Source organism: Triticum urartu, chromosome 5A (genome assembly GCF_056163025.1).
Source record: "Triticum urartu cultivar PI428250 chromosome 5A, HENAU_Tu73, whole genome shotgun sequence".
NCBI classification, from domain to species: domain Eukaryota; kingdom Viridiplantae; phylum Streptophyta; class Magnoliopsida; order Poales; family Poaceae; genus Triticum; species Triticum urartu.
In genome coordinates this window covers 57,328,706-57,400,794 of record NC_141877.1, presented here as the reverse complement: position 1 = coordinate 57,400,794, position 72,089 = coordinate 57,328,706, and the positions used below count along the sequence as shown (strand labels likewise).

The 72,089-nt window shown below is 43.6% G+C and overlaps 1 protein-coding gene and 2 pseudogenes across 1 annotated transcript; 2 read left to right on the top strand and 1 right to left on the bottom strand.

The window, feature by feature from the left end:
• Positions 1–23,356: 23,356 nt before the first annotated feature.
• LOC147968007 (protein FAR1-RELATED SEQUENCE 5-like) lies at positions 23,357–27,161 on the bottom strand (annotated as a pseudogene).
• A 1,392-nt stretch (positions 27,162–28,553) lies between these two features.
• On the top strand, positions 28,554–48,520 carry LOC125506768 (vacuolar-sorting receptor 1-like). The gene is made up of 10 exons (XM_087523350.1): positions 28,554–29,050; positions 44,842–45,537; positions 45,631–45,719; positions 45,799–45,868; positions 45,964–46,047; positions 46,778–46,860; positions 46,961–47,042; positions 47,493–47,572; positions 48,359–48,398; positions 48,489–48,520. The coding sequence occupies exons 1-10, from the start codon at positions 28,759–28,761 to the stop codon at positions 48,518–48,520; spliced, it is 1,548 nt and encodes a 515-aa protein (XP_087379476.1). The 5' UTR covers positions 28,554–28,758.
• LOC147968006 (uncharacterized) lies at positions 31,380–32,762 on the top strand (annotated as a pseudogene).
• Positions 48,521–72,089: the final 23,569 nt, after the last annotated feature.

Here is a 72,089-nt window from a genome sequence, read left to right as displayed (position 1 = left end):
CCCACCATGGCCATCGCCCACACAGGACTTGCCTCACTAGCGGTAGATCTTCATGAAGTAGGCGATCTCCTTGCCCTTACAAACTCCTTGGTTCAACTCCACAATCTTGTCGGAGGCTCCCAAGTGACACCTAGCCAATCTAGGAGACACCACTCTCCAAGAAGTAACAAATGGTGTGTAGGTAATGAACTCCTTGCTCTTGTGCTTCAAATGATAGTCTCCCCAACACTCAACTCTCTCTCATAGGATTTGGATTTTGTGGAAAGAAGATTTGAGTGGAAAGCAACTTGGGAAGGCTAGAGATCAAGATTCATATGGTAGGAATGGAATATCTTGGTCTCAACACATGAGTAGGTGGTTCTCTCTCAGAACATATGAGTTGGAATTGTGTATGTGTTCTGATGGCTCTCTTCACGAATGAAGAGGAGGTGGAGGGGTATATATAGCCTCCACAAAAAATCCAACCGTTACACAAAGTTTTCCAATCTCGATGGGACCGAATCAACAAACTCGGTCGGACCGAAAATGTAAACCTAGTGACCGTTAGAGATTTTCGGTGGGACTGACATGCAACTCGGTAGGACCGATATGGTTAGGGTTTGGGCATAACATAATCTCGGTGAGACCGATTACACAAACTCGGTGAGTCCGAATTTGGTAATTAGCTAACCAAAGAGTTGGTCAGGCAAACTCGGTGGGACCGATTTGCTCTTTCAGTGAGACCGAAAAGTTACGAAAGGGAAACACTGAATTTACATTGCAATCTCGGTGGGACCGATTCGCTCTTTCGGTGAGACCGAAAAGTTACGAAAGGGAAACAGAGAGTTTGCAATCCCATCTCGGTGAGACCGAGATCCCTATCGGTAGAACCGAATTGCTAGGGTTTGGCAGTGGCTTATGACAAGTGAAACTCGGTGGCGCCGGATAGGAAGAATCGGTAGGACCGAGTTTGGCTTAGGGTTTAGGTCATATTTGGATATGGGAAAGTAGTTGAGGGTTTTTGGAGCATATCACTAAGCACATGAAGCAAGAGGCTCATTAAGCAACACCTCATCCCTCCTTGATAGTATTGGCTTTTCCTAAAGACTCAATGTGATCTTGGATCACTAAAATATAAAATGAAGAGTCTTGAGCTTTTGAGCTTGAGCCAATCCTTTGTCCTTAGCATTTTGAGGGTTCCACTTTCACATCCATGCCATGCCAATCATTGAGCTTTCCTGAAATAGTCATCTTGGAATAGCATTAGCTCAATGAGCTATATGTTGTTATGAATTACCAAAACCACCTAGGTATAGTTGCACTTTCAGTTCCCCTTTACCCAAGTTGATCCACACCATCCATCCACCCTTGACCCCACCTCAGTTTGTTAGTTCTCCAACCAGTCCCTCCCTCCGTAAGCCAAGCATGTCAAAGAGACACACGGCTACCCGTCTTGCACACCGAGATTGGGCATCATGCACTAGTGCCAGCAAACATGTCCAACTGAGCATCTTTGCCCATCATGGACACTACCGCATGGCTACATCAAGGTGGCTAGCGGTGCATGTTGTCGGCTTGGTTGGCTAAGGGTGCATGATATGGGTCAACATGAATTTTATTGCATCACATCTAGATTCCCCTGTCCGGTACCGGACGCCAGAGGCCCAGAGCAGCACATGCATGGTACAAGAATCTGCACGGTCGCTGGCGGAGCTTGGATAAAACAAATTTGACCTAACTGACATGTGGTAGGTGCATGCTGAAATTCAATATTTAGGAATTGTTAACAAAATAAAAACAACAATTCAATTGTTTGTACAGGTGACACGTTCACATGCAATATGGCAACTAGTGTACTTTTGGAGGGGAAAAACAGGTGCACTCGTTCCACCATGCCTCCCACGATTTTTCTTCCATGTATTTCGCCACAATATTGGAGGAAAAAAATAAAGTGATTTTGCCTCAAAAAACGACTTGGGGAGAAATTCTCAACTAACCATATTTAGCTACTAGCTGGAGGTTGTCCCCCGTGGGGAGATTCGATCTACCTCTCCTTCATTTTAGGGTGCGTTCAACGTGAACGTGATGGTGAGAGGCTCAATGTGGAGCTTTGTGCGTCTACAACACATTTGTTTTAGGAAAAAATAAGCACCTTATAATGTGAAATTATAAAATCCTTATTAAAACATGCTAAAAACCCTTAGTTTAAAAAACTTGTTTGTCTTGCCAGATAAAACAAACATAAAATTATGGGGATCATTTATTGCGTGGCCTTCCCCCTCCCCCCTCCCTCCCATATTCGGGACATTTACCGCATTTCTAGGGTTGTAACATTGAAAGTTCAAGATCTACGGCGGCCACATGAAATCATAGCAAGGCTTGGGATGAAAGCCCCATGTTAAGCTCTTTGGTCCATATATGCACCATATGCTACCAAAGGGAGGGGTGGCCTCGATGCCTTTCTCTAGGCTATGATGCTCATCATCTGTCGTTATAACCATGCAAATTATGGAGGGGCCGAAAATTCACGGGACCTAGCGCAAGTGTAATCATACGACCCCTAGAGGGTGTGCTAAAACATCGAGAGCGGCATGCGTAGGCCCTCACGTAGGTTGTGGGCAACTGGGGCCATATCCCATGCTGGATCAAGCCACAGAGTGGGAATGCGTCCGTCCTGTGAAGGGAGTGCGGGGCCCGTTCCTTCATTTGCCTCAAATATCGGTGCCGCATGATGTTAGACCTAGTAACCAAGAACTGTCCCGTGCATCGCACTCAGCTGGAACCACAACATGCATGCACACATGGCCACATATGAGTCTACACGGCGGGGATGCATGGTTCGGGGGCTGGCATAAGTGTCGCGGGTCATGTGTCTAGGTGCTACTCCACTTGGGTCTAAACAGCGGGGGTGCATGGTTTGGATCTAGCTACCGAGAGGTAACGCGCCCGGTTTGTGCCTAGGCGGTGCATCACGGGGCTGGCGTGGTCTCATCATATGACCCATGAAGGGTATGGTCAAACAACGAGAGGGGCATGCATAAACCCTCACACGGGGTAAGTATAAACGAGGCCATACCGCATGTTGGATATAGCCAATGGGAGGGAACAAGTCCGGCATGCGGACGGTGTGTGGGGCTCGTTCCTTCACTTTCCTCAAACTTCGGTGCAGCTTCATGTGGGCCCTAACCACAAAGGCCCGTCCCGTGCATCACACTCACCTGGACCCAGATTGTGCAAGCACACTTGGCCACGTAGACACACACCGATAAACCTTGACAATAGCTAGGGTTTAATAATTATCCATTCATTTTACCTAATCGGTACAACATAGCTAGCGATGAACAAAAAAGCTAGTAGATGCCATGTGAAATTAAATGTGCCAACTGTCCCTTCTAGTATTTTTTTCAGTAGTTCTCCCTTCTAGTATTTAGTAGTACCGCGCAAAACAAAAAAACGTCCCTCCTATTTTGCTGTTTTTTTAACACACTATTTTGGTGTTCGGTTTATGTTGCCACGTTTGTGGACCGACATTGTGCACTTTTTCTTTTACTTGGTTGGTTGATTGGTTGGTTCGGGCAAATCTCTGGGTGTGCACGATGCCGTATACATGCATGTTTGTACCTAAATTTCAAAAGTGACGAATTGTGCGCGGCCATGACCTCTCTCTCCCAATCAAACTGAATTTTCACTCCCCAAATCTCGCTCCTGCCTCCAGCGCTCAATCGCCTCTGCATATCCACCCACGTCTTCATCGCCACCCACTACTCGCCACCGCCAAAAAGCCCACATTCTTGCCGGCGAGGATGATCCTACCTGCCGGGAGAGGGTGCGTGGCTGGTGCGCTCCATGCGGTGGATGTGGACCCCATGAAGGAACTGGTCGACAAGGACGTCGTCGCCGCCGATTCGCAGCCACAACTGGTCCAACACAGCACCAACGACGACGAATCGGTTAGTGTCTGCAGATATTAACCCTAGAATTTGCCTTCTCGAGGTTAACCCTAGAAATTGCTCTCTTGTTATTCCTCACTATTCGTATAGACAATCGTACCGTTCGGCTTTTTTTGATTAATCGTACGGTTATCAGTCCTAGGGTTTGCAAATTTAGATGAATGGATCATTTGTATTCCATTTTATGCCTGTCTTTCATATAACCAAAGTTTTAGGAAACCAATACAAAGAAAAAACAATCTATTACCTGCCTTTGATATAATGTACAATTCGCTGGCACAAGATTTTTTTCTTCTAATACCAGATTGCAGATTTGGAAGAATGGGAGAACTACCTACAGCCGAGGGAAGCTTTCAGAAAGAAAATCTTCAAGTGGTTCATGGCTGCAAAGATTGTGTACCGGCGTAACGGTCTCTATAAATGCCCGTTCTGCAGGAAAGAGAACCAGCATTCCAAAACCACAACAATTGCATCTTACAGAAAGAGGTGGCATCTTAAGGCAAAACCTGCTGAGTTGGCCAACAAATTGGGGAGGGTGAAGATCTAAAAGCATATAGTCATGTTTGTTTTTTGTGTTCTATCGACACCAAATGTAAAAAATATGGGCCCACATGAACAAGTATCAATCTTTATCTCCTTAGACGGTCAGTCCCACATTGGCCAACATGAACAAGTGTTGATCTCATTGGACTTACATCCTGGCAAAATTCGGTGTCATTCTGAACCTGCTTCATGGGAGGCCTTTCGGGACGGGAAGGGTCCATCTCGAAGCATGTTTTTATCGACATCCTTGAAGTGGACCAACAACCTTGTACCAACATGACTAGCATCATTGCCAAGTTTCGTAGCTTTTTGACATTGTAAGGATTATCTAGGGCTTTCGCGTCGATAAATCATACTAATACTTACGTTTCTTTCTGCGCCTGTTCTTTTTCTGCACTCGAGGGTGGGCTGCCATGCATCGTGTCGTTGGGCTGTGTAAAGAAGCCCACCCGTTGGACCGATGATGTCCGCCGCCATTGCATGCGCCCGAGCGAGCCTACGTTGCATGCGGTTGCATGCATGCGTCCGCTTCAGCCTATGTTGCATGCGTGCACATACACGAAGGAGCACGCGCCGCAGAGCCGTCCCCGGTTGACCCGACCGACGGCACATAGGCCAGCACTTAAACTTCGCATTTTGATTCACACTACAGTTTCCCACGCGTGTACACTCCCGATGCCGCGGTGGGTGGAAAATTTGTTCACATTTGACCCCATTACTGGCACGGTGGCTATTTAAGCCACCTATCATGTTCCTCTTCCTCTCACACCCTTCATCCATCTCCCATACTCTCCCACGTGCATTTTGCGCCTGCCCTTCTTCTTCTTCTTCACCATAAACAGCCCCAAGAACCAGCCCGCCGCAGCCATGCAGTACACCGGGCCAACCTACCGCTTCCCCCCCACCGTGCCGGAGATGCTCTACCCCGCCGGGGTGTACGTCGAGAGCACCCTTCGTGTGTGGGCAATGTCAAGGTGGAGGGGCGCAAGGGGGCTCACCGACTTCTTCCTTCGGGCCGGCTACGGGCACCTCCCTCGGGGATCTCCAAGGATGTACCGAGTCGAGGAGGTCATCCACAACGGGGTTGTGGTTGCTATCATTGCCCACTTCACTAACCCCTTCGACGCATTCTACCTCCTCGGCCGCGTGTTCTGGTGTGGCTGCGAGTTCATAGCTTTCACCACCCATAACATCTTCACGGACTACGACAACGTCTTCCCCACCGACGAGCGCATGCACACTCTGCCATACCCCATCAACAACACCGCGGAGGAGCAGTGAAGGGCGCCCGGAGGAGGAGCAAGGAGGAGCCTGGTGGAGAAGCGGCGGCCATCTATCTATCTATCTTTTTTAGCTAAAAAATCTATCTATCTATATTTGACTTGGTGTTATTTAAGTTGTAAGTGTACTATTAATTCATGTTGTGGGCTTTGGTTGGCCCGAATTATCTATATTTATTATAGAAAGTTTTACAGTGGTTGGGCTTTTTTGGAACCGTTTTAATCTCTGGCATTTTAGTCATAGGAAAAAATTATCTCAAAAAAAGTCATAGGAAGAAAACAATCACGCGCCGCCCCTCTCATCCAATGCAGAACCGCCGCCATCGTCCTTCCTCTCACCCATCGCCATTATAACTACGACATCTCCTCCCTCTCCTTCTCCTTCTCACGGCCGCAACTTTGCTCGTCTCCTCTTCCACATCCCACGCCCTTCTTCCATCCACACAAGAACCTTGATGGAGGAGCAGATCGCCGGCAGCGAGAACGCCGACTTCGTGGAGATCGCCGGCGGTGACCAGGTAAAGATGGCCAGGTTGATGGAGATCCGTTCTTGGTTTAACAACATAAGGCAGTTGCACTGTACGACAAGGGCCACTTTGAGGGAAATGACATCCAGGGAGAAGAAAAAGCTTTTCCCCCCGCCCGCATAACCGAGGCACGACATCGAGATCCTCCCGTGGGTGATGGAGCAGGCCAATTCGTCCAGCCCGTGGGACAGGCGCAGGTGGTGGACGTTCAGATCCAGGGTAGAACATCCACTGAATCAGGAACCCACGGTGCACGAGGTGCCGTTGCAGATTGTGGAGCCTCCAACCAAGTCGGAGATGACTCCGAAGCGCAAGAGGAGGAGGACAGTGGTCGCGACATCGCTTCCCCGCCGTTCTCCATGCTTCCCTCGCCGCTCCCCTCGTCTGAACGGCGGCGGTACCGTTGTTTAGGGTAAGCTTCCCCACTCCTAATCTTCCTACGGCTCGTACTTACAGTTGCGGTGGTAGTGATTGAGTACATGCTTTTGGGGGCTGGATTATGATGTATATGAACCCTAGGCTAAATTTGTACTGTTGTAGTGGTAGTATTTGATGTTCACCTGCACTTCTACTCCAAAAAGTTGTTATGTGTCTTTCTATTATTAAGTGCTTGATACTATATTTGAACCTTTTTTTGAGTTGTTGATTTCTTTTTGGTAGAGCTACCAGCTCTTATGGAGATGCTCATGTTGTATGTCTTGTTCTCCATTATTTGTACTTAGCATTTTGTGCAATTAGATGCCATGACAAGCCATGTAGCATATTTATTTATTGCCTCCAACATGCCATCATTTTACTCTGTGCATCTCAGCAAGTATAAATCTGTCAGCTATAAAATTTTGCGAATTTGCTTGATGGTTCCCACTAAACTATAAACCCCCCTTTTGTTTTCAAAGTAAGCCACTGACATCCGGGTTCCACGACAGTCACGCACACACAAATGCTCCTAGTCATGTGGCCCCTGGCCCACTGGTCATCCTCGATGGCTAGCCAACGTCAGTGTGTCTCTACCAATAACAGCAGCCCTTTCTGTTATAAAACTATGCAACTTTGCTTGAAGGTTGCCACTAAAAATATAACTTCTATGGCCATGCTTCCTAAAATTTATTTTCATTATGTTGTCAATACTTTCATGCCATGCCTTTTGTTGCTATGACAAGTTTATGTTGCATGGTAAAATTTTGCTCTAAAGTGGCCATGTTAATATAATTGTTTGATGTTAAAAGTAAGTTGCACTTGTGAGCTTGGTTTTGTTTGCTTGTTGTAACCATCATGTCAACACTGTTTGTCATTATAACTGTTTCAACATAACTGTAATTTTCACTAAGTCCTAACCTGTAACAGCAACTTTGCCATTTGTGTTTCGCATGAAAAAAACTGGAGTTCACAAGGCTGGAGACCTGGAGTTGTGAGGCTAGGAGGCTGATGGCGCTGCTGCTGGCTGATCCTTCTTCTTCCAGCTTTTGTTCCTCCTTTTCTCTCTACTCGTTGGATTCCTGGGCTACATCCCTATGTGCTGTTAATGTATTAAGTTGATCCTTTGAATTTATTGTATCAAATTTAATGTGGAAGTACCTTAATCTCTATGAAAGAGATGTTGGTTCTATGACTGATAATTTCTAGGAGCATGCTTAAATTCAATATTTAGGGATTTTTTTGACTTGTTTAGATTGCTTACCATATGTGTCACATGGTCAATATGTAGGGATTATTAACATATGAAAACAACAATTCGATCGCCTATGTAAATGTGTACAACATAATTTTCAAGATAAATTGAAACATGACACGTGCACATGCAATTTGCCAACAGGTCCAGTTGTAGTAGAAAAAGACAGCATGTGCACGTATCCAACCGTGCCTCCTACGATTTTGCCCCATGCTTTTGTCGCCACATGTCTTTGGAAGTAAAAAAAATATAAGGTGATTTTCACATAATAAACCGTTTTGGAGAGAAATTTGCAACCAACCAAAAATATCTACTGCGTGCAACTTGGCCCCCATGGGGAGATTGGATTGACTCCTAGATTATAGGGTGAGGCCATCGTGATCGTGAGAGAAGAAATCTTTTTTTCGAGGGAAGGTAGGAATTTTGTGTGGTTACGAAATGGACCTTATTGTAATTAAGAAAATTATTATTTAACAGAAACCTTGCTATTTTCAAGCCATTATAAAAATAACTAAATTGTTTTGGCAAAAAAAAGTTGATTATGGGTTAGTTCGTTTTTTGGACACGTACGTGTAGTGGTGCATGATGTGGGCCCAGGTGGCTCTAGGTGCATGCAGTGTATCATGCTGGCTAGGGGTGCACAAGGTAGTAACCTGGTGAATCGGGGTGGAAGTCTTGTGCTAATTCTATTTTGTGGTGTGCGACATATGAGTCTACCCGGGGGGAATGCTTGGGCTTGGGGGCCGGTGTAAGTGGTGTGGGTCTACTGCGTAAGTGGTGCGCCACATGAGTCTAGACGGCGGGGGTGCATGGTTTGGATCTAGCTACCTTGAGGTAACACATCCGGTTTGCGCACTGAGTGCGGGCCCGTTCCTCCGTTTTCATCGGTGCTTTCTCTCGGGTCAACGGAGAACAATCCAAACGCGCATGCTAGGTCCCGGCCTTTCTTGGGTCCCGCGTGCCATATTCGGGACAGTTGCCGCATTTCTAGGGTAGTATCATCAGGAATTCACGATCTATACCGCGGCCACATGAAATCATAGCAGGGAATGGGGTAACAATCACATGCTAAGCTCTTTGGTCCATATATATGGGCCATGTGCCACCAAAGAGAAGGGCCGCCTCGGAGCCATTGTCCATTGAGAGGAAATGAGTCTGGCCTATGAACGGTGTGCGGGGCCTGCCCTTCATCTGCTCAGAACTCCGTGGCGCAAGATGTGGACCCTAGCAACCAAGGCTCGTCCCGTGCGCCGCACACCAACTGGACCCACACCATGCATGCACACGTGGCCAAGTAGACACTCACCGGTTAACCTTGACAATGTACACAAGACGCATGCGCACTCATTAGCCATCTAGCACACAACCATGCACACCTAGCCAGCTTCACTCAAACCGTGAACCATTTTCCAGGTTCACCCACACCATCCATCCATTATTTACCCCTCCTCGGTTCATTGGACCTCCGACACGAGTCCCTTCCCTAGGCATTTCAGGTATGTCAAAGCAACACGCGACTACACATATTGCACACCGAGATACGACGTCATTCACTAGTGCCAGCCAAAACTGTGCACCTGAGCATCTCTACCCATGATGGACACTAGCGCATGGTTAGGATCGAGAAGCCTAGCATCACATGATGTCGGCCCGATTGGTTGGGGGTGCATGACATGGGTCCATATGAAACGCATGGCATCGCATGGATCCACATTCCCCTGCCCAATACCAGACAGTGGGCATATACCAGACGAATCCAAGCAGTCGCTAACGAAGCTTGGAAACCATGTGTTATGTGCATGCTGAATTTCAATATTTAGGAATTATTAAGATACGAAAACAATAATTCAAGCATATATGTAAAGGTGTACAACATAGTTTTCAATAAAAATGAAACATGACACGTGCACATGCAACTTGCCAACAAGTGCACTTGTAGTACAAAAAGATAACATGTGCACGTATCCCACCATGCCTTCTACAATTTTTGTTCCATGTTTTTTCGCCACATATCTTTGGAAGGAAAAACAAAAGAATGTGATTTTCCCATAAAAAACCATGATGGCGAGATGGTTGCAACCAACCAAGATAGATAGTGCGTGGAAGTTGTCCCCCGTGGGGAGATTGGAACGACCACTCCTAGATTATAGGGCGAGGCCACCGTGAATGTGATCGTGAGAGGGTGAAGAAGGATTCGTTTTTTTGAGGGAAAGGAAGTAATTTTGTGGGTTTACAAAAAGGAATGCACCCCTTTTTGAGGGACAACAAATGAAAATTATAATGTGTAATTAATGAAATTATAATTTAACAGAAACCTTGCTATTTTCAAGCAATTTAAAAACAACTTACTTGTTTTGGCAAAAAAATGTTGATAATGCGATAGTCCATTTTTTGGACACTTACGTGTAGTGGTGCATGTTGTGGAAATCGGGGTGGAAGTCTTGTGCTAAGCTATTTTGCCGGGTGCGGCATATGAGTCTCCACGGGGAATGGTTGGCTTGAGGCCGGCGTAAGTGATGTGGGTCTAGTGTCTAAGTGGTGCACCACGTAGGTCTAGACGGCGGGGGTGCATGGTTTGGATCTAGCTACCTTGAGATAACGTGTCCGGTTTGCGCAATGAATGCGGGCCCGTTCCTCCATTTTCGTTGATGCTCTCTCTCGGGTCAACGGAGAACAATCCAAAAGCGCATGCAAGCTCCCGGCCTTTCTCGGAGCCCGCGCTTGCCATATTCGGGACATTTGCCGCATTTCTAGGGCAGTATCCTCGGAAATTCAGGATCTATACCGTGGCCACATGAAATCACAGCAGTGATTGGGGGTGACAGTTCCATGCTAAGCTCTGGTCCATATATGTCCCATGTGCGACCAATGGGCAGGGCCGCCTCAGAGCCATTGTTAAGGGCAAAAATGTCGGGTCTCGTCTGCCGCCGCTATAATCCGTGCAAATTCATGAGGGATCCAAATTTCTTGGGACCTTTCGCGGTGTGGGTGTGGTCGAACATCGAGAGCGGCACGCATAAGCCTTCACATAGGTTGTGTGTAAACGAGACCAAAACGCATTCCGGAGCTAGCCATCGAGAGGGAACAAGTCCTACTTGTGGACGAAGACCGGGGCCCGCCCCTTCATCTGCTTCAGAACTCTGTGTCGCAAGTTGTGGGCCCTACCCACCAAGGCACATCCCGTGCGCCGAACGCAAATTGGACCCACACCATGCATGCATGCATGGCCACGTAGACAACCACCATTCAACCTTGACAATGTATAGATGACGCATGCGCACTCATTAACCATCTAGCCCCCCAGCCATGCAAACCTAGCCACCTAAACTCAAACCATGCACCGTTAGCCAGGTTGACCCACACCATACATCCAGCATTGACCCCACCGCGGTTCGTTGGACCTTCGACGAGTCCCTTCGGTATGCCAGGCACGCCAAAGAGACACGCGACTATACATATTGCACACCGAGATCCGACGTCATTCACTAGTGCTAGCAAACCTGTCTGCATGAGCATCTCTGCGCATGGTGGACACTAGCTCGTTGTTTGGATCGAGAAGGCTAGCGGCGCATGTTTTGGCCCGGTTGGCTCGGGGTGCATGATATGGGTCCAGACGAAACACATGGCATCGCGTGGATCAACATTCCCCTCCTCGGTACCGGACATCGGATATATGGCAGACGAATCCGCGCGGTTGCTGACGAAGTTTTGTCACATCCATTTCCCATTCCATTGTTTGTAAAGTTTTACAACATATTTTAGCACAAATATAAAACATGACATGTGTAGATGAAACAAGCCTACAAATTCAGTTGTCCCACTGTATGACTTTGTTCTGTGTAATGAGGGAGCAGTTGCATTACAAAATTTTTTGAAGGGAAGTTGCATTACTCCTAAATCATGGTTGTGCACGATCGGGCTATTCATTCTAGTGAGAAGTGACAAGTTACGTTTTGACGTGGCAAGACGTGGTGGTGTGAACAACGCACGGGGAGGTGTGAACGTGGCAACAACTCCTTTTGACTGCCCACGACTAAATCGGCGGCTCCGCTTCCCCATAGCACGCTCCGCTTCCCCATTAGCATTTATCTCATCGCCGCCGCCCTCTTCCCATCCTCTTCCCCATCTACAAATTCGAGGGTTTTCTCCTCCCACGCCTCACCACTCGCCTTCCCACCCCGCCGCTGCTCCCTTCCCGCTGCTGCACCTCCGCCGTCGAGATGCCCAAGCACACCATGGGAGGGAGGGCCGACGCCGGGGCCGACGCCATGGCGCACGAAGCATCCAAGCGCCGTGCGAAGCTGCACATGGAGAAACCCCTCCCCGCCGGGGAGGGGTCCAGCCGGCAGCAGGGCGGCCGTGACATCGTCGACCATGTCCAGGCTCCGGTGCAGGTGTCACCTACGCCGGAGCAGGTGACTCCTCTGCCACGCCATCTGCCTCCTCTGCCACAGCCCGTGGTCAACGTCGACGACGACGACGAAGAAGATGAAGAGGTCGGTCCTATTTTAGGAAATATCCTAGGTTTCCTTGTTCAGTCCCTTATCTATTTTTGGGCATGGCTAGGGTTTATGCTTTTCTTCCATCTATGAAATCCGTACCTAGATTCGTTAGATCAGATAGGTTTGGTCCACATGGGTGCATGGGTGTGGGGGTCGGCTCCTCATTGTATATGTTATCTTGTTTTTAAGATCTACCAACCACTCCGATCCATGGCTCTCGTGCATCCAAAATGTGTTGATGCCAAATTTTAAGATAGATCTACCAACCACCCAAAATTATTTGCCCCAAATTTCTTATAAGAGGTTAGTCATCTATCCCCTTTATTTATTTATTTATTTATTTATTTATTTTGTAATATCCTAGGTTTTCTCTGGTCAGTACAAGGCAAATAAGGTATTAAAATGTTGAGTACATGTTTGGTTGCACTTGATCGATCTTTGGTTTAAATGTTCCATAAGTGGCTGTGGCAATGATTTTAAACATTGATTATCTCTAAGCAATGGCTATTTTAGAAAGAAATTGGATATCATCAATGTTTTACTTGAGTTGTTTTAATTAGTTCTTTTGTAGGGTTTTTATCATTTATGCCACCAGTTGTATCCCACTACTCAGTTTTTCCCTTAGAAGTTACAGCCGCTCAAAAATGCCATCGATTCGTGACATGCTTACTCAGAAATGCCATTAGATGTATAAAAAATGCCATCGTTCCGTTAGATGTTTGCTCAATAATGCCATTAGACATTGTTATTTTCATTTAAAACTTGTTGACCATCCAATATGACAAAAAAAGCCCAGGCCCACATTTCAGTTCTCTCTATCTCACAATGATAAGTATGGCCCCACTTGTGAGGAGTAAGTAAGCGAATAATTTTACAGGAAAATAAGAATGCTGTTGGGATCAAGTGGGCCCCCACTTTATTGTAGTGAGATAGATGGAGAGCTGGCATGTTGGTCCATAGGTATTGATGCCATTATAGCATGTCAAGGTAGATTTGATATCACAATAATGATGTGCAGTGGCATTTTTGAGCATGTGTCTAAAGAAGCGATGGCTTTTTTTAGCAGTAGAAATTCCTAGTGGTGATACTTAATTGTGGGACACAACTGGTGGCATAAATGATAAAAACCCTTTTCTGTAAGTACAACATTTGGGATCACTTATTGTCAGAATTCATAATAATTAACTACTTTACCTAGAACGTTGAATGGTTCAGGAACATTGATGGGTGGGGTATCGATCAACAGGGGAAACTTCCACAACGATAACATGTGGACTTCCAATATCCATCATCATAAACACAAAAAATTCTAACCCTAAATAGATACAGCTCACGAGCTATTTTATCTAGTCATGCATGTAAGTTATAAGTCTTTGTTTTGCATTAGTACATCTGTATGCTGCTCTGCCATGTTACATCATCAGTTCATGCATTTTTACGTAACAAGTGAATTTTGTTGCACTAAAGGCTGTTTGGTTAGTGACTTTGCCAAAGATTGCCATACCTAAGGTTAGGCAAGTTTGACCAACTTAAGTGAGTGTTTGGTTCCAGCCACACCTTAGGCAAGCCACACTTTGGTCCCACATGGCATACACACAAAAAGTGTGGAAAGGTTCCCTTAGGCTTGCCAACTTGTGGCTCTCATTTTGATGAACTAACCTTAGTCAAGCTTGGGAAAAATGTGTGGCAAAATGTGGCAATGCTAGTGCTCTCTTCGACATGTATGATTGATCCTTCATTTCTTTACTATATGGTACTATCCCATTTAGTTGCTTATGTACCAACTAATAAGTTATGCATTTATTTTTTCAACATCATTTGAAGATATTTTACGCTGTCATCAATTACACTATGTTTCATAGACTCTGTGCCTGCTGAATTCTCATATTATATATACTTACGCAACATTTGGTACTACATGTAGGTCCTAAGTGATGACGTCGACAGCGACCAAGAAACTCAGAGGATCTACAGGAGGCAGAAGGCAAGGGAGCTGCACAGTGGTGCGCTCGAGAAACGTATCAGGCCAAGAATCGTAAGGGGGGGGCTACGGATGCCCTTACTGCAACAAGTTGATGAAAGGCGACCTGAGAAGTACCATCAACCATGCAGTCCAAACATCCCAAGGCAGCATCAAGAATGGCTACACTTTCAGGGTGAAGCACGCCGCGTATGCTGAGTACTTGATGAGGCTTCTTTGAGGCTTTAGGGAAGTGCGCACCCTCTCAGCTAGAACTGATGCTCTTTTGGTTTTAACTATGCTAAGTACTACCCTATGCTATACTTTGTTGGTGAATGTTTATGGTCAAACTATGTGCACCAGTACTACTAAGTGGTGCTTGCTTTTGTATATATGGAAGTGTTGAACTAAGGTAGAACTATGTTAATTGGTGTGTGGTTTGGCATCTCTGCTTGTTAAACTCGTGCTCATTAATCATCGGCTCATTTAGATTAAGTAGCATAAAACCCTGATTGGCTTGGTTCGTTTGAAGCTAGTTAATAACACCCGTATGAGTATTATCCAGCATGCACTCGGACGAGCCGCTAGCCACGCCCATGGATATGCTTCCAGGGTGGCACACGCGGCCCTTGCTGAGTTCTTGGAGGGGGTTTATGGCAGTGCGCGCACCCTGGCAGCCAGAATGGAAGCTCTTTTGGTTTGAACTAGGTTAAGTACTACCTTAGTTTGTGGTATGTTGGCAAGACTTTATGGATGAACTATGTTAAGAAGTATCATATGCTTACTGTTCAACTATGGTACAACTATGCATGTTAAGTTGTGTGCCGACTACATATCTAATGTACCAGTGCAATGGAATTGTAGCCTTGAGCTGCATTCAGCTTGGTAGATGGAAATCCAAGCTTCTCTTATAGCAACCTAGGATTGGAATAATGATGCTTTAGTACCCCATCCATCCCAAAATTCTTGTCTTTGATTTGTGTAAATACCAACGTATCAAATCATGTTTTAGTCAAAATTTTGGGACGGAGTATTTTCTTGTTTTTTTTTCAAATTATTGTCACACGCCTTTTAGTTTATGACATCATGTGATGAAATTGCTAGCATCACAAATGCATGCGAGACGTGATGAATATCGATGCATGGCTAGAGGTTCTAGGCGGCCAACAGTGCATGGTGTGATGTCTACATGGCCACGGAGACCATCATGTTGGTTGTGGCGTGGCTACATGATGATCACAAAGTCTCGATCCAAGTAATACTATAATGGCCTCTGCGTACATTTCTTTCTCAGTTTGAAATTTCTAGATCAATTGATGACAATTTGATCTGATGTTTCACAAGTCTTGAGCACCAGGGTTTATGTACAAAATTTTCAACCCCCAACCCATCCACCCCGGAGACGAACTTTGGATTGCATCATGTAGATGTACAAAATCCAGTTCCTAGAGCCTGCCCCAAGCACCTAGGATTGTGATTTTTTTCCAGGATCCTAATTGAGCGCCTAAATAAGCCAGCTGCATTGTAGGTGCCCAACGCCGAAGTATTTCTGCTATAGTAGGTAACTACCAATTACTCCCCGCATCTCTCCCCCTAGGGCACGCTCTAAAACTATAACTATCGCCGCTGCTCACACGCCCGCCTCGCTGCCGCCGGATATGAAATCCACTCGTGGAGGTCGATTGGCCGTCGTGATAGAGCGGGGCCATGGATGTGTGGGGCCTGTCATGGACGCCGTCGTGACAGATCGTGGACTTGCGGAGCTAACCACCGACGTCGGCGTCCATCGCATGGATGAGGATCCCCACGAGAAAGCTTTGGACTACTCGGTGTCCGACCCAAAGAAGCATCGTGTCAACGAGGTGCAGTACTCCGTCATCGATCACAAGTAGCAGCACATGCACGGCATGGGCTGGAATTCCGTTACGGTAATTTTAATTTTTTAACCCTAGATCTGTCTTCAAGTTTAAGGTTAGAGGTTAATCATTAAACCATCATTACATTGTTGAATTGGCATAATGGAATCTAGCTCTAAATATAATGTTGATCATCAGTATGTAATGATCATTATTTATTCAATCAATCTTTGAGAAATTAATGGTTCATCCACTCCACAATTTAGTGCGTTTTGGTTTTATGCTAAAAGTCAGACAGTGCATGTTTATTGACAATTTTTTTAAAAGTACATCATATGATTTATGCTTTCATATGGATTTGATATTGCTTTTTTCTCCTTCAATTTTCAAAGTTAATAAATATTTACTTTAAAAATAATTTATAGGCACTACAGTATGAAACTTAGGGAATATTAGGTACTGTAAACAATGGTGCAGCTTATATCATACATAATTTAAACTTGCAGCCTTATTCTCATGATTATGCGGACATTTCCGAAGGAGAGATGGATGCACACACTCACAAAACCCTTGAAGAATTGCAGAATGGGCAGTGCAACGTACTTAAGCGTATGGCATATCGTTGTGCGTTCTGTGGCAAATATCTGGACCCGGCTTTCGTTAGTATTCTTGAGCACGCCGAAGGAGTTGCCAAAGGATACCAAATGAAGCATGGTGTGAGGGCGAAACACAAGGCACTAGCCCAATATCTCAGGAATTTGTCGGACAAAGAGAAGGTCCGAAGAAGGCGTTATGAGAACCAGCATGCCAAAGAATAGATGAATAAACGAAACCATGAAGAAGTTCTGGTTGGCATAAGTAGTCATTCGTGGTTTTTTTTGAAAATACCAATGAATATTTTAATTTATCATAGTTTTTGCAAAAATGTTACATTTATTAAATTTAATCATAAAAATGCATACAATTCAATTATTCATTTTTTCAAATATTTGCAACCTTGCATCTAATAGTTTACCATTTTATTGGTTAACCATTATTTTCATATATATATACTGTGGAGTGCTTAAAATTATTCAAGATCAATTGGTACTAAAAGACTCATCCACATGCAATATGAACAACAGTGTATTTTTAGGGTTTCTTTAAAATAACACCTGTGGTCATGCTGATCTTTTGCGTTTGGCCAGAATTGGTAAAGCTGCCAAATCTGCATCTGATCCGTCCCAACACTTTGTTCCTTTTGTGGGCCTGCACAAGTGGGAGGCAGAGAGAAAAGTGAGCGATGGCCCCAACCCCAACCCCACCCCCATTCCCAATCCCACCACACTTTGTTCTTTGCAGAGACAGAGAGGCGACGCGGAGGGCGACGGCTAGGGTTTGCCAAGCCGTCACCTTGGCCGCCCCCGTCGTCATCAAATCAGCCGGATCCGCGAGGCCACACACTCCCCCCTGCTCCGGCCACGATTCTCCACTGCTTTGTCGACGGCAAGGTCCGACAACGACACCTCTTCTCCCCAATCCTTGTCGCGCCGCCCGAAGCTCTGGTGGTGCCAGCTTCGAACAAGTCTACTCCAGCCCCATCTGGTACCACTTCGCAGGTAAGATTGATCTTCCCTGCCCTTCTAATGTCGATCTGACCTTAATTTTGCGATCTAGCAGCACCGCCCAAGTTAAAATCTGACACTTGCTTGTGTGCATGTTTCAGGTATTCGCAGATTTACTGTCAACTAGTAGGTCATATTGCAATAAGTAATTTTACAACAAGATAATCTGACAATGTACTGCGTAATCATGGTTTTACTTGTTCGTATGGGTAGTAATGGGTAAACACTTTCATGTAAGTAAGAGAAAAAGGTGGGTGTTGGCCAGCATACCTTGCTCGTTGACATAGCCTTCACTATGCTATCATCTTGCTTGACAGATGCTATCAAGTACTTTTTCCCCTGGAAAATGGCCCCCCACTGCTAGATACAGAAAAAGTATATTCGCAGGAGCATACACATGTTTTGGTTTGTTGGGATAGTTTGAAGACTGTGTATATGTATTTGCTGATGCTTAGTTATTAAAAACTAAAAAGGCAAGCATAGAAGCAGTCCATGAGGAAATTTGTAATGATGGAATGAGGATCAGTTATAGTTTCATGTATTACTCGATGGTAGTATGATGATTAGTGCATATTTTGAAGGATTTGTCAAGTATAGACTGCTCTTGATTGGTGCATGTTTCAAATGATATGTGCACACATGTAATATTTTTGGTTGGTGCATATTTTTGCTGATTGTTGTTACTGCTTACTTGAATTATGTCAGCCTATCTCCAAGATATGGTATGGGCTTGTTGGGGTCAATGAAAATTTCCTGTGAGCTAGTAGTACACATTGCAACAAATTCCTCACTGTTGGATTTTCTGACATTATACTTCATATTCATGATTTTACTTGTTGGTATGAGTAGTAATGAGTAAATAAATAGCAAGTATACAAAAGGGTGACAATTGGTCAGCATACCTTGCTCGTTCTCATAGCCTTCACTATGCTGTCATCTTGCTTGAGAGATTCTATCATGTCCTTATTCTCACTGGAAATTGAAAAATTAACCTCCACAGCTACCTCTAAAAATGTTATGTACAACAGAAAATGCATTATTTGTTTTGTTGGGACAATTTAAAGACTTTATATTTATTACCTGATGGTACCACACAACAGCCCATCAGGAAATTTGCAGTGATCAAAGGCAGATCAGTTATAGTTTCATGTATTGCTCGATGAGAGCAGTCAATCATGGTTCATTTTTACATGGCTACTAATTGGTTGGTTACCAAGTTTTCTTGTCCATCTCACAAAATTGTAACCTTGAAATATCCTAATTGGTTATGTCTGCCCAATGATTATGAGTCTAACCACTAGTCTTGACTAGTCGTGCGAATAGTTGTCGACTAGCTTTTTCGTGTAGATGTTTATACATGAACTACGTACTTAGCAAGAAGTATGCGAAAAGATTATTCACATTGTATATGGTGCTAACAATTCATAATGGAAGACTGATTTCATATATCAATAACTAACATTTGTTCATTACAATGCATGCAACAGGTTTGAATGGCAAGGGAAACCATCTTCATCAGCAGTGAAGAGAGTGATCACCGGACCACCTCAGATGATGCTTCAGATGGCACTTCACATGGGAGTGACGGCTATAGCAGTGATGATGACACCTCTAGTGACTATGACACTGATGATAGTTCTAATGGAGATGGAGATGTGGACCACGATCCTATCTTGGCACTACGGGGTAAAGTTTTATTTGGCTGGTTAGATATTAAATGAAACGTGAAATATCGAAAGTTGATGTTTGAGTGACACTTGATTACCACACATTACTCTGTTTGGGTTCTAAATGATCTTCCAAATCAACATTGACTGAACTAGAGCTTACATAGAGCAGTGTTTAGTTGTTAGTTTAAATAAATCAAATATTCAATTTGCCCATGTTTCTACGAGATATTGCTGGGTGGATGTGATTGGGTTATCTATGTCCTTCATTTCTTGATCATTGGAGTAGGCATTGATCATTAACCCAGTGCTGATGTTCTAGATCTTACATATGAAATTATTTACTACTCTGTCATCTTAATTTTTTTGATACAGGTCCGGGATACCATGTGAGAAAAGGAACTTTCGAGGATCGCATCTTCTACGGCAACCATGTATTGCTAAACGAGGATCGGTGGGACTATCTCAAATCCATAGTAAAGCAGTGCCAACCTCCCATACCATACTATGTCAGCACCGTCACTCGCTCGACAGTCATCAGAGGGAAGAGCAAGATGGTAAACACTTGGACTTTTCTTTTTGCAAATCATACTTCACTAGTGAAAATGCCATCATGTAGAGACAGAGAGGAGGACAGGCGTGGTTGTGCAAATCATTCTTACTTTTTTTGTGCAAATTATACTTCATTTTTATGTAACATTATTTATTTCCCTATGCAATCAGTGCTTCTCAAAGGAGTACAATCAGGCCTACCTCAAAGATTATCTGCGAAAGCCCATGGTTGTGCGTGTCACCAGCGAAAATTTTGATGGTAATAAAAAGGTCTTGTTCAAGATGGGCAAGAAGGACGGGCGAGCGATCATGACGAAGAACTAGAGAGAAGTCGTTGAGGGCGCCAGAATGAAAGAAGATCAAATGGCTATCTTCAGGTTCATGGAAAGGAGTGGAGGTGGGCTTAGGGTGAACATGGTTAGTGGCATGAGGATTCGTTGACCCGCCGCAATAGTTTGACGCTAGTTTTATAATCTGTATGTACTAGCCAGTAACTGCAAGTTGGTAGTATCAGCTTTAGTGTCCAGTAAGTGCAACTTAGGAGTAATTGGTACTTGGTAGTAACTGGTACTTTGGTGGTATAACTTTTGGGTCCGACTGGATATGAAGATCGTCCAGTAAGTGGAACTTGGCAGTAACTTGGTGGTAGTATGAACCCTATGTGGTGTAATGTACTTGCTATGCAAGTCTATATATATACCGCACCTTGGTACCCTCCTTAATATAATTACCTTTACGGACTGCAATTATATTTCCTTTTTTTGCCACAGTGATGCTAGTATTTTTAGAATCAAATATAATCGGGTTTCCAATGAATTAGACACTACTTTCATTTTTGAACGAGGTTTGTGTGTTGGCTAGTATGAGTTATTTTGAAAATGCGGTTTGTATGTGTGTCGCACAAAAAAATGAAATGCAAAACAAAGAGCGGGACCTGTATCTGTTACTTTCGAGATGGCATGCTATTTTCAAAACGATGATTTTTTAATTTGAAAAACAATATATACTAAAAAAACATGCTATCTTTTGAAAAGCGTAATTAAAAATATGTTGTTTTCAAAATCAGCACGCTGCTTTCAAAACAACATATTTTAAAAAGCATGTATTTTTTGAAATCAATTTAAAAATAGTGTTATATTTTTAAAAACAACGTTTTATTTTTTAAAACAGCATTGTATTTTTAGAATGAGGCTGTTATTTTGAAATCAGCATGCTATTTTTAGAAACAACATATTCAAAAGAACATGATTTTTTTGAAATCAGCATGCTATTTTTTTAAATCAGCATGCTATTTTTGAAATCAGTATGCTATTTTTGAAATCATCATGCTATTTTTTCAAATCAGCATGCTATTTTTGAAATCAGCATGCTATTTTTGAAATCAGCATGCTATTTTAAAAGTACCATATTGAAAGCATTATATTTTTAAAATAAGAATGCTATTTTTTAAAAATATCATGCTGATTTCAAAAACAGCATGCTATTTTAAAAGTAGCATATTGAAAAGAGCATTATATTTTTAAAAGTACCATGCTATTTTTAAAATTAGCATGCTATTTTTGAAATTAGCATGTTATTTTAAAAGTAGCATAATTTTAAAATCAGCATGATATTTTTAAATCAGCATATTCATTATATTTTATTTTCAATTGAACATGTTTTTTCAAATGAGCATGCTATTTTTAAAATATCAGTATGCTTATTTTCTATTTGAAAATAAACGATTTTCAATGTTATTTGAAAACGAGGTTTCTATTAACGTTCTATTTTCTTATATATATATATATATATATAAATTTTCGGTTTCTATTTTATATTTCAAGTATGAAATTTGACTACACTTTGAACAAATTTCAGCAATATATTATGTAAAAAATGAAAAAATAAAAAAAATACAGAAAACCAACTGCACTAAAAATGCATTGTTTCATCGATGTTGATAAATCATAACTAGCCTACCATGTCGACCCGTCCATAATAAAATGAGGGTGTACCAATCAAAAGAGGAATTCAGAAAAATAGTGGCAGTCCATCAAATAGGTCTAATACATGAGAAACAAGGTGGATCACGGCATGGAAAACTGTCTACTTTAGTTTGTTCTCAATCTTTCGACCCCTGAAATCCTTTTGTTTTCTCTGCCTGACCCTGTGCATCTAAACATCCTGTCTCGACTTCACTTTAGCTTTCCTGCATGAAACAACGTTTGTTAATAGGATAGCAAAGAAGATTTGAGCATGTACAATACACTATAACAGAAAAAACACTAACTTCACTGATTTTCTCTTCATAGCTACAGAAGCTAGCTTGACAGCTCATATTCGCTCAACCTGTGGTACATTCCTATCAGGCCTTTTTGTCTTCATCACCCCTTTGGCCTATTCTTTACCGCCGTTACTAGAGTCTTTCCTGGAAAAGTTAAGAAACGTCAACACAGTACTAGCAAATACCCGACTTCTAGAGCGGACATGTAAGTACAGACACTAACTTCACTGGTTTTCCTCGCGCACCCTTGTCATCGTTCTTTTTCGTCCTCCCAGCATTGACATTTGGAGCGCCCTTGCGTTTCCTGCAAAAAATGAAATAGAGGAATCTGCAGCCAGTATTCGAAAACATGTTTAAGTACGCACAATTGTGCTAATGCCCACTTGTTTGGTTTTGCGTAATCCTCTTCTGCAACCTCCAATGGTCTCTTTCTAGCCCTCCTCAGCCCACCATCTTCTGTATCTGAATCTTCCTCTTCTTCCTCATCTGAATCTCCCTCTTCTTCTGCATCTGAATCTTCCTCTTCTTCTGTACCTGAATCTTCCTCTTCTTCTATACCCGAATCTTCCTCTTCTTCTGTATCTGCCTCTGTCTCTTCTTCTGTATCTGCCTCTGTCTCTTCTTCTGTATCTGACTCTGTCTCTTCTTTTTGCTTCTTCGAGGAAATAAGAATGCTATTTTTGCTTCTTCTGTATGTGCTATTTGATTTCCCCGATTTTTTCCTGCGTAAATTGAAGAAAAACATGTGAACACTCTTCGAGGAAAAAAGTCCATTTTACTACCCTGAATAAAGTGGGTGGTTCGCTTTACCCCCTGATCTATTTTTCGGTTCCTATACCCCCCCTAAACAATCTCATACCGGACAAAAAAGCACCCTAGGTGGTTTACCCAGACCGGATGATGATGTGGACACAGTCAAAGGTGGTATTTGACCTGCCGATGGGTCCCACACATTAGTTTTTTTTAAAAAGAAATAGAAAAAAGAAAAAAAGGGTGTCCCCCTACTATAGTACCAGCTGTCCACAGCGGCGGCGGCTGGTGCGCGTGGAGCTGGCAGGCGGCCGTGGCGGGCGGAGCCGGCGCGCCCCGAGCGCGGCCAGGCGCAGTGACGGGTTCACGCGCACGAGGGCAGAGCGGCACAGACCGGCTTGGGTGCGGACTGGACTGCGCGTGCGAGGGCAGAGCATGCGTGGTCGGAGCCAGCAAGCGGAGCCGGTGTGCGTCGAGCGGGGGAGGCTGGGCGCGGCCAAGCTCAACGATGGGTTCACGCGCGCGAGGGTAGAGCGGCTTGGGTGCGGATAGGGCCGCGCGCGCGAGGGCAGAGCGGGGGCGGTCGGAGCCGGCGGGTGGCCGAGGACGACGGCGCGAGCAGCGCGCGAGGGCGGCTGGGGTCCACAGCGCAAGCTCGGCGAGGAGGCGGAGCAGTGCAGGCGCGCGGCCGGAGCGGCGAACGGGCGGACGGCGCCGGAGCCAATGCCGCGGAGGAGCGAGGCGAGGCCGAGCGGGATGCTCACCGAGAGCGCCACGGCGAACGGCGGGGCGACGTAGCCGCTGGAGGAGGCGGGCCAGCGGGGTGGAGCAGGTGGCAACGCGGCTTGTCGGCGGGGTCGCGCTGGAGCCAGAACGATGCGCGAGGGAGCGACGGGGATGCCCACGCCCGACCTGACAAGGGGGGCCCACCGAGGTCAAAACCACCGTTGACTAGTGCCACATCAGCAGCGAGTTGAGACAAACCAGCCAGGGGGGTGTTTTGTCCGGTTTTGGTTTGTTTGGGGGGTAGAAGGAGTCAAAAAATAGATCAGGGGGTAAAGTGAACCACCCACTTTATTCAGGGTAGTAAAATGGACTTTTTTCCTCTCCGGGAGAACATATTAACACTGTAAGCATGTATGGAAATGAACAATGAGATTAACATGTGCACTAACTTTGTTGCTCTTTTTAATCTCCCTCTTCTTCTATATCTGAATCTGTGTCTTCTTCTGCCTCTGAGTCTTTGTCTTTTCGCTTCTTCCTCCTTGTGACCTTTGATTTCCCCGATTTGTTCCTGAGTAAATTGAAGAAAAAGAGAGAACATATTAACATTGTAAGCATGTATGGAAATGAACAATGAGATAAACATGTGCACTAACTTCGTTGCTTTTTTCCCTCTCATCCGCTCGCGCCTGGATTTAATCCTCATGTTCGATTCTTCGGTAGTTGGTCTCCTTTTTGGAACTATTTTGATTGGATTTTCCACGTCATCAATGCAGCATTCGCGAGCAGCAGAGAAGTATGCCGGCAAAGGAACAAACGATTTATGGCCTTCATCCAAATCAGTTTTTTCTCCATCAACCAATATACTCCAGAGGAACTCCATCACCTGTTCTGACTGTGAATCGCTAGCTGCGGCTGTGAATAAAGCGTCACTAGCCATGTTGCGTATTTGATGATACTTATTCATGTGATCAGATCATACATGAGTATTCGCAGTCCTCGAAGAAGGGAACGCTGGCTTGGCCTACATTGTCCATCTTTTCTTGACAATTTTTTTTGGAAATGTGCGTACACCAAGATGATCCAGAATGCAGAATATATGTGCGCATGGGTAATCCTGAATTTCCAACTTTTTACATTTACAAGCTGCATCATCCAGTCTTGCTCCTGTAAACAGACAAGTCACATGATATATAAAATCCACAGACTTAGCATCCATGCCTTGTGCATCCAACTTTTTTTGCCTCCAACTCCTCACTGTCCTTACCTTCAAAGTGATTGGGATCCTTAGCATCTAGGTTTTTGGCATGCAAGTCCACACCACCCTTGCCTTCCAAGTCATTGGGATCCTCAGCATCCAAGTTTTTTGCATGCAAGTCCTCAGCATCCTTACCTTCCAAATCATTGGGATCCTCAGCATCCAAGTTTTTTTGCATGCAAGTCCTCAGCATCCTTACCTTCCAAGTCATTGGGATCCTCAGCATCCAATTTTTTTGCATGCAAGTCCTCAGCATACTTACCTTCCTTACCTTGCAATTCTCTAGCATCCCTGCCATATGGGACTTTATCATATGGGGCTTTGTGCAAAACTCCAAACACGACCAAACCATCACATGCTACCCGGTCCGTGACCTGCCAATTTGTCCCTTCGACAATCTGACGCTTTACCTTTGGAAACATCACAGTTGTATAAATATAAGAGGCGGCAATCTCCAGAGGGTGTGCATTCAACTTAGTGAAGGGTATCATATGTGTTGCTACTGCGTCTAATGCTGCTTCAGTCTTACGCATTATGGATACACAGTGCTCAACATGCTGCAACAAATCAACAAGCTGCATCTTCCTGTTCAGGTGCACATGAAGCCTTGAGTTGAGAGACTCACTCCTCTGATTACTCATCATGCCTAAGAAATATCTACCCTTTGTGTACGCAACAGCCCATTTGTGTCATACCTTGTACATCCTATTAACCCATGACGACCTCTTGCCCGTTGGTTTTATTTTGAACCGAACCTTATAAGCCTCCCATCTTTTCTCAAACTCATCAACATCCCAACGACGGTAAATGAATTCCCTAAATTGCTCCAGCTTTTCCTCGCGGAGGTGCATGACCATATTCTCCTCGATATGCCACGTGCACAAACGATGATCTGTTCTGGTCCAGACAGTAGCTATTGCTTTAGCCATTGCACCGTCCCCATCGGTGATTGCTGAAATTGGTGCCGTCTGGGACATTGCCTCCAAAAATACATGAAAAAGCCACTGATATGATTCAACTGTCTCGTCTGACACTAGACCGACCCCAAACAAAACTATGCTGCGGTGATGGTTCAGACCAACAAATGGAACAAACGGAAGCATGTACTTGTTAGACCGATATGTACTGTCGAACACCACGACACCACCAAAGGCAGCATAGTCAATGCGGGATTGTGAGTCAGCCCAGAATATGTTCCTCAAATGGCCTTCACTGTCTTTTGTGTATTTGAAAAAGAATTTCGGGTCTACTTTTTTCTGTGCAATCATATAGGTGAGCAAATATCTAGCGTCACTGCCTTCTATCTTGCGCTTCTTCTGGACTGAAACATGGTTGTATAGATCTCGATCTATAAATCCAAGCTTGTCGGGACCTCCGGCATTCTTCTCCATTACATTCATAATCTGATGTGTTCGAAGTACACCGACAACATACTCGATGACATCGGCCTTTTGTGCGTCAGTCATTCTACGATGAGCTGACAAGTACGGAGTCAGGTCAACAGGGACAAACAGATGGTTATGCTTGTCCACAAAATTCTTGACGAACCAGAGGCCACTGCTATCTTGTAGCTCAACCTGAAAAAGAGTGGGACACCCACACCGAGAAAGACCCCTCGGTGTTCTTTTTCTTTCAGTTCTGTTAAAGTGCTTAAGAGCCCGCCATCCTTGTTTGCAGCACTTGTATGTCCTTCTGTATGCATTTTGTTTCGGACCCGGACCCCTGTACTTCAGATCATCCTTTCTAACACCAAATCCTTTTTTTCTCGCATAGCCTATGTAGAACATGTAGGCTTCTTCCTCAGTCCTGAACGTCTTCTTCACAATCTCTAAGTATTCCATACACTCATTCCGGTCTGAACCAGCCATGCCTTTATTATCAATTCCTTTACCTTGTATGTGTACATCATCCATGTCTATGCCATCCTTACCTGCATCCTCATTATCCTTATCATCCATGCACATACCATCCATTCCTTTGGGGTCCATGCCTTTGCCTTTGTTACCTCTATGACCCATGTCCTTGTCGACCATGCCTGTATCACCCAAGTTTTTTCCATCGTTGCCTTCATCATCCATGTCGTTATGCTGCCAGCGGAAACAGATAGTCAATGTTACGGATGGATAGCATACGTTACCGAAATTATGCACTACTCTGCTTAAATAATTGATTTAATTTTTCATATCGGATTCATGTACCTAACTCAGTCCTTCAAAAGCTGTAAGTAAATATGCCTTGACTAAATCCAGAAATTTGTAATTGATTGTGCTAGCTCTAACTGATGATCTCCTAACTAAATCCAAAGTCCACGAGTCGTTCAAATGCCTTGATAGATCCACCCTGATAGATCAATTATCTCCAAACTCCATTCAAAATTATATCCTAACTAAATCCAAATTATCTCGTAACAAAATCCAAAAGTATGTCCTAACTAAAACCAAATTATCTCCTAACTAAATCCAAAATAAGTCCAAACTCCATACAAAATAATTATCTCCTAACTAAATCTAAAATATATCGAAACTTAATTCAAAAGTATCTCCTAACTAAATCCAAAATAACTTTCTTTGAATCCAAATCTGCTGACAACTTTCTCATGCCACATAATCCTAGCTAAGTCCTTCAATATGTCGTAGCTACATCCAAATTACACTTCCTTTCAATCGTAATCTCATCACAACTTTCTGAAAACATAAACCCTAATCCTCAGATGACATATCCTAAACCCTAACCAAATCCGACCGAAATCTCCTCACAACTTTCTGAAACGATAAACCCTAAACCTCACATGACATATCCTAAACCCGAATCAAATCTGACCCCTATTGGTTCTATATGCAGAAGGGACCAGAAAAGATTTGAGATGGCTAGGCACTTACAGCGAAGATCCGGCGTGAAAAAGTTGATGCACGTCGATGAGGATGATGTGGCCTCTCGGGTCGGGGAAGGTGGCGTCCGCTCGGGGAAGGAGTGGATTAGCAGCTCGTCGGAAGATCTGGCGCCGCGACCCGACTGGGGTGACTTGCGATGGAGGGAGTGAGGGGGGGGGGTAGGAGCAGGAGGGGTAGACACAGCGAGTGCGGTCGGCGGCGATCGAGGGCGCCGGAGGCGATCGGCGCGATCGAGGGCGCCCGAGGTTAGGGCTCGAGAGGAGGAGAGAGGACGAACCGCTCGAACCGAAATTCAAAAGAGTACGCACGATGATGGGGCCTCTATAATGAAGTGCTTTATTAATGCAATTAATTTAATCAAAAATTTAGGATGATAATACCCCTGGACCAAATTGGGCCGATTAAAGGTTAAAAAAATTAGGTCAAAAATACCCTTGAACTTAAAAAGGCCCAATTATTCTTATCCGTTAGATCGGCCATATAATACATGTGCTTTAGTGTATTATAATACACCGTAAAATCCTCCTTAATTTACTTGCCGCACAAACACTCTCGTTCCTCCAAATTTCTTGTGCTAATGAACGCACCCCAGAAGAAACGCCCGGAAATTCCCAAGACGTCCGTCGCTGTCATCCCCGACATTTCACCGCCGGCCGGCCGCTCTCTTCCTCTGTTTTCCCCGCCGTGTCTCTTGTCCTCTTCTCCGACCATCCCCCGAATCTAGTTACTTACAAGAGAAGGTAGCTAGTACCAGTAGTTCTGCAATCCGATCGACACAGCCGACATGCTGAGGTTACTGATCATCTGGGCTGCGATCTTGGGCTGCTGCCATGGGCAGTCCGAAGTGTCCCGGAGGAACAGCCGCCTGAAGGTGATGTCACCGCCGGAGCTCGAGGCCACATACGACTTTGCCATTGCCGACTTCGGTTTCCCGCATCACGGTGGCTCCATGACTGGCGTGGTGGTGTACCCAAGACACAACGGGCAGGCTTGCGGCGACTTCGATGAATATGGCATCTCTCTCCGTTCTCGCCGAGCTGGCGCACTTCCTGTTTTCTTGCTCGTCGACAGAGGAGGTAAGGCAAAGTAAATTTGTCCATTCTTTCTTATTATTTCATACTGTATAAATTTATCATCTTCAACCGCGGAAAAAAGATCTTAATCTCATAGTACTGCTGTTTTTCATCGCCTGCTGGCTCACACTCCCCGTAGATAAGACACAAGCGATGGTAAATAGTCTGGAACTGTACATAATCTGGAATTGCTATATTTTCTTTTTTTGAAAAAGGAGGTTATCCCTCGGCCTCTGCATCTAAAAGATGCATGCAGCCATATTATTAAAAGGTTCGTAATTACGAGTCTTAAATCCAAAATAGCTCGCAGAAGAAGCAAAATAAAGAAAGAAAACAACTCAATGCCACAACCGGCATAATAATAGAACTAGAGCACTAGCCATCTATCTATTAGGAGACCGCCATCTGGAATTGCTATATGCTATATGGGGTGCAGAAAACTGCAATCTATTTGTACTTGTACGAAGTTGCTACACGTCCTCTTGCGTTACACTAATCTTTATTATTGAGCATTATTGAAATCAGTTGAATATATCTCCTGCTACCATCTTTCAATGGTTGTACATGTAATTCATGAAAGTTCGCGCCTCCGCAGACTGTAGATAGGACCACAGATCTAGCCGGCAGCCACAAAGATAACCTATGAAAAAAATTGAAATTCTTGTCCTGCTAAAAATGTTATGAAAATGCAGACCTTTGGCCGAACCTTCAATTTAGGATGAATTTCCATCAACATTTTTCGGACGTATAAGTAATACTTGTAGGTGGTGGTAAGTTATACGCGACATAGAGGGTGGCAAACGGGCAATCTAAAAATAAATGCTCAACTTTTTCCATTACTATCACAAAAGTAACATCTTTATATAACCTTGCCATCTTTTCAAGTTATCTCCGGTTAAGACAACCCCTCTGTTCAAGTACCGCATCATTAGCGTATTTTCAATACAAGACGCCTAGATGATAAAACAAATCTCATAAAATTAAAAGCCCATCTAAACGCTTTTGGTCACAACGCTAGACGCTAATTACGGGGGCGCTAACGAGACCGGTCCGGCAGCTTCACACAGCCTTCCATCGTACTAGAAAATAGCGCTAGCGCTCGATTCCTTTTCTGGTGTCGATGCTATACGTGGCGCCAGATTGGATCACCCAACTACCCCATCGACTAGGAATTCAATCCTGGCGCCTACACTAGCACTCGGCATTGTAGATGCCCTTAGGTTCAAAAAGGTGCGAGCTCCTTGGTCGCTCCGTCGAGCAGCCAGGAGTGAAACCTAGACGCCGCACAAGTCGCACTCTTTTGCTCCGCCTCCTCTCACCGCCGTCGGCAGGCGTCGCCGAGCAAAGCCCGTGCGATGTGGCGGCGGCGGGGCCTTCTCCTTCTCCAACACGGGGTGGGGTGGCGCGGGACGGCCACCCCAGCGGGCACTCGGGGAACGACAAGGTCACGCAAGGGGCGGCGCTTGGAGATGCGCCGCGGGCACGCGTGGAAGCTCTAACATCGCAGATCTGGCTACATGGAGTTCTTCGCGCGGTGGATCTACAGCCCAGGACGGCCGCATCGCAAGGGGGCTATATTGCGGCATGGCGGCGGCGCAAGGGGTCGTGGAGAGGCACGGTGGCGGCACGTGGTGGCCCAGCTGTCAGGACCGAAGCGCGTGCGGTATTTCTTCAGTTAACTGTATCAGTTGGGTTCAGAAGAAGAACGGCTGGGATCACGCCTCACTTAAATATGCTCGTCGCTAGCCGTTAGATCATAACGGTTCCGTTTTAGGCCGTTACTGTTACTTTTCATGTTGTTGCCGTGAGCACTTTACACCTATAAAGGGAGCCGGGTTGTGGCCGTCCTCATTATCGAATCTTCTCTTGAATTGCCGTGCTGGCTAAGCAAAACTACAGCTAATACAAATGCCCTCAGATCTGGGCGAACTTTTCCCCTTTTCCTTCCTCAGAACCCTAGTTCATACTCTGAAATATAGTGGGTCCTGACAAATTGGTATCAGTAGCGAGTGATTCCTTGGCAGAGGCGTCTCCTGGCCGGCGGAAAATCTTCCCCTCCAAGTATTCCCACCCAATTCCCACCCTCTTCTCTGGTGTCGATGGAGGCGCGGTGGCGGTGATCGACGGCGTTGGCGGCGGTGAATTTCTCGGGTACAGATCAGTCGAGCCGGAGCGGTTGATTGAGCACACTGCTCAATTGGTAAAATTCCGCGTCTGAGCACTGATCCGTGTACCTTGATGGCAAGGATCGAGGCGGCGGCAGGATCTGGAGTTGAGCAAGGTTGCGGTCTCACCCGTGGTAAATCCCTTCCCTCTTCTTCAGATCAAGGTGATGGGTCAGGCCAAGACGATCGACGAGACATATCTGCAAGAACTGTTGTCCGTAAGAGATGATGTTGGAATTATGCAAAAGGACCAGGCTCAGATGCAGGCTGATATGGCAAAGCTGCATGATGACGTGCACTCTATCAGTTCCAAGCAAGGAGAAATTGCGACACAAGTGGGTAATGTGGAACAAGTAGTTCTGGATCTAGGCAAACAACTCTCTACAATCAACTCTGTGTTACAAGCATTGGTAAAAGCCCCAACATAGGGAAATACTACTGATATACCCTCCAGCTCTCAACAGAGACCTAAATCACCAACAGTGTCGCAAGAACAGCTGCAACAGCAAGCAATCAGAACAGAGTAACTAAGGAAGCAACTGGAAGAAGAGAAAGAGAAAACAAGGCAATTGGAAGAGTTGCAACTCCACAACCTACCTCCAATCAGAATTACCAAACCAGCAGTTCCTCCTGGATATGCACAACAGAGCAGAACAGAGCAGGCAAGCCCCCTGGGTACCCCAACCACTGCTAGACATCATCCGTATACTCCTGTTTTCCAACAGTACAACCAACAAAACAGAAATCAGCAGCTGTGGCAAGGATATGCAAAAACATATGAACAGGACATGCAGTGTCAGTTCATGAAGTCTATAACTAAAGGACCCAAAATGGATTTTCCTAACTTTGAGGGAGAAGATCCAGTAGGGTGGATTAGGCAATGCAACAAGTACTTTCAAATGTCTGGTGCTCCAGAAGAGTATAAAGTTTCCTTGGCCCAATTATACATTGTTGGTGAAGCAGATGTGTGGCTCAGAAGATCAGGCTTATTAAAGAAAAAAGTGTCATGGAAAGAATTCTGCTCTGAGGTCACTAAGAGATTTTCTACACAAGGTTCCTATGACTTAACTGAAAAATTCAACTCAGTTAAGCAATCCAACAGCACTGTGTCTGAATATACTAAAATATTTGAAGATCTCATAGCTGATGTCCAAGAGGAAAATCCAGAATTAGGAGAATCTTGGTTTGTAAGATGTTATGTCAATGGTTTGAGAGAAGGAATAAAATTCCAGATCAGACCCTTGAGACCACAAACTCTTACAGATGCATATTGGTTAGCTAAGGATGTAGAACCTTGTCACCCACCAGTGGCTGTGAATGCAAAAAGGACAACTGTTCCTTACAACAACTATTATCAGAAAAACAATGCAACTTACCCTCCCAAAGTGAATGTTGCTCCTGTTGCACAACAGCAACTTCCTGTCAGACACACTGAAATTCCTGTTAGTACTGCTCAGAAAATTAGGAAAGTGGGGGAATGCTAGAGATGTGGTGACAAATGGGTACATGGGCATAAATGTAAATTAGTACCTAATGTTCAAGCAATGTAGCAGGAACAAGAAGAGCCAGTCACTTATGATGTGGAGGAGCAACTGTTAGAAGAACAGACAGAGCAAGCAACTGAAGGGGATCAAGCTATGTTCATATCTACTTTTGCAATGGGATAGCAACTGGCAGTGCCAACACCTACATTGGTCATTCATATCAATGGGAAAAGAGCAGTTGCACTGTTGGATTTAGGTAGCACCACATCCTTCATAAATCAGGATTTTGCTGTTAAGGCAAATTGCAACTTGCTACCTATCAAACCTAGAAGAATTGCAGTAGCTGGAGGAGGCATATTGACATCTACTGCAGTTGTCCCTAACTGTCAGTTTCAGATCTCTAAAATGACACTCTCACACAATTTTAGAACTCTGGCTTTACCAAGTCATGATGCAATACTGGGATATGATTGGTTTACTGCTGTGAGCCCTGTTTCTTTTGATATTCCTGCACAATAATTCAGTTTCACTCATGGAGGAAAGCAGACTGTATCTACAGCAGTGTTTACTACTCCAGCCAGTGTGAAGGAAGTGCCTGTTAAGAAAGTAAACAAACTGTTGGATAAAGGACCTGAAGTTTTCTTGTGTCAAATACACAACTTACTCATGGATACACCAGAGGATTTTAAAACTCCTCCACAAATACAGAAATTACTGCTGGAGTATGCTGACCTATTTGAGGAACCTAAATCATTGCCTCCCCATAGGGCCTTGGACCACAAAATTCCCTTGGTGGATGGTGCTACTCCACCACAGGTCAGACCTTATAGGGTGCCTCAAAACCAGAAAAAGGAAATGGAGGATCAGATCAAAAAGTTGTTGGCTGCACATCTCATAAGACACAGTCAAAGTCCTTTTGCAGCTCCGGTGTTATTAGTAAAAAAGAAGGATGGATCAATGAGGCTGTGCACAGACTTCAGAAAATTAAATTCTCTTACAATTAAAAACAAATTTCCTATACCTGTTATAGAGGACCTTTTGGATGAATTGCATGGGGCAAACTATTTCACCAAACTGGATTTGAGGTCTGGCAATCACCAAATCAGAATGGCTCCTGAGGATATACACAAAACTGCTTTCAGAACATTCCTGGGACATTTTGAATTTCTGGTAATGCCCTTTGGACTGTCTAATGCTCCTGGCACTTTCCAGGAATTAATGAACACCATCTTTGCACCTTATTTGAGGAAATTTGTGTTGGTATTCTTTGATGATATATTAATCTTTAGCAAAATCTTCACAGAACACTTGGATCACATAAAGTTGGTGCTAGAACTTTTAAGAGAACATCAACTGTATGCCAAAATGTCCAAGTGTGTGTTTGCAGTTCCACAAGTGGAATATCTAGGGCATGTGATTTCTGCAAAAGGAGTGGCCACAGACCCACAAAAGATTTCTGCCATAGCTGAGTGGCCTGTTCCTGAGAATATCACAAAACTTAGAAGTTTTCTGGGGCTAGCTGGATATTACAGAAGATTTATTAAAGGATATGGTGTAATATGCAGGCCTTTACATGATTTGCTCAAAAAGGGAAATTTTCATTGGTTGTCTGAACATACACAAGCTTTTCAACAATTGAAACAAGCCTTGACTTCTGCTCCTGTGTTGTCCCTACCAAATTTTTCTCAACCATTTATCTTGGAAACTGATGCTTCAGGTAAGGGAATTGGAGTTGTTCTAATGCAGCAGGGCAGACCAATATCTTACTACAGTTCATCTCTATGCCCTAGGAATGCTGCTATGTCTACATATGAGAAAGAGGCCCTAACAATACTTGAAGCATTGAAAAGATGGAGGCACTACTTGTTAGGAAAAGAGTTGATCATTAAGACTGACCAGCAATCTCTCAAGTTTATCACTGATCAGAAAATCACTGAAGGAGTTCAACACAAACTCATGATGAAGTTGTTGGAGTTCAACTTCACAATCCAGTACAAAAAGGGTATTCATAACAAAGTGGCTGATGCACTATCAAGAGTTCTTCCTCAATGCATGGCTATTTCTGCAGCTACTCCTACATGGGCAACAGATTTAGTGGCAAGTTATCAGCAAGATCCTTCTAGCTTGCAGCTCCTGGAAAAACTACTCCTTCAAGGGGATAACAGGTTGCCAGATTACTCTCTAGTAGCTGGAATTATAAGGTACAAGGGAAAAATTTATGTGGGCAATTCCCCTGACTTACAGTCCAAGTTGCTTGCAGCTTTGCACAGTTCTCCTGTGGGTGGCCACTCAGGGAGAAGAGCAACTTACCACAGAGTAAAAAGCATCTTCTACTGGCCTGGTTTAAAGGCAGCTGTAGAAGCTTTCATTGCTGCTTGCCCTGTATGTGAAAGAGCCAAGCATGAGAATTGTTTGCAACCTGGACTGCTAGAACCCTTACCTATTGCAGACATGGCATGGCAGCATATCTCCATGGATTTTATTGAAGGATTGCCCAAATCACAAGGAAAGGATGTGATCATGGTAGTAGTGGATAGGTTTACAAAATACTCCCACTTCATACCACTGTCTCATCCTTATTCAGTAATCAGTGTTGCTCAATCATTTGTGGACAATATAATTAGATTGCATGGCCCTCCAAAGCTCATTATATCTGACAGAGATAGAATCTTCACTAGCCAACTCTAGAAAGACATCTTCTCTGCACTGAAAGTGGACCTCAGATACAGTACTGCCTATCACCCTCAAACTGATGGCCAGACTGAGCGTGTTAACCAGTGCTTGGAAACCTACCTCAGATGCATGACTACATCTGCTCCCACTAAGTGGTTATCCTGGCTTTCCTTGGCAGAATTTTGGTATAACTCTACTTATCACACTGCAATCAAAATGTCTCCATTTCAGGCCCTATATGGATTTCCCCCTCCCCTCATATCAGAATTGGCCATTCCTGGGCCTGAGGATGAAGAAGCACATGACTTCTTAAATGCCAAGCAACAGATCTTAAAGCAACTCAAAGATAATCTGGTGTTGGCCCAAAACAGGATGAAGAAATATGCAGATACTAGAAGAATTGAAAGAAGTTTTCAGGTGGGAGACCCATTTTACTTAAAAATGGCTCCCTACAGATTACCAGCATTTGGATTCAGGGGTGCGTTGAAGCTGCAAAATAGATATTATGGCCCTTTTAGGGTCATTCAGAAAGTGGGCAATGCAGCCTACAAGTTGCAGTTACCGAGCGAGGTGCAAATCCACCCAGTGTTCCATGTGAGCCAGTTGAAGAAGCACATTGGGGACAAAGCAATACCTGATCCTAATCTGCCACTAGTCAACCAAGATGGCACAGTCAAAGTGGGACCAGCGGAAGTTATAGAGGTTTGACAAGTTCCTCGACAGAACATGCCGGTAGTACAGTGGCTTATCAGATGGATCAACTTACCATCAACAGAGGCGACTTGGGAAGACGCATATTTTATCAAGTATACATTCCCGGAGTTCTTCAGTAACACTACACGCGCGTGGCGAGAAGCAGCGGCTACGCCGTGAGGACACGTCGAGCCTTAAGGCGGGAGCAATGTCAGGACCGAAGCGCGTGCGGTATTTCTTCAGTTAACCGTATCAGTTGGGTTCAGAAGAAGAACGGCTGGGATCGCGCCTCACTTAAATATGCTCGTCGCTAGCCGTTAGATCGTAAGTGTTCCGTTTCAGGCCGTTACTGTTACTTTTCATGTTGTTGCCGTGAGCACTTTACACCTATAAAGGCAGCCGGGTTGTGGCCGTCCTCATTATCGAATCTTCTCTTGAATTGCCGTGCTGGCTAAGCAAAACTACAACTAATACAAATGCCCTCATATCTGGGCGAACTTTTCCCCTTTTCCTTCCTCAGAACCCTAGTTCATACTCCGAAATATAGTAGGTCCTGACACCAGCCAGCGCGGGTCTACCTAGTGTGGCTCGCTTCGCAGCGTGGCGATGCTTCGGTGGCTTGGATGAGGCTGCGCAGGAGGCACGGGGTGCTCTTCAAGTCCGTTTGAGCCTTAGGGGCCTGATGGTCACGCGGTGGCTCGTCAGGATGCTACACCTCCGACGACATTGCAGCTCGGGCGATGCGGCTCGGTGACCAGGATGACGCGGAAGGGCTGCTTCATGTGGCGTGTGCAATGGATCTGGTCTCCAACAGGCGCGAGGTGGTGTGCGTGGAGCATGTCGGCGCGCCTGATGTATGGCTGCTGGCCGAAACCATGACAGTTCTTGTGTCGGGCAATGCTCCACTACTCCTTGTCGTACGTCCGGTCGACCATTGATGATTCTAGCGCCTCGTGCTGGAGTTTGGCCGTCGGTGGCCTCTGCGAGGTGCGGCTGGTTGCAACGGATCTAGGCGCTTCTTTGTCAGCAGGAAGATTGGGTGGTGGTGGTTGGTGGTCTTGCCCGCACTGATGCCAGTTGATGTGTGACGAAGGGTGTTTGTGGAGCTTGGATGAAGACCCTGTCTTGACTATGTGTCGTGACCAGTGATGGTGACGGATGTGGGCGTCGTTGACCTTCTTGGAGACATCACTGCCGCACCCCTCCCGCACGGATTTGGTCGTCGCCCTAACTCTGGGGGAAACTCTTGATCCTTTGTGATCAGACATTGGCGTCACTTTGGTGTCGTTTCCTATCTTGGGGGCTTCATCTTTCGAGCTGGGCACCGGCAAGTGAGACTTGTGGATGGAGTTGGTGTTGGCGTTAAGGATTTTGTGGAAACGGTGTCGCGGGGAGCGATGTAGGAGACACTACATGGGTTGCGGTAGTCGGCTCTTCTCCGGCACGTGTTTGTGGGATGGCCTCGACGGGCTTGTTGCTGTGAAGTCGAAACTGCGGTGGCAGGGCCCTGTGGCGTACGATGACGAGTAGCAAGTTGTCTGTTTGGTGATTTTCCACGACGCCAGCCTTGTCTGGTTCTTCGTCGTAGCTCTTCGTCAGCGTCGGAGCAACGTTGTCTTGTCACGGTGGCTGAGATCTGGCACGGATCTTTATGTGCCACATGGCCTTTCTAGTGAGGGTTGGTTTGACGATCGTCTTTGATGAACTTGGAGTGGTTTCTCAGAGATTGGGATGGTGATGACGCCTTTAGGGGAGAAGTGATGACAATGGCGTCGTTGTATTGTCTCGATGAGGTCCTCTTCGAGTGGTGTGTGTGGGTATTTTGTCTGTGCCGCTTAGCGGTATGTGATGGTTTTCACCCAGTTTTTCACTAATTAACTGGGCAACTCTCTTCTGCTTAATTAATAGATGAGACAAAATCCTTTGCCTCCATTTTGAAAAATTAGGTTAAAAAAATACCAGATCATTTGTTTGATCTTTAATGGGGCTCTGAGTCCTCAAATAAATTTCTTATGAAAAGTATGTCCATCATTGATAATCTGCATATACTGTTTTGACGGAAAAGGGGGCAGAAGTACTCCCGCGGAAGACATCTGGTTCATGTGTTAGGGTTTTGTGTTAGGGCTTTCTTTTTTTAGACTTATGATCTATTCATTTTTAATCATGACAGCACAACAAATATCAGAAATAATAAAAACATACATTTTGATCCACCATCTAGCGACGACTATAAGCACTGAAGCGAGCCGAAGGCGCGCCGCTGTCATCGCCCCTCCCTCGTTGTTCTCGGGCAAAACTTCTTATAGTAGATAGTCGAGAAATCGTCATGGTAAGACCCCATAGGACCAGTGCACCAGAGCTGCAACCGTCGCCGATGAAGAGTAGCATAGCATGAACGTGGAAGAACGATGACCAGATCAAAGCAAATCCGTGCACTCGTGTTCCTGAGTATGACACAAATTCTAACAAAACTCGAAGGAACATTTAAAGATGGAGCCCTTCCATCGGTAAGGGCTAGGATCCACCACGCGCCCATGTCCCTAAGGTCAACGGAGACGAGGCGGACCAACGTCAAAAAGAAAACCCCTGATTTCTTTGGAGAGGAGGCGGCTGTGTATACGTGAGGCTGGTTCATGTATTAGGTTGATCAACATCAACGTATTAACCAGGTTTAGGCATATCACACACTTATCTATAAATATACTTATATCAATATAAAAAGACTAAAGACACAGATCCAATAAATCTCAGCCATCAACCAATGTCAATCCAATGACTTATATTGCTCCAATTGTGAATGCTCAACATGTTAGCGTGCAATTAATAACATACCAAATATAGACTATCCTCGTAATTAACGCATGATTGATGCCCTAACTAATATTAACGTGCAATTATGTATGATATCAATATGTAATTAATTTTATGCCTGACATCAATGTGCATTGCACATACGCATTTACTAGTTTCTAGTAAGAGCCCGATGGAGCTCAATATTCTTTTTTTCGGAAATGGAGATCAATATTCAACGGGACCTCACCTAAAACTGATGCAACAAAAAGTTTAAGAAGAAACTGGACATGTAAGAAGTATAAGATAATAATCAGTACACTAGTAAGAGGTGTGTTGATGAGAACAAGACATTCCAATAGAAGTAATGGCACTTGGCGCGCTCCATCAAAGATTGGTGGATTGGTCTTGCCAACTCAACCGTCCCAAATCGAAAGGCTATGACCACTCTTTCCCTGCTCGGCTCCTGGACCCTCTGGAACGAAAGGAATGCTCGTATCTTCCAACTCAAAGCGCCCCTCTGGCGGTTTTCCTCGCAAGTATAAAGTCTAAGGCACTAACTTGGGTAGCTATTGGTGCAAAAATTGGGATCAATCATGTAGTGAGAATAGAATTTTTGCTTCAGGTGTTGTAGCACAAACCTTAACTTTGTTTCTCCTCTTAATTAATGAACGAGGCAAAACTTTTACCTCCTTTCAAAAAATAGAAGTAATGATGTGTTTGATTTCCTCCATGGATTCTAGGCCTCGTTCCTTTTTCTGTGACTTGATTCAGACTGGCTGAGCAAATACAAGTAGTAACCATGTTCTGCATTGCATTTGATTACCCACAAAGCTCCAAGCTGCATGGCCGAAAACAGACACATGACTTTGATTGCAATGCAACCAGCTACTATTTGGTTACGTGCAAGACATGCAATGCGGTAACCTCTTTTTCTAGTGATGAGGTTACCAACACACATAGTCATGCACATCAACAGTAAGGAACAAAGAGTAAATGATTTTAACACACGTAGATCAAACCACAGATTAACAAACTGACATAATAGTAACACACACAACCACACACGAATAGACATAACAGTAGCACAAAGACAACCAAACATAGTTCAGGACCGACAGACTAACCAAAAGACATTGCAACTCTTCAATCGTTGCAAGTGTTGGGTCGTGCTAGCCGCACTTGATCAACACCTCAGCGCTGGAAAGGTCAAACAAGATCACCTTGAAACTATCCTCATTCAGGACCTTGAAGGTGAGCATGTACACGATCTTCAGCTTGTGAGATATGGTGAAGCCAGCCCACCCTTGATCAATAGCAGGCCTCCCATTGTTAGCCCAAAGCTTCACCCTCAAGCTACAGGTGGTGTTCGTCCTGAGAACGATATCCCGAGGGATGGTGGTCATGTACTCATAGAAGGCATCACAGATCAAATGTAGATCCAACCTAGGTTCTAAAAGCACCTTCAAAAGTGGGATGGACCTATGTTCTCATGGAAATGGCCAACATTCGTCGGCCTCCCGCAATGCCTCTTCGAGACACGACATTGTACTACAGCCTTGCCCTTGGAGTAACTGCCCAAAGCATCATTGCCAATGGCCAATTTGCATGTAGAGCGCTAAAAAGAACACTAGGCTCAACACACTGCCGAACTACAATGTGTAGGATCACAATGTGCATGCCTAGGGTGATGATTTTCATTGCATGATGTCATGTAGAAGGGGACAACTGGTAGAAGGATCAGAACCACAATGTGTAGAACCAACCCCTTTACCAAAGATCACCCTAATACATGGATTGCACATTAGAGAAGATCGTTGTTCAAACAGTTCTAACCAAATTGTTCTTCCCCCTAACCAGACTAGTCTACCCCCTAATCAAACTTCGCGGCTTCGGCAGATGGAAGAAGAGAGCTTGCGACAGAGAGCGAGAGGGAGAGGGAGGATGGAGGCGATGCTCTCTATGAGAGGAAAAAATAATGAGTGAACTAGTGACCGGGGGAGACTCACATGCGGATAAGGTTGAGGAAGTCGCGTGTGGCTCAAAGCCTTTTTTGTATGATGTGGCGTAAATGGGAATGATAGACTGTGTGACACTCGCGTGACCAACACGAGGCACTGCTGGCTGTTAGAATAAATCGGAGGCGCTCCGTCGATCTACCGAGGACCAAGTAATCACACGAGGCACGACACCGAGATTTGTTAAAGAGGTTCATCATCATGGCTACATCCTCGGGGCATGACTACGGGCGCTCCTCCCCATGACACCGCTACAATACCGCACCCCGGCCGCCCGGGTGCCGGCACACGCCGCCGGCTCCCCCGCGTGCCCATGCTATTACGTTGGCATAGGTTACATCGTGTGTCTACCCTCGCTATATATGAGAGGCCTAAGATACAAGTGTCCTACTTGGACACGACTCCATATCCTGTCTACACACCGTACGACTCCAAGTCCAACTGTAACCTAACTTGTACAATAATATTCGACACAACTCTAACAAACTCCACCTTGGCGAATATTCTTCACCACCTTGAATTCGTCCGTGCGTCGAACCTCCATGTACATTGGACTTGAGATACGTCATGAGCACTGCTGCTACTCCCAGACTCCATGTGACTCCACCTGCAACTGTAGTCCCTTCTCGTCTTCTTCACAGTCAACCCTCGAGCAAAATTAAGTTCCTCATTACTCTACTTTGTGCTCCCAACTTCCGTAGAATCCGTTCAACACCATCACACACCGATCACTGTTTGCGTGAAAATGAACAACTCGCATATTGGACGCCACATATAAGAGTTACCTGAACTCAATGCCACCGCTCTTTCTTGACCGTCTATCTGAAACTTGAAGGACTTTCACCGTCGCCTTGTATCACCCTGAGTCAAATCACAGTTGTCTCACCCTTTTCTCGGATAGTCTTTGACATGTCCCATAGCTATAGCACTCCGCCTCCTTCTGTACTTGTCATCAGCACTTTGCCATGTGCACTGAACACCACAGAATATACGGCCATGTACTCTCCTAGCTTTTGACAATTTCAGACTTTCCGCCACTTTCTCAGATTCTCCATGGTCAACTCCTGTCCATCAACCGGCACCGATAGACCCAGTCACCAACTTGAATCTGCTACTCGTCAACACTGCTTCAGCACCCCTGCACACTTTGTCTGACCACACGTCTCACCATTAGTGCCTTGGTCTGTCGCTATGTCCCGTGCTTACCGCACGCCTCGCCGCTATCACCACGTCGAGCCTCTGCTGTCCTGGTCGAGTCTCCCGGGTAGCTAGCCCACACTGACTCAACCCCCACTACAGAGAACCACCGATCATCACTGACCGATGCCGAGTATCACGTCTCCATCAGACCATTGGGCCCCAGTCCGATCCACGTGTCTCTCTCTATCCCGCTGAAATAGGCTTCAACTCTCCATGCATTTACGCCGTAGCCCCTCCATCAGCTTAGAGTGTAGTCATCCATCAACTCCAGCTCCACCTTCAACATGACTCCATGTAGCTGTGCCTTTGCTACCCCACGCTCCGTCGACTTCAAGCTCTCTCATGTGTACACTGCCTTGAATCAACCCTGCGCCATAGTCTGTCGAAGCCGCACAAGCCCTCAGGCCCGCACCACGTGTTTCCACGCCTCAGAAGTCGGTCACCATCAGCATCACGCTCCTATGTCGTCGTCGTCGAAATCACCACTGTCTTCTGCTTTGACCAACATCCACGTCGATCCGCCAGACTGTCCAGTCCGACCCAGCCGAAATTATCCGAGTGCAACCATGCTCCACCCTCCGCCGTGTCCGCCTCCGCACATCTCCGTGCATTGCCTTGACGCCATGTGTATGCATGATCCTTGTCACGTCACACTCCAGACTCCCCAATCATCTTCCCTGAAACGCATCCATCACATGATACTTCCATCTTAGTTTGCTTTACTTCTGTCAATGACTTCAAACATCCCTGTTGTGCCAACAAAAAATTTCCATCCTTGTCTACCATACGGTCGACCCATGAAAAAGTAACCAAGCTGCAATACTTCCCGTGCATGTGTCGAAGTGCACCAAGCAAAATCGCAAATATAGAACCTTTAATCCAAGCCATGCTCCACGTATTGCACTGCTTCTAGACACAACACTTGATGCCCTTCGTAACTGCTTCCAAAGCGTATTTTTGATGGGTTGTTCCCTTGATGAATACTTTCGCTGATTGACTGCCTCCAGCCTGCATGTACGTGCCTTTTTTCTCTCAAACAAATCTCCCCTCACAGCTTCTCACGTGCCTCTTGACCATGCCTTGGCTTCCCTGTGCGTTCTAGCACTTTAGACATGCCGTCAAGCTCCCTTGCAAGCCACAAGTCCACCTGAGTTTTCCCGTTACAATCGCACATAGGCCTCACGCGACTTGGGCCTTGATTCCGCGTCTGTACTTTGGGCCTCTAGCCAGGCTGCATGCCCTGCAATACGCGCCTTGCTCGCCGATCGCCACACGTCTCCTGCCGACACACGTTCCGAAGCCGCCGCCACTGCACGTATCCGATACCCTCGATCGGATCTGCTGCCTTGCAATTCGGCACTGCCGCCGCCACGCGTGTGCTGCATCCACCGATGCGCTGCAGCCACCTGTACCGGCCGCGGGTGGCGCGGCTTCGATCCGCCGACGGCGCTGAGAACCGCTGCTGCTTCGATTGCTATTCTGCCGCCACCGATTCTGCTGATGCCCACGAACGCCGTTTCATGACGAACGAAATCAACTCACGGTTCGGCCTCCTTCCTCTGAATCAACGGAATCGCAACCTCTTCAAACCTTGCTCATGATACCACTTGTTAGAATAAATCCGAGGCGCTCCGTCGATCTACCGAGGACAAAGCAATCACACGAGGCACGACACCGAGATTTGTTAACAAGGTTCACCATCATAGCTACATCCTCGGGGCATGACTACGGGCGCTCCTCCCCATGACACCGCTACAATACCGCACCCCGGACGCCCGGGTGCCGGCACACGCCGCTGGCTCCCCCGCGTGCCCGTGCTATTACGTTGGCAGAGGTTACATCGTGTGTCTACCCTCGCTATATATGAGAGGCCTAAGATACAAGTGTCCTACTTGGACATGACTCCATATCCTGTCTACACACCGTACGACTCCAAGTCCAACTGTAACCTAACTTGTACAATAATATTCGACACAACTCTAACACTGGCTGCCCAGCCGAAACATTTATCTCGCAGCAAGCAGTTTCAACACATCTAGAACGATGCTTAAAAAGATAGGTGACAAAGAGTCACCTGACGCAGTCCCTTCTTTGGATATAGTGGACGATGTCGTTATTAACCTTAGAGCATCTACAGTCGAGCATCTACAGCCGGACTTGGCAAATATGACCCCCCGTGGACGCGTCCGATCAATGACCAGGCGTGCCCGTCTTGAACCCATATTTTCTTTCTCATATGTTTGGTCACTTGCACGTGATTGGTGGACCGATGCAGGAGTTGTGTGCCAACACGGTGTATATGGTATATAATCTATAGCTTTCTCACTTGCACGTGACATGGTGTTTGATGCATTTTTAATTTATGAATATTTTTAGTGAACGTAATGGTCAAAGCTATACTTTAAACACCGTGTCATTTTCCAAAACATGAAATGTGTGTAAATGGAAGGAGTAGCTATCTGGCCAACTTGAATATTCCTTGTCGGTTTAGTCTTTTCATACATGTATCTACCTTCCTCTCGTCAAAATTCCATGACTGGTGTGGTGATTTGTCCATTTCACTAGTTGTTGGTGATAATCCTAACTATAACCAGTCAATGCATTATAGCATTCCAATAAATTATACTGATACTATTACTAATCTACAATTTTATATTCATTTTTGTGAACCAATGCATTAAAATATATATATGCATACTCGACCTTTACATTTTTCACTACATCTACTTATGACCGGATGGAGAATGATACAACACGGTTGCTTTGAACAGAGTGTTTCTTCGCAACCAAGGTGAGGAATGGGCAGAAAGCCGGAGCAGCAGCAGTTCTTGTTGCTGATACAAAACTTGAGCCATTATTTGCAATAGAAGGAGCAGAAAGCAGAAGCGCAAGCAAAACAGATGCTTTACAGGATATCACCATTCCTTCGGCACTAATAACCAAAAACCTGGGGGACAGTCTCAAGAAAGCAATGGATAATGGCGACTTGGTTAATGTTAACTTGGACTGGGGGGAGTCCCGACCGTACCCTAATGAGCGTGCTGAGTATGAATTTTGGACAAATAGTATGGATGAATGTGGTACAAAATGCGATAACCAGGTTGATTTCCTGAAGAGATTCAAAGGTGTAGCGCAAACACTCGAGAAGAAGGGCTACACGCAGTTCACTCCTCATTACATTACTTGGTATTGCCCAGAGAACTTTGTCTTAAGCAAGCAGTGCAAGTCCCAATGTATCAACCATGGGAGGTATTGTGCACCAGACCCGGAACAAGGTTCCAGCAAAGGGTACAATGGGAGAGATGTGGTGATTCAAAATTTATATCAAATTTGTGTGTTCAAAGTTTCAAAGAAGACTGGGAAGCCTTGGTTATGGTGGGACTATGTGACTCATTTTGCTATTATGTGCCCAATGAAGAAAAAGATGTACACTCATGAATGTGCTTCCGGAGTAATCAGATCACTTGGTATGCAAATGTTGCACCAGCCACTCTATGTTTCAAATTGCAGTGCAGTTATAAACTTATACTAATGTTGGTGAATGTGTATGTGTTTTGCAGGCCTTAGTCAAAAAGCAGTTGAGATGTGTGTTGGTGATCCTGACATGGACGAGGATCATCCTGTGCTAAAAGATGAGCAAGATGCACAGGTTACTAGTTGAGCACTATCTTAGCTTTTGTGTTTACCGAGCAAGTTCCGAATGCAACATCTTCTTCTATTTTTCACAGATTGGCAAGGGTTCTCACAGTGATGTTACTATGTTACCAACACTTGTAATCAACAATAGACAATACAGAGGTCAGTGTTCGTCCCTCCAATATAAATAACGGAATAGCTACATGAGGTGTGCTGACCGGTGAGCCTTAACATCTTATTGAATCTTTATTTCTTAGGGAAACTTGAAAAAGGAGCAGTTCTTAGAGCTCTCTGCGCCAGCTTTCGAGAAAATAGTGAACCATCTATTTGCTCAAATGAAGGTTTGATTTTTTGGTTCCCATGATTCTTTCTCAAGGTGTACTAATATGTAAGCAGTAGTGTTATGGACCAGGAGCCCATGGGGCTAAGATGGTCATCATACACATACCTTAAGGTGTGCGGCACCACTATTGGAAACCACATACCACCCTCACTGCTCTCCCCAGATCAGCCTTGCTGATACTTATCCTTAAGATTAGATTGCTTGCAAGTTGAGTTAGGGAGTTCTTGGATTGGATGATGGTTATGTACTTATGTTAGGCAGTTTATCTTAAGTTTGTAAGAGTCTTGAGTCCATGTAGAAATGAGTTCCTAGCGATAAATATTAGCCTTTGCTTCCGTCGTTCCTCCCACTGCCCACCCCCTCTCATCTTGCGGTGTGTTTGTCAAGGCCATAAACCCCTCCCTTGTGTATTCCAGACCCATGGCGAAAGGTCACTTTTCTGTTAAGTTCCCAAATTGTAGCTCACTAACTCACCTATGCATTATGCCATGTATAGTGGTACAAACCAGGGTTCTGAACATGTACAATAGCAGCCTAAAATGGACTGGTATAATGTTATAGACATTACACTAATCTATACAAAGGTATAGAACGCAACAAGCTTATATATTTAGTTATGGCGGTAGTAGATAATATATTTCTAGTCTACACCATATCACCCGTAATCCTATATGTCACCTCTCATAAACTATTGATGTAAGCTCATTGTAAATTGTCTACCGATCAAGAAGAAGACATACAAACCAATCAATGCTTGGACAACAATGGTGGTTGCTGGCAAGATATGGCTGCTAACGTGACTGCATGCAAGGTACATGTTCTACTGTTCTATTTTTCTCAAGATTATGTTACTTCATGTGCTACATATTTGGTCTGTTTAGCTTCATGTATGCTGTTTTGTGCACATATAGGACACCTCCACTGGAACAATTTGTGAATGTCCAGTTTTTCAAGGTGTGAAGTACATTGGTGATGGTTACAACCACTGTGAAGGTACACTAGTAATGATTTCTATATTTATCTTTTGATAGCTTTTATCTGTTCTTTTGAAGTATTGTGTAAAAGATATTCATCTTTCTGTAGCAAACATAGTTACCTAGACAATTTGCCCTCATCTTCATTTCCATAGTTTCTTTTAAAGAAAGAAGCAAGGGAAGCACACACCTAAGTTAATGAGGCATACGCTTTTCTACCAAACGGTAGTACTAGAGATCTCCTATACCATTTCCCGCAAAAAAAGAGATCTCCTATACTATAATGATAGAGTTGACACATGATAACTCTAATAGGCTTCGTAGAACAAATATTGATTGGTCACAACGTAGGAAATAGCAAGATTAAATATTACTACAAAGCTTCAGCTTTTAAACATTGTGCAGCACTATCTTTGGTCATCTTTTCTCCTACTCTGCTTAACCATTTCTACTCTTCTTTAATGTGTAGCTCGCATGGATGTCCAGCGAGGGACCAACAGTCAAGACCGGCCTCGGCAGATCAAGAACCATGAGACCAAAAAAACAAAGGTGAGAACAAACTTTTCGTTCCCTTTTCTTGTCTCTCTCTCTCTCTCTCTCTCCGGCCTTCTCTCCGTGATTCTTCCACAAGGGCCCACCACTGTATGCCAACTTCTTGGTACAATTCTAGAAATTTATCACTAGGGTCCACTGCTCTAGTGTATGGAGTCGATTCAATTGCCCCTTCAAATCGCTTTTCACCCGCACCAGAGATGGTCTAATACAATACATATTCTTCTTATTTTGTAAGTATTTTTCAAAACCTTTCTTTACTATACCATGTTTCTCAAATAGATTACGCTAATAGCCATTTCAACTGGACCAAGAGGGTATATTAAAACCTTTGTATCTAGTCAATTGATCTAATGAGAACTCTCCAAAGTGCCCTTCGAGTTTGTAATATTTTTAACTCATCAATAGGCACAACACCTGTGCCATTTTTATTTAGAAGATGCCAGGCCTCGAATCTGGGTGAGCTAAGCGAGTGTAGATACCGCTAGCTAACTAACTGACACTCAGTTCTCAGATAGTAATATATTTTAAGTATCAGAACTCTAGAAGCACAGCCATACATCATTCCTTGGTTATAATTGGAAACTGTAATTGTTTATACCTAAGAACCCAGTTTATCGAGGAGCCCTATCCTTTATAACAACATGATGTACAATATTAAAAAAGCTTACCTTGTTAGCTTGGTAGCCAGAAAAATAGGCTTTAACTTGTTTCCCAAAACTAATGCACGCAAATACGAAGGCATATTGGAGGTTATTGACTTGTATTTTTCTTTGGATCCAGATAGAGGTTGCCCACGAGGTCATTTACAACCTCTTTTTAGGTACATGCATGGACACTCTTTTTTCTACCTTTGGTATACTTCTAATATAATATGTATTACTTATTAATCATATTAATGTTCTTTTGTCAGGCATACAGAAGTTGGCACACAAGGTGTTCTAGGATCTGCCCGGTACTGCGGTGATGTATGATCTTTGTTAGATTACATACCATATACGTATGACATTTATGTGAAAGAACGTGGTACAAAAGTGGTTTCCTGGCATAAGTGTTGTTCAATGTCAGAATATATATATAGCCTTGTAAGCTTGCCACTGGTGTTTTAAAATATTAAATTAGGCCAAACTATAATGCTACACACTCTTTCCTCCTTTGAGCATGGAAAGACATACTATTTGGGATGCAAAATATTTTTCATATTCCTATGGAGATATTTATGAGTTACTGCTTTACCATGTTCCCGACAAAGGCAAAACACAAGGATCTAATGCTATAATAAATTGGCAAAATTGTTTCCTAGACACTGTTAAATCGTGTGTGATGTACGTGCGAACGGAAATGTTTCTCTGGGATTCACTGTTGTGATGTACATACGAACAAAAATGTTTGTCTGGGATTCACTATGTGGGATGTACATATGAACGGGGATGATTGGGTCTGTATAATTGTATGTGATGGCTCGCCCGATCGCACACAAGCTCTTTTTGCCTCGCGTGTGTGATCGGAGAACCTATCGCCGACGGTTTCTCGGTCGTGTGGGAAGGACTCTCCTATGGCACACACAAACAAGGCGACGGTTTAAAATGCCATCACGGAAAGGACTTAAAAATTGTTTGTATAGCATGTCGCTGCACTAGTGATACTGAAATCCTCGTTACCGGTTTTGTTCTTCTGTCTCATTATTATGTTCCGGCATCCCCGTGACAAAGTCACGTGTGTCTGACCAGACGATGATTGATGTCGTCACGCTGAGAGGGCCCTAAGAATATCTCCCCATCGTCGGAGGAGAAAATCACACTCTCGAGCTATCCGGTCACTTGTCAAACTTTCTGATGAACTTGTAAGTTGTCGTTATGATCACCTTATTACAGGTGACGTTTGAGCAACCCCAAAGCCCATCGTACGGTGAGAAGTGATCACGACACCCTCGTGGTCAAAGGAGCAATATCACATGTTCACACTCCATGTTATTACGATTGAATGCAGATGATATTAACTCAATTTATAACGAGCAAGATTGGGTCGATTCAATATGATCATTTTTCTAACGTCATAATCTCAATGTTGTTTTCGGATCATTGTTACACTTAACGACATCCTAAGATCCAGAAAACGTGATCACCAACTGAAGAAAATATGCCCTGGAGGCAATAATAAAGTTGTTATTTTATATTTCCTTATATCATGATAAATGTTTATTATTCATGCTAGAATTGTATTAACCGGAAACTTGATACATGTGTGGATACATAGACAAAACACCGTGTCCCTAGTAAGCCTCTACTAGACTAGCTCGTTGATCAAAGATGGTTAAGTTTCCTAACCATAGACGTGTTTTGTCATTTGATTAATGGGATCATATCATTAGGAGAATGGTGTCATGGACAAGACCCATCTGTTAGCTTTGTATAATGATCGTTAAGTTTTATTTCTATTGCTTTCTTCATGGCTTATACATATTCCTTTGACTATGAGATTATGCAACTCTTGGATACCGGAGGAATACCTTGTGTGCTATCAAACATCACAACGTAACTGGGTGATTATAAAGATGCTCTACAGGCATCTCCGAAGGTGTTTGTTGGGTTGGCATAGATCGAGATTAGGATTTATCACTCCGAGTATCGGAGAGGTATCTCTGGGCCCTCTCCGTAATGCACATCATAATAAGCCTTGCAAGCAACATGACTAATGAGTTAGTTGCGGGATGATGCATTACGGAATGAGTAAAGAGACTTGCCGATAACGAGATTGAACTAGGTATAGAGATACCAATGATCGAATCTCGGGCAAGTAACATACCGATGACAAAGGGAATAACGTATGTTGTCATAACGGTTTGACCGATAAAGGTCTTCGTAGAATATGTGGGAGCCAATATGTAACACCCCGGATGTAACTTTCCCAATTTGTACTCCAACTCTTGCCGTTTCCGGCGTTAAGTTAATTTATATTCTCGGGTTCGGGTCTTTGTCTCTGTGTGTTGTTGTCATTGTCATGCATCTCATATCATATCATCATGTGCATTGCATTTGCATACGTGTTCGTCTCATGCATTCGAGCATTTTCCCCGTTGTCCGTTTTGCATTCCGGCGCTTCGTTCTCCTCCGGTGGTCATTTCTAGCTTTCTTTCGTGTGTGGGGATTAAACATTTCCGGATTGGACCGAGAATTGCCAAACGGCCTTGGTTTACTACCGGTAGACCGCCTGTCAAGTTTCGTATCATTTGGACTTCGTTTGCTACTCCAACGGTTAACCGAGGGACCGAAAAGGCCTCGTGTGTGTTGCAGCCCAACACCCCTCCAATTTGGCCCAAAACCAACCAAACTCTGCTCCATCATCTAGAGCGTTCGATCACGATCGCGTGGCCGAAAACCGCACCTCATTTGGACTCTCCTAGCTCCCTCTATGCCTATTTAAACACCCCCCGATTTTCGGATCTCCTCCTACCTCCGAAACCCTAAAAATCATCTCCGCGTGCCGGACACGTCCGTCCGCGCGCCGGACACCGCCGCCGTCCTCTCCCGCGTTTCCACGTGGCACCCACCGCCGCCTCCCACCGCGCGGCCCGGGAGCCCACGGCCGGCCCCCGCGGCCTGCTTCCCGCGCCGCCTCGTGCCGCCTCGCGCCGCCCCGCTCCGCCTCTCGCCGCCCGAGCCGCCGCACGCCGCCGCCTCTCCACGCCGGCGACGAGCAACGCCGCCCCGCCGCGCCTTCGCCGCCCGGCCACCGCGACCGGCCCGAGCCGCCGCCGCCACCACCGCGGCCGGCCCGAGCCGCCGCCACCGCCTTCACCATCGCCGGCCCCGGCCATCTCCCCCTCCGGCCGCCGCCCCGCCGTCTCCGGTGAACAGTGCCCGCGCCGCCGCTACAGTGTTCCGCCCGATCCAGATCTAGAAACCCTAGGTCGTTTTTTCTCTAACTCCCGAAATTTGCAGATCCAAGTGCCTCTGTTCGTGGCCCCGTAACTTTGCATCCGTAGCTCCGATTCATGCATATAGCATATCAAAATGTTCACCTCAGAGAGTACATCATTTCATTCCATTGCATCATTTTCATTTGAGTTCATCTTGATGCCCGAAATGCTGTTTGAAGAGGGCTACTTGAGTTAATTGTCAGATCTGCTACTCCGTTTAGCACTTTTGTCATTTTTGCCATGATTAATGTGTGCATGATATGCCCTGATGCTCTACATATGTTTTGTTAAGGGTTTTGTCATATTTCCAGAGGTGCAACCCATGTATTTTTGTGATGTGTGTGGTGACTTGTGCAAGCTTGCAAAGTGGTGCACTTGCTAAGTCTGTTTTCAGGGACTTAGTAATTTCACAAAGTCCTTGATCTGTTTATCTCATATTGCCATATGTTCATGTTGTTTCCTAGTGATCCGTGCCTCTTTTGAGGATGATCAGTAAGGGTGTTTTGTTAATATTATAGTGCTCTATCCATCCATGCCTTTGTTTGCAATTATGGAGCACCCTAGCTTGAGTCAATCGAGCTCTACTTTTGCTACTTTGTGAATCTTGGCAGATTGTCAACTTGTTTGCAATTTTGCCGGTGATATGGTAGTTGATCTGTGCATGTTATGCTATTTTTCTTACCATGTCTAGCTTGAATTTTGTGCCTTCTTGGTGGATGTATGCTTGTCTTGCCATGACTTGCACCGTAGTGAGTGCATCGAGCTCGTAAACATGCCTACTTGAGTTATATTTCAGCATGTGCCAGTTTTCACTAAGTCTGAAAACTGATTATGTTTTTGCTATGTTCACATGCTTGCAATTGTATTTTCTGATCCCTTTTGGCTCAAGGTCACTAAAGGACTTTTGTTAAGCTCTTTGAGTAGCTCCATGCCATGCTTTACTTTGCCATGTTCAGATCCTGTAGCATGTAGTTTTGTTGCTCCGAAGAGGGCTACCTGATCTGAAATTCCAGACAAGTGTTAATTTCAAAGTCTGAGATATGTTTGCCATATGCATTTTTGCCATGCTTGTTTGAACCTGTTAATGGATGAATTGGCCGTAGCTCAGTGCTAGACTTTTGTTAAGCATCTTGTATCCATCCCTGCCATGTATTTTTTTGTCATGTTTGGGTGCTGTAGCATGTTCATCTCATTGCATTTAGTTGGCTACTTGCTGTAAATCGCAGACCGGTGCCATTTTTGAATCGCTTGCCATTTCCAAACCGTAACTCCGATTTCGGCGTTCTTTATATCGTTTTAAAGCGATTTCATCTCATATTTCCATTGGCACACTTGGTTTTCCTAGTTGAGGCCAGGTTCATGCATTTCCTATCATATCTTGCATTTTGCATCCCGCATCGCATCCCGCATAGCATATCATCTTTGCATTGTGTTGTTTGAGTTTGCACGTGGTTGATTGTGTCCTTTTTGCTTGTTTGTCTTGTTTGGGTAGAGCCAGGAGACGATTTCGCTCACGAGGATCCCGTTGAGTTTGCTTTTGAGGATCCAGTCAATTCTGACAACTGTGCAGGCAAGATGATCATACCCTCGAAATCACTACTATCTTTGCTATGCTAGTTTGCTCACTCTTTTGCTATGCCATTGCTACGATGCCTACCACTTTCTTTAAAGCCTCCCAAATTGCCATTTCAAACCTCTAACCCTCCATTGTCCTAGCAAACCGTTGATTGGCTATGTTACCGCTTTGCTCAGCCCCTCTTATAGCGTTGCTAGTTGCAGGTGAAGATTGAAGGCCGTTCCTTGTTGGAACATCATTTATTTACTTGTTGGGATATCATTATATTATCTTGTTATCTTAATGCATCTATATACTTGGTAAAGGGTGGAAGGCTCGGCCTCTCGCCTAGTGTTTTGTTCCACTCTTGCCGCCCTAGTTTCCGTCATATCGGTGTTATGTTCCCGGATTTTGCGTTCCTTACGCGGTTGGGTTATAATGGGAACCCCTTGATAGTTCGCCTTGATTAAAGCTTTTCCAGCAATGCCCAACCTTGGTTTTACCATTCGCCACCTAGCCTCTTTTTCCCTTGGGTTACCGGAGCCTAAGGGTCATCTTATTTTAACCCCCCCCCGGGCCAGTGCTCCCTCTGAGTGTTGGTCCGAACCGGGCAGCCTGCGGGGCCACCTCGGGGAAACTTGAGGGTTGGTTTTACTCGTAGCTTGACCTATCTGAGTGTGCCCTGAGAACGAGATATGTGCAGCTCCTATCAGGATTTGTCGGCACATTCGGGCGGTGTTGCTAGTCTTGTTTTAACCTGTCGAAGTGTCTTGAGTAACCGAGATACCGAGTCTGATCGGAACGTCTTGGAAGGAGGTCTATTCCTTCGTTGACCGCGAGAGCTTGTTATGGGCTAAGTTGGGACTCCCCTGCAAGGATTTGAACTTTCGAAAGCCGTGCGCAGATGGGAATTTGCTAATGTCCGGTTGTAGATAACTTGAACCTTAATTAATTAAAATGAACCAACTGAGTGTGTTACCGTGATGGCCTCTTCTCGGCGGAGTCCGGGAAGCGGACACGGTGTTGGAGTAATGTTTGCGCAGGTTGCTCTCTAGTTTCTCGCTCGCGCTTTGCCTCCTCTTCTCGCTCTCTTTTGCGTATAAGTTAGCCACCATACTTGCTAGTCGCTTGCTGCAGCTCCACTTATATTTACCTTGCCATACCTATAAGCTTAAATAGTCTTGATCGCGAGGGTGCGAGATTGCTGAGTCCCTGTGGCTCACAGATTACTATTACACCAGATGCAGGGCCTGATGATTCCGCTCCAGGAGACGCGTATGAGCTCAAGTGGGAGTTCGACGAAGACTCTCAACGTTACTATGTTTCCTTTCCCGATGATCAGTAGTGGTGCCCAGTTGGGGGTGAACGGGACCATGTCGCATGTTGGGTTCTCTTTTATTTTGGCGCCGTAGTCGGGCCATGAGTGTTTGGATGATGTAATGTTATTTATGTACTTGATTGACGTGGCGAGTGTAAGCCAACTATGTTATCTCCCCTTTATTATTATTTATATTACCTGGGATGTTGTGAAGATTGCCTAACTTGCGACATATGCCTTCAATGCGATTATGCCTCTAAGTCGTGCCTCGACACATGGGAGCTATAGTCGCATCGAGGGTGTTACACAATATGAGCATCCAGGTTCCGCTATTGGTTATTGACCGGAGAGGTGTCTCAGTCATGTCTACATAGTTCTCAAACCCGTAGGGTCCGCACGCTTAACGTTCGTTGACGATTTGTACTATATGAGTTATGTGATTTGGTGACCGAATGTTGTTCGGAGTCCCGGATGAGATCACGGACATGACGAGGAGTCTCAAAATGGTCGAGAGGTAAAGATTCATATATAGGACAATATTATTTGGACACTGGATGTGTTCCGGGGGTACTGGGTACAAATCGGGTCACCAGAAGGGGTTTCGGGCTACCCACGGCAAACTATATGGGCCTATTGGGCCAAGAGGGGAAACACATCAGCTAGCATGGGCTGTTGCACCCCCCTTGCTGGCCGAATAGGAAGGGGAAAGGAAAAGGGAAAGATAGAAGGAAGGGGAGGCAATTCGGCCTCCCCCTTTCCTTCCCTCCTCTCTCCCCTTTCCTTCCCTCTCCGAAAAACATGGTAGGGGGGCGAATTGGACAAGGCCCCCAAGCAGGATGCTGATACGTCTCCAACGTATCTATAATTTTTGATTGCTCCATGCTATATTATCTACTGTTTTGGACTATATTGGGCTTTATTTTCCACTTTTATATTATTTTGGGGACTAACCTATTAACCGGAGGCCCAACCCAGAATTGCTGTTTTTTTGCCTATTTCAGTGTTTCGAAGAAACGGAATATCAAACGGAGTCCAAACGGAATAAAACCTTCGGGAACGTGATTTTCTCACCGAACGTGATCCAGGAGACTTGGACCCGACGCCAAGGCATCAGAGAGGCGGTCACGAGGGTGGGGTGTGCGCCCCCTGCCTCGTGGGCCCCTCGGTGCTCCACCGACGTACTTCTTCCTCCTATATATACCTACGTACCCCCAAACGATCAGAACAGGAGCCAAAAACCTAATTCCACCGCCGCAACTTTCTGTATCCACGAGATCCCATCTTGGGGCCTGTTCCGGAGCTCCGCCGGAAGAGGGCCGTCATCACGGAGGGCTTCTACATCATCACAGCCCCTCCGATGAAGTGTGAGTAGTTTACCTCAGACCTTCGGGTCCATAGTTAGTAGCTAGATGGCTTCTTCTCTCTTTTTGGATCTCAATACAAAGTTCCCCCCTCTCTCGTGGAGATCTATTCGATGTAATCTTCTTTTTGCGGTGTGTTTGTTGAGACCGATGAATTGTGGGTTTATGATCAAGTCTATCTATGAATAATATTTGAATCTTCTCTGAATTCTTTTATGTATGATTGGTTATCTTTGCAAGTCTCTTCGAATTATCCGTTTGGTTTGGCCAACTAGATTGGTAGTTCTTGCCATGGGAGAAGTGCTTAGCTTTGGGTTTGATCTTGCGGTGTCCTTTCCCAGTGACAGAAGGGGCAGCAAGGCACGTATTGTATCGTTGCCATCGAGGATAACAAGATGGGGTTTATTTCATATTGCATGAATTTATCTCTCTACATCATGTCATCTTGCGTAAGGCGTTACTCTGTTTTTAACTTAATACTCTAGATGCATGCTGGATAGCGGTCGATGAGTGGAGTAATAGTAGTAGATGCAGAATCGTTTCGGTCTACTTGTCACAGACGTGATGCCTATATACATGATCATGCCTAGATATTCTCATAACTATGCTCAATTCTGTCAATTGCTCAACGGTAATTTGTTCACCCACCATAGAATACTTATGCTCTTGAGAAAAGCCACTAGTGAAACCTATGCCCCCCGGGTCTATTCTCATCATATCAATCTCCATTACTTTAATCTTGCTTTGCTTTTTTACTTTGCCTTTACTTTTCACTTTGCATCTTTATACCAAAAATACCAAAAATATTATATCTATCAGATCTCACTCTCATAAGTGACCGTGAAGGGATTGACAACCCCTAATCGCGTTGGTTGCGAGTAGCTATCGTTTTGTGCAGGTACGAGGGACTTGAGCGTGGTCTCCTACTGGATTGATACCTTGGTTCTCAAAAACTGAGGGAAATACTTACGCTACTCTGCTGCATCATCCTTTCCTCTTCGAGGAAATCCAACGCAAGCTCAAGAGGTAGCAAGAAGAATTTCTGGCGCCGTTGCCGGGGAGTCTACGCAAAAAGTCAACATACCAAGTACCCATCACAATCCCTATCTCTCGCATTACATTATTTGCCATTTGCCTCTCGTTTTCCTCTCCCCCTAATTCACCCTTGTCGTTTTATTCGCCCTCTCTCTCTATCCCCCCTCTCTATTTGCCTCTTTTGCCCGTTTGCCCTTGTTTGCTCGTGTGCTAGTTTGTTTGCTTGTTTGTCGCGATGGCTCAAGATACTACCAAATTGTGTGACTTCACCAATACCAATAATAATGATTTCCTTATCACTCTGGTTGCTCCTCTTGCCAATACTGAATCTTGTGAAATCAATGCTGCTTTGTTGAATCTTGTTATGAAAGATCAATTCGCCGGCCCTCCTAGTGAAGATGCCGCTACTCATCTGAATAGCTTCGTTGATTTATGTGATATGCAAAATAAAAGAGATGTCGATAATGATGTCATTAAATTGAAGCTATTTCCTTTTTCGCTTAGAGATCGTGCTAAAGCTTGGTTTTCGTCTTTGCCTAAAAATAGTATTGATTCTTGGAATAAGTGCAAAGATGCTTTTATCTCTAAGTATTTCCCTCCCGCTAAGATCATCTCTCTTAGAAACGATATTATGAACTTTAAACAACTTGATCATGAACATGTTGCACAAGCTTGGGAGAGAATGAAATTAATGATACGTGATTGCCCTACTCATGGTTTGAATTTGTGGATGATTATATAAAATTTCTATGCCGGATTGAATTTTGCTTCTAGAAATCTTTTAGATTCGGCCGCGGGAGGCACTTTTGTGGAAATCACTTTAGGAGATGCTACTAAACTCCTAGATAATATTATGGTTAATTATTCTCAATGGCATACTGAAAGAACTTCTAATAAAAAAGTGCATGCGATAGAAGAAATCAATGTGTTGAGTGGAAAGATGGATGAACTTATGAAATTATTTGCTACTAAGAGTGTTTCTTCTGATCCTAATGATATGCCTTTGTCTACTTTGATTGAGAATAATAATGAATCTATGGATGTGAATTTTGTTGGTAGGAATAATTTTGGTAACAATGCTTATAGAGGGAATTTTAATCCTAGGCCATATCCTAGTAATCCTTCTAATAATTATGGGAATTCCTACAACAGCTCTTATGGAAATTATAATAAGATGCCCTCTGAATTTGAGAATAGTGTTAAAGAGTTTATGAATTCACAAAAGAATTTTAATGCTTTGCTTGAAGAGAAATTGCTTAAAGTTGATGATTTGGCTAGGAACGTTGATAGAATTTCTCTTGAGGTTGATTCTTTAAAGCTTAGATTTATTCCTCCTAAGCATGATATCAATGAGTCTCTCAAAGCCATGAGAATTTCCATTGATGAGTGCAAGGAAAGAACCGTCAGGATGCGTGCCTCCAAAGATGCCTTTATTAAAGCGTGTTCTTCCAATTCCTATGAAAATCAAGATGAAGATCTAAAAGTTATTGATGTGTGTCCTATTAAATCTTTGTTTTGCACTATGAATCTTGATGAAACTGAATATGATCTTCCTTTACCTAGAAGGCGTTCTAAAAATTCAGAGTATTTAGATCTTTATGATGAAATTGATGAAGGTGGGATTGAAAGAAATAAAAATCTAGACATTGCTAAACCCACTATATTGGATTTCAAGGAATTTAATTATGAAAGTTGCTCTTTAATTGATTGTATTTCCTTGTTGCAATCCGTGCTAAATTCTCCACATGCTTATAGTCAAAAGAAAGCCTTCACCGAACATATTGTTGATGCCTTGACGCATTCTTATGAAGAAAAACTTGAGTTGAAAGTTTCTATCCCTAGAAAACTCTATGATGAGTGGGAACCAACTATTAAAATTAAAATTAAAGATCATGAGTTTTATGCTTTGTGTGATTTGGGTGCTAGTGTCTCCACTATCCCCAAAACTTTGTGTGATTTGCTAGATTTCCGTAATTTTGATGATTGCTCTCTAAACTTGCATCTTGCGTATTCTACTATTAAGAAACCTATGGGAAGGATTAATGATGTTCTTATTGTTGCAAATAGAAATTATGTGCCTGTAGATTTCATTGTTCTTGATATAGATTGCAATCCTTCTTGCCCTATTATTCTTGGTAGACATTTCCTTAGAACGGTTGGTGCGATTATTGATATGAAGGAAGGGAATATTAGATTTCAATTTCCATTAAAAAGGGCATGGAACACTATCCAAGAAATAAAATAAAATTTCCATATGAAACTATCATGAGAGCCACTTATGGATTGCCTACCAAAGATGGCAACACCTAGATCTATCTTCTCTTTTATGCCTAGCTAGGGGCATTAAACGATAGCGCTTGTTGGGAGGCAACCTAATTTTATTTTTATTCCTTGATTTTTGATCCTGTTTAGTAATAAATAAATTATTTAGCCTCTGTTTTGGTTGTGTTTTTTGTGTTTAATTAGTGTTTGTGCCAAATAGAACCGTTGGGAAGACTTGGGGAAAGTCTTGTTGAACTTGCTGTAAAAAACAGAAACTTTAGCACTCACGAGAACTGCTGTCATTATTATTTGGAGAGTGATATTTAGTTAATTATTTTTGAAGATGACTAACAGATAAATTACTCACGTCCAGAAATTTATTTTATAATTTTTGGGGTTCCAGATATTGCGCTAGCTACAGATTACTACAGACTGTTCTGTTTTGACAGATTCTGTTTTTCGTGTGTTGTTTGCTTATTTTGATGAATCTATGGTTAGTAAAATAGTTTATAATCCATAGAGAAGTTGGAATACAGTAGGTTTAACATCAATATAAATAAAGAATGAGTTCATTACAGTACCTTGAAGTGGTTTTTTGTTTTCTTTCGCTAACGGAGCTCACGAGTTTTCTACTTTAAGTTTTGTGTTGTGAAGTTTTCAAGTTTTGGGTGAATTCTTGTGATGGATTATGGAACAAGGAGTGGCAAGAGCCTAAGCTTGGGGATGCCCATGGCACCCCGAAGATAATCCAAGGACACCAAAAATTCAAAGCTTGGGGATGCCCCGGAAGGCATCCCCTCTTTCATCCACTTCCATCGGTAATTTACTTGGAGCTATATTTTTATTCACCAACATGATATGTGTTTTGCTTGGAGCGTCTTGTATTATTTGTGTCTTTTGTTGTTAGTGTGCCACAATCATCCTTGCTGTACACACCTTTTGAGAGAGCCATACATGAATTAGAATTTCATAGAATACTCTATGTGCTTCACTTATATCTTTTGAGCTAAGTAGTTTTGCTCTATGTGCTTCACTTATATCTTTTGAGCGTTATAATTTTGCTCTATGTGCTTCACTTAGTTATTTTAGAGCACGGTGGTGGATTTGTTTTAAAGAAACTATTGATCTCTCATGCTTCACTTAAATTATTTTGAGAGTCTTAATAGCATGGTAATTTGCTTAATAATAACATGCTTGGTATTCAAGATTTGTGAAACTTTCTTTTGAGTGTGTTGAATACTAAGAAAAGTTGGATGCTTGATAATTGTTTTGGCATGTGGAGGTAGTAATATCAAAGTCATGCTAGTAGATTAATTGTGAATTTTAGAAGTGCTTGAGTTAAGATTTGCAAGTCCCGTAGCATGCACGTATGGTAAACGTTATGCAACAAATTTGAAACATGAGGTGTTATTTGATTGTCCTCCTTATGAGTGGCGGTCGGGGACGAGCGATGGTCTTTTCCTACCAATATATCCCCCTAGGAGCATGCGCGTAATACTTTGGTTTTTGATGGCTTGTAGATTTTTGCAATAAGTATATGAGTTCTTTATGACTAATGTTGAGTCCATGGATTATACGCACTCTCACCCTTCCATCCTTGCTAGCCTCTTCGGTACCGTGCATTGCCCTTTCTCACATTGAGAGTTGGCGCAAACTTTGCCGGTGCATCCAAACCCTGTGATATGATACACTCTTTCACACATAAACCTCCTTATATCTTCCTCAAAACAGCCACCATACCTATCTATTATGGCATTTCCATAGCCATTCCGAGATATATTTCCATGCAACTTTCCACCATCCAGTTTATCATGACACATTCATCATTGTCGTATTGCTTAGCATGATCATGTAGTTGACATAGTATTTGTGGCAAAGCCACCGTTCATAATTTTTCATACTTGTCACTCTTGATTCATTGCATATCCCGGTACACCGCTGGAGGCATTCATATAGAGTCATACTTTGTTCTAGTATCGAGTTGTAATCATTGAGTTGGAAATAAATAGAAGTGTGATGATCATCATTAATAGAGCATTGTCCCAAAATAAAAAAATAAAAGAAAGGCCAAATAAAAAAGGCCAAAAAAAGAGAAAGGCCAAATAAAAAATAATAAAAGGGGCAATGCTACTATTCCTTTTTTCCACACTTGTGCTTCAAAATAGCACCATGTTCTTCATATAGAGAGTCTCTTGAGCTATCACTTTCATATACTAGTGGGAATTTTCATTATAGAGCTTGGCTTGTATATTCCAACAATGGGCCTCCTCAAGTGCCCTAGGTCTTCGTGAGCAAGCAAGTTGTATGCACACCCACTTAGTTTCTTTTGTTGAGATTTCATACATTTATAGCTCTAGTGCATCCGTTGCTTGGCAATCCCTACTCCTTGCATTAACATCAATCGATGAGCATCTCCATAGCCTATTGATTAGCCTCGTTGATGTGAGACTTTCTCCTTTTTTGTCTTCTCCACATAATCCCCGTCATTATTCTATTCCACCTATAGTGCTATATCCATGGCTCACGCTCATGTATTGCGTGAAAGTTTATGAGTTTGAAATTATTAAGGTATGAAACAATTGCTTGGCTTGTCATCGGGGTTGTGCATGATGAGAGCATTTTTGTGTGACGAAAATGGAGCATGACTAAACTATATAATTTTGTAGGGATGAACTTTCTTTGACCATGTTACTTTAAGAAAACATAATTGCTTTGTTGGTTTGCTTGAAGTATTATTATTTTTATGTCAATATGAACTTTTGTCTTGAATCTTCCTAATCTGAATATTCATACCACAATTAAGAATATTTACATTGAAATTATGCCAAGTAGCACTCCGCATCAAAAATTCTCTTTTTATCATTTACCTACTCGAGGACGAGCAAGAATTAAGCTTGGGGATGCCTGATACGTCTCCAACGTATCTATAATTTTTGATTGCTCCATGCTATATTATCTACTATTTTGGACTATATTGGGATTTATTTTCCACTTTTATATTATTTTTGGGACTAACCTATTAACCGGAGGCCCAGCCCAGAATTGCTGTTTTTTTGCCTATTTCAGTGTTTCGAAGAAACGGAATATCAAACGGAGTCCAAATGGAATAAAACCTTCGGGAACGTGATTTTCTCACCGAACGTGATCCAGGAGACTTGGACCCTACGCCAAGGCATCGGAGAGGCGGTCACAAGGGTGGGGGCGCCCCCCTAGGGCGCGCCCCTGCCTCATGGGCCCCTTGGTGCTCCACCGACGTACTTCTTCCTCCTATATATACCTACGTACCCCCAAATGATCAGAACAGGAGCCAAAAACCTAATTCCACCGCCGCAACTTTCTGCATCCACGAGATCCCATCTTGGGGCCTGTTCCGGAGCTCCGCCGGAAGAGGGCCGTCATCACGGAGGGCTTCTACATCATCGTAGCCCCTCCGATGAAGTGTGAGTAGTTTACCTCAGACCTTCGGGTCCATAGTTAGTAGCTAGATGGATTCTTCTCTCTTTTTGGATCTCAATACAAAGTTCTCCCCCTCTCTCGTGGAGATCTATTCGATGTAATCTTATTTTTGCGGTGTGTTTGTTGAGACCGATGAATTGTGGGTTTATGATCAAGTCTATCTACGAATAATATTTGAATCTTCTCTGAATTCTTTTATGTATGATTGGTTATCTTTGCAAGTTTCTTCGAATTATCTGTTTGGTTTGGCCAACTAGATTGGTAGTTCTTGCCATGGGAGAAGTGCTTAGCTTTGGGTTCGATCTTGCGGTGTCCTTTCCCACTGACAGAAGGGGCAGCAAGGCACGTATTGTATCGTTGCCATCGAGGATAACAAAATGGGGTTTATTTCATATTGCATGAATTTATCTCTCTACATCATGTCATCTTGCTTAAGGCGTTACTCTATTTTTAACTTAATACTCTAGATGCATGCTGGATAGCGGTCGATGAGTGGAGTAATAGTAGTAGATGCAGAATCGTTTAGGTTACTTGTCACGGACGTGATGCCTATATACATGATCATGCCTAGATATTCTCATAACTATGCTCAATTCTGTCAATTGCTCAATAGTAATTTGTTCACCCACCGTAGAATACTTATGCTCTTGAGAGAAGCCACTAGTGAAACCAATGGCCCCCGGGTCTATTCTCATCATATCAATCTCCATTACTTTAATCTTGCTTTGCCTTTTACTTTGCCTTTACTTTTCACTTTGCATCTTTATACCAAAAATATTATATCTATCAGATCTCACTCTCGTAAGTGATCGTGAAGGGATTAACAACCCCAAATCGCGTTGGTTGCGAGTAGCTATCGTTTTGTGCAGGTACGAGGGACTTGAGCGTGTCCTCCTACTAGATTGATACCTTGGTTCTCAAAAACTGAGGGAAATACTTACACTACTCTGCTGCATCATCCTTTCCTCTTCGGGGAAATCCAACGCAAGCTCAAGAGGTAGCAGATGCCTCCTACTTGGGGCGCCCCATTGTTGTCCCCCTCCCCCTCCCACCTATATATATGTGGGGAGGGGACGCCTAGACGACACAAAAAACATTGTTAGCCGTGCGCGGCGCCCCCTCCACAGTTTACGCCTCCGGTCATATTCACGTAGTGCTTAGGCGAAGCCCTGCGCGGATTACTTCACCATCACCGTCATCACGCCGTCGTGCAGACGAAACTCTTCCTCGACACTTTGCTAGATCAAGAGTTCGAGGGACGTCATCGAGCTGAACGTGTGCAGAACTTGGAGGTGTCGTACGTTCGGTGCTTGATCGATCGGAATGAGAAGAAGTTTGACTACATCAACCGTGTTGTCAAATGCTTCCGCTTTCAATCTACGAGGGTACGTGGGCACACTCTCCCCCTCTCGTTGCTATGCATCTAATAACCCACAAGTATAGGCGATCGCAATAGTTTTTGAGGGTAGAGTATTGAACCCAAATTTATTGATTCGACACAAGGGGAGCCAAAGAATATTCTCAAGTATTAGCAGCTAAGTTGTCAATTCAACCAAACCTGGAAACTTAATATCTGCAGCAAAGTGATTAGTAGCAAAGTGATATGATAGTAGTGGTAGCGGTAGCAAAAGGTAATGATAGCAAAAGTAATGGTTTTGGTATTTTGTAGTGATGATAGCAATAGCAACGGAGAAGTAAATAAGTGAAGAACAATATATGGAAAGCTCGTAGGCAATGGATCGGTGATGGAGAATTATGCCAGATGTGGTTCATCATGTAACAGTCATAACCTAGGGTGACACAGAACTAGCTCCAGTTCATCAATGTAATGTAGGCATGTATTCCGAATATAGTCATACGTGCTTATGGAAAAGAACTTGCATGGCATCTTTTGTCCTACCCTCCCGTGGCAGCGGGGTCCTAACAGAAACTAAGGGATATTAAGGCCTCCTTTTAATAGAGTACCGGAACAAAGCATTAGCACATAGTGAATACATGAACTCCTCAAACTATGGTCATCACCGGTAAGTATCCCGATTATTGTCACTTCAGGGTTAACGGATCATAACACATAATAGGTGACTATAGACTTGCAAGATCGGATCAAGAACTCTCATATATTGATGAAAACATAATAGGTTCAGATCTAAAATCATGGCACTCGGGCCCTAGTGACAAGCATTAACCATAGCAAAGTCATAGCAACATCAATCTCAGAACATAGTGGATACTAGGGATCAAACCCTAACAAAACTAACTCAATTACGTGATAAATCTCATCCAACCCATCACCGTCCAGCAAGCGTACGATGGAATTACTCACGGATGTGAGCATCATGAAATTGGTGATGGAGGATGGTTGATGATGACGATGGCGACGGATTCCCTTCTCCGGAGCCCCGAACGGACTCCAGATCAGCCCTCCCGAGAGGTTTTAGGGCTTGGCAGCGGCTCCGTATCGTAAAACGCGATGAATCCTTCTCTCTGATTTTTTTCTCCCCAAAACCAAATATATAGAGTTGGAGTTGAGGTCGGAGGAGCTCCAGGGGGCCCACGAGGTAGGGGGGCGCGCCCCCACCCTCATGGACAGGTGGTGGGCCCCCTGGCCTTCATCTTTTGCAAGGATTTTTTATTATTTCCGAAAAGTTGTTTCGTGAAGTTTCAGGTCATTCCAAGAAGTTTTGTTTCTGCATATAAATAACACCATGGCAATTCTACTGAAAACAGCGTCAGTCCAGGTTAGTTCCATTCAAATCATGCAAGTTAGAGTCCAAAATAAGGGCAAACATATTTGGAAAAGTAGATACAACAGAGACGTATCAACTCCCCCAAGCTTAAACCTTTGCTTGTCCTCAAGCAATTCAGTTTATAAACTGAAAGTGATAAAGAAAAACTTTTACAAACTCTGTTTGCTCTTGTTGTTGTAAATATGTAAAGCCATCATTCAAGTTTTCAACAAAGATTATGAACTAACGACATTCGCAATAACGCATAGGTCTCAAGTTTACTCATATCTATGGCATAATCAACTAGCGAGCAATAATAATAAATCTCGGATGACAACACTTTCTCAAAACAATCATAATATGATATAACAAGGTGGTATCTCGCTAGCCGTTTCTGAGACCGCAAAACATAAATGCAGAGCACCTTTAAAGATCAAGGACTGACTAGACATTGTAATTCATGGTAAAAGAGATCCAGTTAAGTCATACTCAATGTAAACTAACAATAATGAATGCAAATGACAGCGGTGCTCTCCAACTCGTGCTTTTTAATAAGAGGGTGATGACTCAGCATAAAAGTAAATAGATAGGCCCTTCGCAGAGGGAAGCAGGGATTTGTAGAGGTGCCAGAGCTCGATTTTGAAATAGAGGTGAATAATAATTTGAGCGGTATACTTTCATTGTCAACATAACAACCAAGAGATGGCAATATCTTCCATGCTACACACATTATAGGCGGTTCCCAAACAGAATGGTAAAGTTCATACTCCCCCTTCCACCAACAAGCATCAATCCATGGCTTGCTCGAAACAACGAGTGCCTCCAACTAACAAGAGTCCCAGGGGGAGTTTTGTTTGCTATTATTTTGATTTGATTTGCATAAAGCATGGGACTGGGCATCCCGGTGACCAGCCATTTATCTCGTGAGTGAGGAGTGGAGTCCACTCCTCTTGAGAATAACCCGCCTAACATGGAAGATACGGACAGCCCTAGTTGATACATGAGCTATTTGAGCATACAAAACAAGATATTTATTTGAAGGTTTAGAGTTTGGCACATACAAATTTACTTGGAACGGCAGGTAGATACTGCATATAGGTAGGTATGGTGGACTCATATGGAATAACTTTGGGGTTTATGGAGTTGGATGCACAAGCAGTATTCCCGCTTAATACAGGTGAAGGCTAGCAAAAGACTGGGAAGCGACCAGCTAGAGAGCGACAACAGTCATGAACATGCATTAAAATTAATCAACACCAAATGCAAGCATTAGTAGGATATAATCCACCATGAACATAAATATCGTGAAGGCTATGTTGATTTTGGTTCAACTACATGCGTGAACATGCGCCAAGTCAAGTCACTTAAATCATTCAGAGGAGGATACCACCCTATCATACCACATCACAACCATTTTAATAGCATGTTGGCACGCAAGGTAAACCATTATAAGCTCCTAGCTAATCAAGCATGGCACAAGAAACTATGATCTCTAGTTGCCATTGCAAACATGTTTATTCATAATAGGCTGAATCAGGAACGATGAACTAATCATATTTACAAAAACAAGAGAGGTCGAGTTCATACCAGATTTTCTCATCTCAGTGAGTCCATCATATATCGTCATAATTGCCTTTCACTTGCACGACCGAATGATGTGAATAATAATAAGAGTGCACGTGCATTGGACTAGGCTGGAATCTGCAAGCATTCAATAAACAGGAGAAGACAAGGCAATATGGGCTCTTTTGTTAGATCAATCAATAATGCATATAAGAGCCACTTCAACAATTTAATTATGGTCTTCTCCTATTGACTCCCAAAGAAAAGAAAAACAAATAAAACTTTTTACACGGGAAAGCTCCCAACAAGCAAAATAAGAATAAGATATCTTTTTGGGTTTTCTTTTTAATTACTACAACAAGCATGGAAATTAAACTAATTAAAAGCTACAACTATTTTTTTTGGTTTTTCTTAAGGTTTATCAAAAAGACAAGAAGAAAGCATAAAAAGGAAAATAAACTAGCATGGATGATACAATGAAAAAGTATGAGCACCGACATCTAGCAATGAGTGTGTGAACATAAATGTAATGTTGGTGGGAAATACGTACTCCCCCAAGCTTAGGCTTTTGGCCTAAGTTGGTCTATGGCCACAGCTGGCCTGGCGAATATCCATAATAATAGTTGGGGTCGTACTGCGACGAAGAAGACTCCGATTGCCACTGGTTGGCAATCATCTCCAGGTCCCAATGGTAATTGGACTATCGTGGAGGCTCAACTTGTGGTTCCAGCTCTGGCTCTGTGGCTGATGTAGGGTTCCGATAGGCATGAATAGCCTTTAACGGAACAAGGTATTGGCCTGCAGATAAATCAAACAAGGAAGGAGCAGGCAGGGTAATAGTCTCCGGATGATGTTTATCAAAGAACAATTTGTATTTAAGCTCCTCTTCCCTATTCTTAACAACAAAATCGTGTGCTACCATACTCTTATAATCTAAGTAAACACGTGGCAGCAATTTTTCTTCCTTCTCATAATGCCTAATAGGTATGTTAAAATGTGCAGGTATGCGTGAAGCATAGATGCCTCCAAAGATGGGCCCTTTGGTACGGTTCAGACTTAACCGTTTAGCAATAATACTGCCCATACTAATAGAGTTATCACTGAATAAACCGTGGAACAAAATAATAATATCAAGGACACTAAGGTTTCCACAGTTTCCACGACCAATTAAGCAACGACTAGCAAATATTGCAAAGTAGCGTAAAACAGGAAAATGTATGCTAGTGATTCGTGCATCGGAAACCTTCCTTGTTTCCCCTACGGTGATAGTATCAATAAACCCCTCCACATCATCACGATGTGATTCTTCTGTCTTTCCCTCAAAAGGGACTAAACAAATTCAACAAAAATCATAAAGTGGCATCTCCTTATGCTCATCATATAAATAAAACTCCACCGTAGGTGGTGAGCTCCTAGAATGGAAATAAAAGTTTTGCACAAAGATATTTGTGAGTAAGAGATACTGATCGCGTTGGTCGTGGAGGAAAGCAGTGAGGCCTGCATTCTCAGCCAATTCATAAAAATCTTTATAAATCTTGGCTGCTCACAAGAAATCATCGGAAGGCCATTCACACGACCGAACCTCCGCGGTGCGAGGCAGATTATATTTGGGCTTTGGTGCCTTTTCCTTCAAGCTTCGGCTCGATGATCCCCTCAAAACTCTCTTCATTGTTTTCTGAAAAATTCTGAAATTTTTAGTAACTTCAAAATAAAAGTAAACCAAACTCAATAATATTGATAGCAACTACTCCTACAAGTGCCTAGGGCCTATATCATGCATCAAAACTACTTTTGACCATATAAATTTGACATGCAAGCTCAAGAACAGGGTCACCTAAGCAGCAAAAATTTGCATTGAATAAAGCACTAGAAAAAAAACTAATTGGACCAATGGAGGAGTCACATACCAAGGAACAATCTCCCCAAGCAGTTTTGTGAGAGGTGCTTTGAGCAAGGAGATCGAAAATGGCAGCAAAATGAGCTAGAACTCGTGCTTGAGCTGGATATTCGTGTTTGTGGGAGGAATAAGAAGTGTATGGGTGTAGGAATAAGTGGAGGAGGGCCACCGTGGGCCCACGAGGCAGGGGGCGCGCCCAGGGGGGTAGGGCGCACCCTCCACCCTCGTGGCCAGGTGGATGACCCTCCTGCTGTGTTCTCGGTGCCAAATATTCTCAAATATTCCAGAAAAAATCATATTTAATTTTCAGGGCATTTGGATAACTTTTATTTTCGGGGTATTTTTATATTGCACAGATAATCAGATAACAGACAGAAAAATATTTAATTTATTTTATTTAATATAAATAACAGAAAGTAAAAGGAGGGTCCAGAAGGTTGTGCCTTCTAGTTTCATCCATCTCATGATCATCAAAAAGAATCCACTAACAAGGTTGATCAAGTCTTGTTAACGAACTCATTCCGAATAACATGGAACCGGAGAAATTTCGAATAACACTATGTTACCTCAACAGGGATGTGCACATCCCCAATAACAAGAATATCATATTTCTTCTTGATAGTAGGAAGAGGAAATTCAAAACCTCCAAATATAATCGATGGAATTTTTCCAATAGAGTTGATACTATGAACTTGAGGTTGTTTTCTCGGAAAGTGTACCGTATGCTCATTACCATTAACATGAAAAGTGACATTGCCTTTAGTGCAATCAATAACAGCCCCTGCATTATTCAAAAAGGGTCTTCCAAGAATAATAGACATACTATCATCCTCGGGAATATCAAGAATAACAAAGTCCGTTAAAATAGTAACGTTTGCAACTACAATAGGCACATCCTCACAAATACCGACATGTATAGCAGTTGATTTATCAGCCATTTGCAAAGATATTTCAGTAGGTGTCAACTTATTCAAGTCAAGTCTACGATATAAAGAGAGAGGCATAACACTAACTCCGGCTCCAAGATCACATAAGGCAGTTTGAACATAGTTTCTTTTAATGGAGCATGGTATAGTTCGTACACCGGGATCTCCTAGTTTCTTAGGTATTCCACCTTTAAAAGTATAATTAGCAAACATGGTGGAAATTTCATATTCCGGTATCTTTCTTTTATTTGAAATAATACTTTTCTTGTACTTAGCATAAGGATTGGTTTTGAGCATATCAGTTAATCGCATATGCAAAAAGATAGGTCTAATCATTTCAGCAAAGCGCTCAAAATCCTCATCATCCTTTTTCTTGGATGGTTTGGGAGGAAAAGGCATGGGTTTCTGAACCCATGGTTCCCTTTCTTTACCATGTTTCCTAGCAACAAAGTCATTCTTATCATAACATTGATTCTTTGATTGTGGGTTATCAAGATCAGCAGCAGGTTCAACTTCTATACCATTATCATTACTAGGTTGAGCATCATTATGAACATTATCATTAACATTATCACTAGTTTCAGGTTCATTACCAGATTGTGTTTCAGCATTAGAGATAGAAATATCATTTGGATTCTCAGGTGGTTGAGCAATAGGTTCACTAGAAGCATGCAAAGTCTTATCATTTTTCTTTTTCTTCCTTTTAGAAGGACTAGGTGCATCTATATTATTTCTCTGAGAATCTTGCAAAATTCTCATAGGGTGGCCTTCAGGATACAAAGGTTCCTGAGTCATTCTACCACCTCTAGTCATAACTCTAGCATCATTATCATTATCCTTACTATTCAATTCATGGAGCAAATCATTTTGAGCTTTAAGTACTTGTTCTACTTGAGTGGTAACCATAGAAGCGTGTTTACTAATAAGTTTAAGTTCACCTTTAATATTAGCCATATAATCACCCAAGTGTTCAAGAATATTTGAATTGTATTTCAATTGTCTACCAAAATAAGCATTAAAATCTTCTTGCTTAGCCATAAATTTATCAAACTCATCTAAGCATGGGCTAGCAAACTTAGTAAATGGGATTTCAGCTTTATCATATCTATAGAGAGAATTTACCTTTACTACCTATGTCGGATTATCAAGACCATGAATTTATTCAATAGGTAATGGATTAAGATCAAATGTTTCTTCAACAGGCGGTAAAACAAGACCGTGTATTTCTTCAATAGGAGGTAAATTCTTAACATCTTCAGCTTTAATCCATTTTTCTTTCATAGATTTCTTTGCCTCTTGCATATCTTCAGGACTGAGAAATAGAATACCCCTCTTCTTCGGAGTTGATTTTGGAATAGGCTCAGGAGTTGGCTCAGGAAGTGTCCAATTGTTTTCATTTGCCAACATATTATTCAATAGAATTTTAGCTTCATCCGGTGTTCTTTCCCTGCAAACAGAACCAGCACAACTATCTAGGTAATCTCTGGAAACATCGGTTAGTCCATTATAAAAGATATCAAGTATTTCATTTTTCTTAAAAGGATGATTAGGCAAAGCATTAAGTAATTGGAGAAGCCTCCCCCAAGCTTGTGAGAGACTCTCTTCTTCAATTTGCACAAAATTATATATATATCCCTTAAAGTAGCTTGTTTCTTATGAGCAGGGAAATATTTAGCAGAGAAGTAATAAATCATATCCTGGGGACTACGCACACAACCAGGATCAAGAGAATTAAACCGTATCTTAGCATCACCCTTTAATGAGAACGGAAATATTTTAAGGATATAAAAGTAACGAGTTCTCTCATCTTTAGTGAACAGGGTAGCTATATCATTCAATTTAGTAAGATGTGCCACAACACTTTCAGATTCATAACCATGAAAAGGATCAGATTCAACCAAAGTAATTATATCAGGATCAACAGAGAATTCATAATCCTTATCAGTAACAAAGATAGGTGAAGTAGCAAAAGCAGGGTCAGGTTTCATTCTAGCATTTAAAGATTGCTTACTCCATTTAGCTAATAATCTTTTGAGTTTAGTTCTATTTTGGCAAGCTAAAATAGCTAAAGAAGCTTCTTGATCAAAGACATAAACCTTAGGAATAACAAGTGATTCTTCATCATCACTTTCATCAGTATCATCAGATTCAATATTTACAATTTCTCTAGCCCTAGCAAGTTGTTCATCAATAAAATCACTAAGTGGCACAGTAGTATCAGGCATAGAGGTAGTTTCATCATAAGTATCATGCATAGCAGAAGTGGCATCATCAATAACATGCGGCATATCAGAACGAATAGCAGAAGCAGGTGTAGGTGTCGCAAACTTTCTCAAAACAGAAGGTGAATCAAGTGCAGAGCTAGATGGCAGTTCCTTACCTCCCCTCGTAGTTGAGGGATAGATCTTGGTTTTTGGATCTCTCAAGTTCTTCATAATGATAAGCAGATATAAATCCCAAGTGACTTAAAGAATAGAGCTATGCTCCCCGGCAACG

Bases quoted from the DNA above. Each gene is read 5' to 3' on its own strand.
- LOC125506768 (XM_087523350.1), top strand. From the start codon at position 28,759: ATGCTGAGGTTACTGATCATCTGGGCTGCGATCTTGGGCTGCTGCCAT. The intron at 46,861-46,960 runs GTACATGTTCTA...GTGCACATATAG, and splicing joins CTAACGTGACTGCATGCAAG to GACACCTCCACTGGAACAAT. The intron at 47,573-48,358 runs GTGAGAACAAAC...CTTTGGATCCAG, and splicing joins ATGAGACCAAAAAAACAAAG to ATAGAGGTTGCCCACGAGGT.